The sequence below is a fragment of the Dama dama genome, chromosome 30 (assembly GCF_033118175.1).
Source record: "Dama dama isolate Ldn47 chromosome 30, ASM3311817v1, whole genome shotgun sequence".
Classification (NCBI taxonomy): Eukaryota; Metazoa; Chordata; class Mammalia; order Artiodactyla; family Cervidae; genus Dama; species Dama dama.
The window spans coordinates 24,239,778-24,311,677 of NC_083710.1; the positions used below are offsets into that span (position 1 = coordinate 24,239,778).

Below are 71,900 nucleotides of genomic sequence, written 5' to 3' on the forward strand. Positions count from 1 at the left end.
CAGTAACCCTGACCAGCAGACAGCGAGCGTGCTAAGAGGAGAGAAAAATGATCTCACGCCTCAGCCAGGCACACGATTCGCCTTCTTTATCTCACACACAATTCAAGCTGAAGGAAAGTTGGAAAAGAAGAAGGGATGAAAAAAGAAGAGGGTGGAGGTAGAGGGGGGAGGTGGTTGGGTTGCATTAAAGAATAAGCTGGTCAGAGCCCAGAGGAGGGTGAGGTGCAAGCTCCCTGGCCAGGCCGGGGCGTCGGAAAGGCAGGCTCAGATGTCCATGGAGGGGGGTCAGCCACGCTGAAGGAGGACCGGAAGGCGGGAGAGACCCCTGGCATGTTGTTAGCTCCTCTGCACACGTCCACCAACTTGTCCACAGGGGCGTGGTGTGTAAGAGGCTGGAGGTGGGTTAAGAAGCAGTGGGATTAAGCTGCGTGCTCCCTTGGGAAGGACAGTGGATGGTGTTTTCAAATTTTTGCAAAGTCACTTCAGTCGTATCTGACTCTGCAACTCTCTGGACTGTAGCCCACTAGCCAGGCTCCTCTGTCCAGGGCAGGAAGACCAGTGTGGGTTACCATGCCCTCATGTCCACCTCTCTCTGAGGGCTGGAGGCCAGACTTTGTAATAGTCCTTGACCAGCCGGACGAGGTCAAGAGCTGGACCAGAGGTCTGGGATTCCAGTCCATGGCATCCTGGGAAAGGGGCTGGAAAACCAGACAGAGTTACTGGGGGAAAGGAACCTTTCACAGGTTGTGGGTGTAGGAGGGGGTGCCTCCAGAGTCACTCCACCTCCCCGGCTGAGCGGAGCATTTGCTGCTCAGACCTCGGACTGCTGGCCACGAGGCGGGCCACCAGATATTGGTGCCCGCACACAGCCCTGGCAGAGGCCAGCGGGTGCAGGCGTCCCGCCAGCTAATCTAATGTGCCCTCTGAGCAAGTGTGCACACACCCCCAGCCTGGCACCAAGGGCTCCAACCCCGAAAAGGTGCCCCCCCTGGGAGTGGCAGGGGCTCACGGTCAGCCTGGCACAGTTTCCTGGGCACCCGAAGTTTGTCTCCACCAGTGTTCACTCCAAAGAATAAATAGTGGGCTCCAGGAGAAGGCCAAATGCAGCCTGTAGTCATTCGGTTACAGCTGGAGAAGATTACCTTGATCATAATAAACATGGAACAAAATCCTCCCCGTTTTCAACCAGGGCCGGGACACCTGCTTCGCCATTTCTGGCAGCCTTTGGTGAGGCTGAGCGTTAGCTGGCATAGTCTGTCTGGGCCAAGGAGGCAAAGTGAGCTGCCAGCTGGGAGCAGCTGGGGTCACAGGCTCCAGCTTTTCTCCTTCCAAAAACAAAACAAAAAACCACTACTCAACCAAGCAACCGTTTTTCCCTTCATCTCTTGGGCAGTGCTACCACCTAACCACGTTCCTAGTTCTAGGCGGGCTTCTCTCCCTCACAACTGGGCTGAAGGATTTTGAAAAGAAAGCCCACAGGGAAAGTCACGGGCATCACAAGGTGGACCAGCTCTCCTTGGCTCCACTTGGGCAGGAAGACCACTTAACAGGAGGAGCATTAAAAAAATAACGTTTACCAGAGGGATAACTAAATGTCAGTAACTTTGTGGGTATGTCATGGAATCCTCATGACACCCCTAAATGCAGGTCCTCTGATTCCTCCCATTTTACAGATGGAAACTTCAGGCACAGAGATGTTAAGCAACTTTCCCCCAACACACGCAGCTGCCAAACGGTAGAGCAAGGATTCAAACTGGGCTCTGCCTGGCTCCAGGGTCCACATCCCGGCTGTTCTGGCTTTTTGATCTTTCTAATAACACTGGAATGTGTTCCACTTAATCTATCAGCCAGTGCCAGCAGTGTGGGCTACTGAGTCTCCTGGAGATTCAGGAACTGGAAACCCTGGCTTATTATGGGATTGTTGCCAAGAGCAGAAGTAACGAGTCACGTATGTGCAAGGCCAGTGCCTAGCATTTGGTTGAAGATCTATACATGTTACTAGTTACTAATGTTGTAAATATCAAGGGCAGCTTTGTGCTCTTGCATTTGAATGTGAGCTGGTGGAGCAGCTGTCCCTAACCCCATTTTACAGATGGTGAAATTGAGGTATCAAGACATCCAGCAACAGAGTCTGAACAAGAATCCACATCTCTCAAGGCTGCATTCAGTCTAATCCTGACTCGCTGTGAACTACGGGCCGCACCCTCTATTTCTAGAAACAAGACACCGCTGTCATCTAGAAGGACAGCAGAGCAAGGAATTCAGCTCTTGTTGCCTTCTCTTCCCCTCTTGCTCCTGGGATTGGCAGCCACAGAAATCAAGTCTGCCCTCCCAGAAGACAGTTAATGCCTCTGGGGACAAGTAAGGTTCTGGCAAGAATGAATCGGAAAATTCTGGGTGCTCGTCATGTGGGTTAAAAAATACTTGTCTTTTCACCAGAACCAAGTGCAGATGCAGAGACCCCTGGACCACTTCTCAGCCTCCTGCACCCCAGGCCTCCGAGAGCGTGTCCAGCACTCACCACCACCCAGGTGTCCCCACGCCTGCAGCTAGAAGCAGTAGAGGAAGCTGAGTCTGAAGAGGGACAAGGGACCTGGTGGGCTGGCCACCCTCTGTCTTATTTCCCCATCTCTCCTGACTCTGCCCTTCCGGTGATTTTCACATTTTCTCCTCCCTTTTACTTTCAGAAAAACCTCTGGGGAAGGCAGCTTTTATTCTGTGGCTTCATGTTATTCCCAGGGCTGGGAATGAAAGTGATTTCCTTTCACAGCCCCTGGCTTGAGTGCCTTTCACATCCCGGCTGTGTTGCAGGGTGATTTATCAACAGCAGGGGCCAGGGCTCCTTCCTCATCCTCCCTGCTCCCGCCATCACTTAGAACAAGACTGTGCCCATGACCACCTCCGAGGCCAGGGCGTCCTCTCCAGTCGGCTCCGAGGCCAGGACTCGGTGGAACCACTGTGATGAGAGCCGGGAGAACAAACACAGCCTGAAGTCTCCAAGTGTCGGGGTTGGCTTTGAACCAAGACTGTGAAAGCACATTTTTCCAAACTTGTTGGGATCATGTTTTATTTCTAGACCTTTATTCTCTGAGGGACAATGAGAAAGAGACGCAGCTTAAGAAGTCTTGGGCTGAGAAATGAAGTTCCTTTTCTTTGTCGCTATTAAACCGAGCAGGGGAAAAATGAAGCCGAGGGCTTCGAGTTTCGCTGTCACAACAAAGCGCAGAGGCCAGACGGCAGCGGCTCATCGGGAAGGCCACGTGTCTCTGTCTGAGCTGAAGGCCGCGGTCTGTCTGCTGCCTCCCTGGGTTCCCGGCCCTCCGCTGGACTCCCTTTGGGTGTCGACCAGTCAGAAGCTGAAACGAGGCAGAGCAGTGAGCTGAACAGTTGGCCCCGGACCGATCCCCGGTCAGGGGGGTTCTGTCTGTGCCCGGCCCTGGGGTACAGTGTGGGCACCGTGGGGTTACCATACCACCTCCTGGGGCCGAGAACACCTTCCCAGTGAGGCCAGAAATGTCCATTCAGACCTCGGCCTTGTTGCTTCATTTTTCGTCTAACACTGTATCACTTTGTTGGCCACTTATCAAATCCTGACTCCTGCATAGCTCTCAAAAGAGCCCCAAGCCTCCAGACCTGCTGCACTATGACTGTCTACCTGAGGCCTGAGCATCACCGTGCACGGGGTTCAGAGCCACGGCTGCCACTGCTCATCACTACCCTTTCCCGGCCTCATTCGTCCTCATCTGAAAAGTAGGGAAATGCTGAAGCTGAAGCCCCAGTACTTTGGCCACCTGATGCAAAGAGTTGACTCACTGGAAAAGACCCTGATGCTGGGAAAGATTGAGGGCAGGAAGAGAAGGGGACGACAGAGGATGAGATGGTTGGATGGCATCACCAACTCAATGGACAGGAGTTTGAGCAAGCTCTGAGAGTTGGTGAAGGACAGGGAAGCCTGGGGTGCTGCAGTCCGTGGGGTCACAAAGAGTCAGACACAACTGAGCAACTGAACAACAGCAATTATACCCTCCTTCCAGAGTTGTCATGTTAATTCAATCAGATGCCTTCTATAAAGTGAGTGCACCATGCCCCACACAGAGCACAAACTCAGGGATGCCAATTCTTACTTTGAAGTGTGGGAAGGAGCCCATGGAGGAGGTACTGGGAAAGAACCTGGGACTGTGAGCCTCAGCAAGGAGCGGGAGGGAGCGGGACTCGGAAGGAATGGAGACCAGGAGGCTGGGTGGAGACACATCTCCTGCTCGCCCTGCAGTTTCATTTGCAAACGTCCGCATTGAAGATTTTAAAGTCATCCATCATTTCCATTTCTCTCTCTCTCTCTCTCTCTTTTTACACTCATCATTGTTCCAGAAACATTCAAGTTCAGAGGGGCTCCTGTATTTGATTTGAGGCTATAATAGTCTAGAAATCAGGAAATGCAGGCGGGCCTTCTGTCTCCAGCCTTTTATCCTCAGATGAATGAATGACTTCCTTCACCACTGGGGCTATCAGTGTCTCCCTTCCTCCCCAATCTGGATCGGTGATTACCTCTGATTTTAGATTCTAAAAGCCATGGGCAGTTTTCAGCACAAAGCAATCAGACGGCAAGTTCCATTTGCTAATGGACCGATCATTAATGAATATAAGTGATGACACACATGTGGAAAAATGTGGAACCTGTCCCCAGACTCGCTCAGGATAAGATGAGAATTTGGCAGATCTAGAACCATGTCACTGGGGCAACTCTGAGTGATGATTCATATGGAGTATTTAACTCCTGCAGAAGCCGGGGCTAACCTGATAAGGTCCCTAAACCCCTCAAACTCAGCATTTGTATAAGATATGGCTTGAGACCAGAGCTGGCTAAGTGACAATGTCATAAACTACAGGTTCATTTGAGCATTGTGGTGCAGCCCACTCCACACTCCCCTCCCCCCGCCCCCCGCAACACACACACATGCAAAAAGACTGACTCCTGCTCAGCAGTATTTTATGGTCTTTGGAAATAAATTATTCCAATATGGGGTGGGATTTTTGCTTTGCTTTTGCTAATTCTCTGCTAGTTTTATTATTCCACATAGCCTTTATCCCTTTCACTTTGAATTACAGAGTTGATTGCTGTATTGTTTTTCTTTGACATGTAAGCCCAAGTATGATTTTAACAGGAACTGAATTTTTCAAAAAGGGAAACATTCAGGATAAATGTTAAGGACAGTGTGTTTGAAAAAGCTGAGTTCAGTTTAGTTTGGGCATCATCGCAAATAAAGGAAAAAAGGAACTGATTACAGACAGAAATTGTAGTGTCTTTTTTTTTTTTCCTACAAAGAAAGGGTAGCATGGCCTCCAGGTTGCCCATCAACAACAGGAAAAGCTGAACCCTCCCCATCTAGCTTCTCCCTCTGCCTCAGCTTCTCTGGATGTAATGGGATCCTAGACCATACATTGTCTCCCATTCCACCCAGGGAAATGTTATGAGAACCTGCGAGAGGAAATCTCCACGAAACAGTACTGTGATCACAGAAGGTATTTGTTCTGTGTCTTTGTAACTACACTCAAAGTAGGGGTTACCCTGATAAAAGCTGAACAAGAAGGAGTTGGAGTTGTTTGTTTGTTTTTAAAAAGGGGGGGGATACAGCAAAGAAAACTGTCTCTTTCCCTGTTAGCAGTCAGGCTCTGTTTCCCAGGTGCTCCAGCATCGAGATGGCACCAAGATTTCTTTTGTAACCAAGATGAATAATCTATTTTATGACTTAACCTCTCACAGAAAATCTTGGAAGTAAACTCAACACTAGGAAATAACATTTACAGACCTCTTAGTCTCCCCTTTATGCAACACCTTCCTTCTAATTTCTCTTGTCAAAAAAAAAAAAAAGTACCACTTAGCTTTTCACTTCTGATTTCCTTTTCTTGTATCCATAGCACAGTTTTCTCTCATCATACTTGGACGTGTCTCATTTTCTCACTTGTGTCTTAACTGTGGTCCTCCTCCTCCTTTTCCATTTCCACTGCCATTTCCCGTGCCTGTGAAACCTGTTTTCCCCTCTTCATTTCTCTCCTGGAGGAAAAGTTCCTTGATCATTAGTGAGATGAAAACAACAAACTAGGACTGTGTTGGAGAAAGAGCTGAGACTGCCTATTGAAAGCTAAACAGGCCCAATTCAAATGATGCTGCCTGACAATTTCAAATGAGAATTGGTCAGCACAGCATTGCAAGACTCTCCTGGAATCTCTACACATATGTATTTGACATTTTACCCCAATCCAATTCCACAGTCTGGATGGTGGAAGAATTTCCTTGTTTACTTGAGATAAATTCTCACCCATCATCCTTTGTTCCCACGACACCATTGCTCATAGCCCTCGAGGACTGCCTCTGTTGCCACAGCTGAATGCTCATTATTCTGCACAGCTAGGAAATGCAGCGTCCTGATTAATTTCGTGTTCTGACTATTTGAGATTACAGTGTACATCTTCTAATCTATATACCAAACCTAAATGAACTAGGTGAGTCCTTGTGTTAGGGAAGCACACTGACTGAAACCGCCCACCCTGGCCAGGCACCATAGTAACCATTTGCATGAGTTGTTTTACGACAGGAGGTCCTGATAAGGAATCAGTTCAGTCGCTCAGTCATGTCCGACTCTTTGCAACCCCATGAATTGCAGCACGCCAGGCCTCCCTGTCCATCACCAACTCCCGGAGTTGACTCAAACTCACGCTCATCGAGTCGGTGATGCCATCCAGCCATCTCATCCTCTGTCGTCCCCTCCTCCTCCTGCCCCAATCCCTCCCAGCATCAGGGTCTTTTCCAATGAGTCAACTCTTCGCATGAGGTGGCCAAAGTACTGATAAGGAACTAAATAAGCCTCCATCAACCAGAAGAGTTCAGGAAAGGTCAAAAGGAGACACCACCTGTCTGACCACCTCCCAGAATCCTTTTCTCTGGCATCCATCTTGGTTGAGCAAGGAAGGACTCTGAGTCAGAATGATTGGCTAAGGACAACCCGGAAACTAATTCCATCACCATAAAACTCGAGACTGCAAGCCATGTGACAGAGCTGTTCTCCTGGGTTCCCTTACCCTCCTGCTCTCCACCCGGGTGCCCTTTCCCAATAAAGTCTCTTGCTTTGTCAGCACATGTGTCTCCTCGGACAATTCATTTCTGAGTGTTAGACAAGCCCAGTTTAGGGCCCTGGAAGGGGTCCCCCTTCCTGCAGCACTTGAGAAACTCAGAGGCAACTTCAGGACTCATGGAATATCAAGGTCACCACAGAAGTGCTGCAGATCGGCAGAAGAACAAGATAGTTGGGGTTTCCATTGGATATAAAGTAAATGTAGCTTTTGGTGTGTAGCATCAGGGAGCAAAAATAAGTACACCATTTTGAGCACATTATATATATATATATACACACACACATATAAAATCTGAAATATTTTGAAATGTTTAAGTGTGCAAGGGAAGGAAATTCATGACCTGCCAATTTATAAAACAATCTCTGTGTGATGATCCCAGGACTGTAAGAAAAAGTATATATGTACACACATATACACATACCCTCACGCACTCAAGTCTGGGAAAATAGCCACCAGAATTTTAACAATAGTCTCTCTGGGTGATGGAATTAGAGAGGCTTTAGTTTTCTTCTTTTGTTTTAGCTACACTTTCTAGTTATAAAAGATAATAGTTAAAATATTCCTTCTATAATGTACATGAATAAACAAATAACCTTAGTTGACCAAACTAACATGGCCTGATAAAGGCAACACAGGAACCCATTTCAATGTAGATTAAGAATGGATTAAATGAAAAGAGTGGTAGCAGAAGAAACCTTCCTGTTCAGAAAACGACCATCACATGAGCCGTGTTGTTAAACGTGAACCTGGCTGGGGAGGGCGGTGCGGAAGTGATAGCGAGGTGGAGTTTGGGGGACTGCTGCTGTCTTGGGGAGTATACACGGGTCATCGCCTGGTTGTTACAGGCAGGGCTCTGCAAGTCATAAAGGATATGATTATCTTGGGGTCACAAGAAGGGACTCTTACATTTGCAATGAAAACAATTCCTTGTCTGCATTTCTGCATCTGTTTCTAACTTCCTAGACAGAATCAGATATGGGAAACCACATCTTGGTTTCAATACTGATTCTCCCCCACTGAGGCGAGGGGGTTTGACTTGAGCCTGAAGTCAGACGCCAGCGGGTCTCCCCAAGACCCTGTCCTGGTCCTTCCCAGCACAGGGATGCTTGCTGGCCTTCCTGTCCCACCAGTTCCTCCTCACCCTGGCTTTTACTCTCTAGGGTCTCCACATGTGGGGGACATGTCATCTCCTCCCCCTTGGTTCCATCAGGGTTAATGTTCCAAGAGACTGACCTGCTCTGAGGAAAAAGGCAAGCTGACCACACCATAGTGTTCGTAGGTGTGAACAGAGAAAGGAGCCACAGGTTCTGGGAATACTTGTGGAGGGAGACACCATCGGTGAGGGAATTTTATCCCGTTCATAAAAAGAGCTTGATGGAGCTTCCACATTTAGAGTAGGCGTTGCCATTCTAGGCTCGCCCACCAGATTGCTTCCTACGTCTGTCCATGAGCAAAAGAGAGCATGGCCTGGAGGGATGACATCCCCAGCGTCCGGAAGGCCCTGCATTCTCCAGGGGTCAGAACAAAGGCCCCATCCTTGCTCTGCCCTTGCCTGCCGTCACCTGCGCCTCCCCTCTGTTGTCATTGTTGTGACAGTTGCTCAGTCGTGTCCGACTCTTTGCAACCCCATGGGCTGTAGCCCGCCAGGCTCCTCAGTCCATGGAGTTCTCCAGGCAAGAATATTGGAGTGGCTCGCCATTCCCTTCTCCAGGGGATCTTTCTACCCCAGGGATCCAACCTGGGTCTCTTGCACTGCAGGGAGATTCTTTGCCATCTGAGCGACCAGGGAAGCCCACACCTCCCCAAGAGGCCCTCAGGTCCTCAGTGTGACTCAGCCCTCCTGTACTTGCTGTTGGCCCTGTAACACCTCGAGCTGGGCGGTGGTCCTGACTTCCATGGGGCTCTGCTACACCCTCTGATCTAAAGCTCCCTGTGTATGGCAGACCAGTCCTCTTTTTATAACCCCTGTAGCACCTCTTACAGTTTTGTGCCAAGACTCACCTATTTGTTAAGTGAAAGGATTCTCAACAGTAGAGTCCCTAAGTGATGAAGAATTGGCATCCTTGACCTTTTTATTTTTTAGCACTTTACAGCTTTCAGATGATACAGTGTCTCACATGTTCCTCAAAGTGACCTCAACCTCTTAAAGCAGGCATTCTATCACACCTGCTCTCCAGATGAGAAAAATGAAGCAAAAAGGGTGGCCCAAAGCCACCCAGCTAGTTACTGGGAGCAGACCTGGGAATTATGATTAGGGGCTAATGCTCTTGCCACTATGACACTGGTTCTGGGGCCCGGGAGCTCATCCGACTGCCCTGGGCGGATGGTAGAGAAACCAGGGTGGGACACACCCCGCTCTGGACCTGCAGAGACACTCGGCGTGAGGCCCTGCCACCTACATTGTCAATCACATGTGACTCTGATGCACCTTCCCCCACCCCCAGCTCTGACACTGCACCTCATCTGTGACACCAAAGCTGACAAGCAGTGACTTTACAGGCTAGCCCTGACCTGGGAAGCCAGTTCATTTACACCTCCCAGGATCTTCCTTCTTTAGAACATTGCTGGGTTAACAGCTCAACTTCTAGAAAGCCTGAGGTTAAAAATTACCATGCCTGTTCATCAGTCCCCAGCAGAAGGGGTCAGAAGATGACAGCCGTGCTTATGAAGGCCTCAGAAAAGCTGCTGAAAAGCTTTGGAGCCAAGAATAAGGGCCCAGGTTCGTCAGCCTGGCTACAAACCAGTTGGACCTCCGCTCGTGGGACAGGTCTGGGAAAGACCCTTGTGTTCTCAAGACTTTGTAAAGCCAGGGGCAAGGACCCTGGCAATTAAGTAGCCACAAACCCATCCAAGAACTTACCCACAGAGGGTGGGGGATTTGCATATGGTGGAAAGTTCTTGCCGTTGGGAAGGAGTATGTTAAATGTGAGGGCAGACTCCCCAGAAGGCAGACTGCTAAGAGCTCAGTCAGGAGAGAGACCTTCAGCACTCAAGTCTCCAGGACAATTAGGAATTGGTGTAAGAAGTCCTCAGAGCTGACTTAACCTGCCCTGAACCCGGCGAGTGGACACCCTCAGCCCATGATTTATGGGGGAGCCTGGGCTCCCTGCCTGAGCACCGTATGCAGGTCAGCCTGGAACCCATTATAATAATCGCCGGGAGAATCAGCTTGGAGACAAGTTGAAGCAAGCTGAAACTTGAAAAACACATTAACAGGGGTCTGAAGGGATGCCAGAAGAGCCTGCCAGCAGGGGCAGCTGGAAGGCCAATTTTTCAGTCAATACTGAAAGGTGGTTGCTTAAATCTCTGAGTCAAATACACAAGATTCTCTCTCCGGCTCAATACTCCCGTTCAATTGCTCTGGGGAGTCTCTCCACTGACGCATCTAACACCCAAATACTGAGCGGGAGGGAGAAAAAAAGCGTGTCATTGACGTGCAAATGAGGAAATGAGGTCCTGGGTGCAGCCTGGGTCCTGCTGAAGCGTCTCCTGCACTGACTGCCCCGCACCCCCCAACCCCAGGGGGTCACCAAGGCCCCCATCCATAGAGATGGCTGGGGGTGGGCGGGCGTCACCTCTCAGCTGCCCTCAGGACTCTGGGGGGGCAGCTCCTCACCCCTGCAGCTCCGGCGGGGCTGACCAGGCCCCGAGAGGGTCTTCAGGAGCCAGGGTTTTCACAGGGGAGAGAGGGGCAGGGGGCTCGGAGCCCAGAGCGAGGGAAATGTGAGCCCCCGGGGAGCGGTCCCACATTTGACACCCAGGTGACAACCTGGTGAGGCTGACCGCAGACGTGATCGGTAAGGAGAGCCTCGACTGTGGGGGGTCCTGAGTTTGGGGAGCAGAGGGGTCTCTGAGGGAGCAAGGCCCAACAGCCTGACCTTCAGAGGGAGTCCTGACAGATGGGTGGCTCCTGACAGGAGCCCTTCCCTGTGATGACGCCCACAGAGGAGACCGGGGCTGGAGCTGGGGCTGGGGGCAGCCCTCGCCCACCTCAGAGCTAAGCAGGATGTTATCAGGTATAGCGGGAACCCAGGAGAACTGCGACCTCCACCAGGATGAGAAGGAAAAGGCAGGCCCTGGGGGCAAGTGACACGAGCCCCTCGAATTGTTTTTGTCTCCTGCCAACCCTCCGAGATGACTATGCTTTCGAACTGTGGTGCTAAAGAAGACTTTTGAGAATTCCTTGAACAGCAAAGAGATCAAACCAGTCCATCCTAAAGGAAATCAACCTGAATATTCATTGGAAGGACTGATGCTGAAGCTCCAAAACTTTGGCCATCTGATGGGAAGAGCCGATTCACTGGAAAAGACCCTGATGCTGGGAAAGATTGAAGGCAGGAGGAGAAGGGGATGACAGAGGATGAGAGGGGTGGATGCCATCACCGACTCTATGGACATGAATTTGAGCAAACTTAAATAGTGAAGGATAGGGGAACCTGGCGTGCTGCAGGGGTTGTAAAAAATCGACTTAGCGACTGATCACCAACCACCATCAGAGACAAGGAAGAAGCCTGGTGAACTTGAACTCAGAGTGCCTGCAGAAGCTGTTCAAAGCACTTTCCATGGAATTCAGTAGGTCTGGGTTTAGGTGGCTCGAGGGAGGCCCACAGCCCCGAAGGCTTGGTCTTCATTTCTCCGAGCCTCTGGCTCACATGGCACCGTTTCCCATTCACCCACAGCATGGGGGCCAGTCCTTGTCCACACCTCCACTAATCACACCCAACAATCAGAAATCCATTCACACGGGGCCCAGAGGATCTGACAGAAACGTGTCCGTCCTGAAGCCAAGAAGTCCAAGTGTAGCTGCCTACAGTTGGGGGCCTTGACTGTGTCCGTTCCTCCAGGAGGGCGCCCATGTTCTGCCCCAGACAGACAACCTGAGGGGCAAGTCCAGCTTCACCCACTCACTGGTTGTGGAATCTTCGATAAATCATATAACCATTCTGAAATTCAAGCTTCCCACCTCTTAGGGGATTAGCCATGTGACTGACATATCACGTGATTTGTGTGGAGGGCACCACGTCCGGAGAAACCTCATTTTGTGGGTTCATGGGGACTAATAAGTTTTTCTGAGTATTAGAGCTTCTTTTGGAGGAGGGCAGCAAGGGCCCTTTCAGGAGGGGGCCCCTACCTGGGACACTTGGGATGGGGAGGTGGTTGGGGTGGGGAGTCATGGAGAAAACCTTACTCAAGACGCAGAGAACAACCATCGGAAGCATCCCACCCAGGGGCCCCTCTCTGGCCCTTTCCCCTCCCCCGGGAGCCGGGCCTCTGGCCCAGTGCAGTCTGGGGGTCTCTGCAGCCATCTGGGGTACTCACCACGGGCCGTATCACCCTTGGGCAGCTGCCAGCTGTCCTCATACCTCATGACAGCAGAGTCTTGCCATCCCAACTTCCCTGATCATTTGCTTCTGCAAAAAGGCATGAGGGGAAAGGCTGTGAGTACAGGTCAAGGTGGGGCCTTTCTTTGAGCCCCTGGGGACCCCCTCCCATGCACACACAGGACACGGAGGGTGCCCAGACCCCTCCCCCACTGCACACTGGAGACACCTCCAGCCCAACACTATCTGGCCATGTGGGGGGAACTCCCTCAGCCCCTGGAGGTCCAGGGGTCACATTCTTGAGTCCCGCCCCCCCCCAGACACTGGGGAGCAGTGTCAGCATGAGGTCTTTCCTGAGGGATCTCAATCTTCCTGTTTCTGGTGGGGAAGGAGGGGCAGACACCTCAGAGGCTGACAACCAAGGCTCAGAGTCAGAAATCCTAGGCTGAAGAGGGAAAGGTGAGGGAGATACAGAGAAGCATGAAAATCATAAGAGGTGGAGATCCCCCTGTTTCTGGGTTCCGCACACAGGGCTGTGTTTCTCTGCACAGAGATTCCTAACCAGGGGCTCGGCTGGGGGTTGGCATTCACCTAAAGGAAGGGGTGACTTTCCTCTATTACAAGCCATGTCCTGCTAAGTCACTTCAGTCGTGTCTGACTCTGTGTGATCCCATAGACGGCAGCCCACCAGGCTCCCCCGTCCCTGGGATTCTCCAGGCAAGAACACTGGAGTGGGTTCCCATTTCCTTCTCCAATGTGTGAAAGTGAAAAGTGAAAGTGAAGTCGCTCAGTCGTGTCCGACTCTTAGCAACCCCATGGACCACAGCCCACCAGGCTCCTCCATCCATGGGATTTTCCAGGCAAGAGTACTGGAGTGGGGTGCCATTGTCTTCTCCGACAAGCCACGTCCAGGGACAACCAAGCCATGTCCAGGGACCACCTAAGCCCAAAGAGTGCCTTTTCCTGTTTGACACCCACACACTGTTTGGGGTCTGGAAGGGGCTCTCCCCTCCCCTCTCTTCACAGCCTCTCTTCCTCCTCTTTCTTAGGGTCCATCATGAGATCTGCAACCAAGAGACCCTTACTCATTTCTGTTATGTTTCCAGCTCAGAACTGAAAGTGGGTTGGATTCTACTGGCCCAGACCAGGTACTAGAATCCTGTTTCTCAGGTTTCCAGCTCAAGCACCCCCACAGGAAGAAAATGGGAAGAAGTGGTCCGGGGTTTGAGCCAGGTACACCTAGTCTACTCATCCCGTACAGCCCCCCATCCTGCGGGGAGGACCTGCTGGTGAGAGGACAGGTGATGTAGGTGGGTGAGGCACCCAGAGCCTAGAAATTCAGAAACTCTAATGAGGGTACTTCCTGGTCTTTATTAGCCAAAACACTCTCTCCTTTTTCATTTAGATCTCTCTCTCTCAAGTGTCTCCAGCAATAAAATTAGCCCAAATCAATCACATCTCCCAGGCTGAGCTGGTATTAGAATGATACTGCCACCAAAGCCATTGAAAAATTTCTCAAATTCCCATCTCTCCATTGGTATAACCCCGCTTTTGAAAATAGGAACCGTAATTCATGCGTCCCCAAGTGGCCTCCCGCAGAAATGAGCTACATAAATAGGGAACCTGTGGATTTAGAGATTTTTCTCTGTAGGCCCCAGGAGCAACTAAAGATTAGTTCCAATCAGAATGAATGCATTCCCTTCACCAGTTTGCTTCAGAGGTTCAGGTAGCTTTGCCTAGTGGATTAGTTTTAACCTAAACTCACCCTCTTGCCATTCCTGGGACCAGGTGAGTCACAGATTTTATCTTTCTTCCCAGTTTTGGAAGCCAGCAGACAATGGGGAAGGTGGAACCTTCCAGTGTGTGAAGAGAAAGCCTGTCTGGAGCCTCCCTGGAGACTGAGGAGCAGAGGGAGGCTCTGAAATCCTCCCCCAGCTGCAGGAGAGGCTGAGGGGGAAAGCCCCTTTCTTAGACAGGGAAGAGCCTCGAAAGTGAATGCATGAGGGACCCTTTAGGCTGGGTGCGTCAGCCCAGCTTGAGAAACACCTTAACATCCAGGATGTAAGAGAGGATTCAGGCACACTGGTCACATACCCGTCAGGGGCTGTGACTGAGTGAGCAGGTCATAGCCTGGGGGTGGGCAGGACGGTACCCAGGCTGGCCCTCAAATACGTTTGTTGCTGTTGTTCAGTTGCTCAGTCGTGAGACTCTTTGTGACCCCGCGGACTGTAGCCCGCCAGGCTCCTCTGTCCATGGGATTCGCCAGGCAAGAGCACTGGAGTGGGCTGCCATTTCCTTCTCCAGGGGATCCTCTGACCCAGGGATCGAATCTGCATCTCCTGCAGGAGAGTACTTTACCACTGAGCCACCAGGAAGCCCACTAAGCAGAGCCGAAGTTGTTAGTGGAAAAAAATCCAGTAGGAGTATTGATGAGGCTTCTCTTTCCTGCTCACCCTCAGAATCAAGCCGAGCCTGAGGTCTCCCCATGGTCTCATCCTCTGAGGCCTTCAGGTTTCGGGTCAGAAAGTATGTGGTCATCTTCCCTTTCCCTTTCACTTCGATTTCACCCCGCTCGGTTATTTCAAACCCTTGATTCTTCAGGGCTCTGCACAGAGAAGAGAAAGAAATAAAAATGCCCCGGGTCACAGAGCTGTGACTCAAGATTGGGCTGCACTGGGCAGGGTGATATACGAGGAGAAGCCTGAGACCCAAGAAGAAGTGAACCGGGAGGGGCCCGTGCAAAGGGACAGGGCTGCAGGGTGACTAGGAAACTGCACGTGTTTATGCATTTACTGGCCGCAGAGAGATGCTGAGACACACCACAGACCAGTGCAAGACTGACATCACGTCCAACTCACGGTCGGCTGCCTCAGCCAGGGCTCATCACTCATCAGTCTTCCCGTGTCCTTGGACTTGGCTGGTTTTGTGGAGATTCCAGACCTTCACCAGGCTCCTCACATCCCTCATTAGGCACCTGAGCTCCTCGCTCACATGCTGCTAAAGGTGCATCCTACTGAGTGACTTGTTGTTTAGTTGCTCAGTCGGGTCTGACTCTTTGCGACTCTATGGACTGTAGCCCACCAGGCTCCTCTGTCCATGGGGATTCTCCACGCAAGAATATAGGAGTGGGTTGCCGCGCCCTCCTCCAGGGGATCTTCCCAACCCAGGGATCAAACCTGTGTCTCCTGCATTGCAGGCAGATTCTTTACCACCGAGCCACCAGCGAAGCCCATTTTGTGACCTGATCCATCCACAAACTGGAACCTTTAGAGCTGAGACCCTGCACTTTCTCATCCCACTGACATTGACCTGCCCTTTCCCCCAACTTCAGAGGTTGAAGTATTTTGTTGAAGGGCACCCACCCAAGATTCATTCCCACCTCCTCAAGGCCCAGCCCCGGGACCACCTCTTCTTTGATCTTCAGCTCCCTCTCCATTTGCCTCCTCCCCTAAGCCTAACCAGCTTGCTAAGGTCTCTTCTACCCTAAATACAAGTAAAAATCTTACTTGTTCATCTTCTGCTTTAATGCCATACAAATGCTCGTTTCTTTTATCCTTCAACCCACAATCCAGTGTCTATTCATTCCCCTGCCCCCCATTGACCACAGTTACTTCTGATAATGTTTCCAAACCTCTGACTATTTTTTTACTCCTTGCCATGGAATCCATCAGAGAGCCACCAGGGAAGCCCAATTATAGTTGATATTTTTGTTCCATTCTTCCTCCATAAGAAGAGCCAGAAGGGTGCTTCTCTTCCTGAATTCTCTGCTTCTCCTGCCTTTTCCATGACTCCTTCCTCCACCTGCCAGTGAAATGTTAGTTCTTCCCACTGTCCTTCCTCACCTGGCACCCCTCTGCAGGTGATCTCACCAACTCTCATGGTTTAATTACCACCTCTGTGTTATTACTCCAAGTCGGGTTCCCCAACCAACAGCCCGATTCCAAATCTCACCCAGCAAGTTAATGCCACCTCTCTCTAGATGCTTCCTAGTTCCTTTTATTCAGTGCTTCCAAACCTGAGCTCATCGTCTGCCTCCTGGACTGGAATCCCTCTCCCTTGTCGCATCTCAGATGATGAGATTCAGGCCCTAGTTGCCCAGGATGGAGACCTGGGAGACAGTCAAGGCTCCTCCCTCTTTCTCAGCCCCCATTTCTAGCAATTACCAAATTTAATTGATTTTATCCTCAGATTCCTACTAATGAATGTTCTGGTTCAAACCAAACTCCTAACAAGTCTTGTCTTTCCCATCTCCTGATGCTCAAATCTGCCCTTACATGGCCTTGAGTGGTCAGTGCCAAGCAGGACCCTGACCTTGCCATTGTGTCCAAGCTCACACTCCTTAGGTGCTCACACTCTTCCCCTTCGGTGTGAGCCCTGCCCCTCAGGGAGGCACACACAGCTCTCCCCACTTTCTGCCTCACAGCTTCCACCCCAGCAAAGCTAAATCATTTATAGTTCTCTGTCCTTACTCTACATCTGTGTTTGTACTGCTGGATATTCACTCCAATATCCCAGTTTAGGCTAAACTCTGCTCTGGAACTCCTTGTTGAAGACCCAGCATGGGAAACTCCCTTCTCCACAACACACACAATAATTCCCACACAGGAATGGGAATTATTCTCATTGGGAATGCATGGGGATGGACAGTTAAAGCCGACCCCCTGGGTTCTATCCAGGCCATTTCCTTCCTAGCCAACTTGTGACCTGAAGCGAGTAAATTACCTCTTTGTGCCTGATTTTTTTTTTTCTCATCTGTAGATGAGAACAATAACAGTAGATCTTCATAGGGTTGTTGCAACAGTAAATGGACTAACATCTGTTGACGAGGGCTTCCCTTGTAGTTCAACTGGTAAAGAATTTGTCTGCCGTGCAGGAGCCCTGGCTTCGATCCCGGGGCGGGAAGATCCCCTGAAGAAGGAAATGGCAACCCACTCCAGTATCCTTGCCTGGAAAATCTCATGGATACAGGAGCCTCATGGGCTGCAGTCCATGCGGTCACAAAGAGTCAGGCACAACTGAGCGACTAACACTTACTTACTTATGTTGACGAACTTAGAGAATGTGGCCTCTAACAAGTTCTCAGCAAACTGTAAGTATTGTTTCATGTATATCGTGACCACTGCACTTCTCACACTTTAAGAAAAATAATTATCTGTGAATCTTTCTTTCTTCCTGCACTACACCAGGGGTCAGCAAACTTTTTTTCTTCATAAGAGACCAGATAGGAAATATTTTCAGCTTTAGGGACCACAGTCTCTGTCACAACGACTCAGCGCTGCTGTGGTAGCATGATGCAGCCAAGGATAAGATGCTCGTAAAGATCCCAGCTGGGTTTCAATAAAACTTTATTTACAAAAACAAGCAATGGCTGAGATAACAGCCCATGACTATAATTTGTCAGTTCCTGAACTGGACCACATGTTCTTTGAGAGGAAAAATTATCTCATGGTAGAGGCTCAACAATATTAATTGTCTGCCACGAGGTCCTCTGTAAGCGTGGCTGGAAGTATACTGCCCTCATCTGATGGCTGAGAGGCACTCTGTACCTTCTGGGAGGAGAAGGGGCAAAGAGAGGCATGAATAAGTGGTCACCTGTAGGTCGTGGGGCTGAGATGCACTTTGTTGGGAAGCCCATGACTTTCCATCCGAGAGGCTGTGTTCACAGTGTCTCCAAACAAGCAGTACTGCGGCATCTTGTCCCCCACGACACCTGCCAAGACTGGTCCCGTGTGGATGCCCACTCTGATCTGCACAGAGAGAACCTGACTGAAAAGGGACCATCCAATACTCTTATTTTTACTCTTAAGTTGAGGCATAATTTACATAAAATAAAAAAGACTTCAAGGTATTTAGCTCCACCAGTTTGGCAAATACCCCTGAGCCACCAATCAAAATCAAACACAGACTGTCTTCATCACCTTGCAAAATTATCTCGTCCCCTTTCCAGTTAAGTTCCATCTCTCCCTGCAGAGGTCAGCACTTTCTTATTTCCTCTCCCCAAGAAGAATTTTCCTGTTCTCCAACTTCACACACATGGCGTCATGTACCATGTTCTGTTTTGTATCAGACTTCATTTCTCAAAATCCATGTTTCTGAGATTCACCCATATTATATGTATCAGCAGTTCATTCTTTTACTTCTAAATACTATTCTGTTGTAAGAATTTACATCACAATGTATTAGTCCAGTCTTCTCTTCATGAACATTTAGGTTATTTCCCATTTGGAGCTGTTATGAGCATTCTCATACAGATCTTTTTGTGGACATATATTTTTCATTTTTCTTAGGAAAATATCTAGAAATGGAACTCTGGAATCACAAGGTAGAGGTATACATGAAGGACAAATATTTTTCCCATTCTGTGACTCTATATATACATTCTTCCTTAATAAGCAGACATTTAAAATTTTGATGAATATATTAGTCTGCTAGGGCCAACAAAATGCCACAACTGAATGATTTAAATGACAGAAATTTATTTTCTTACAGCTCAGAAGTCTGGAAATCCAAGATCAAGGTGTTGGCAAGTTTGATCCTGAGGTCCCACTCCTTGGCTTGCAGATGGCTGCCTTTTTGCTGTGTTCTCTCACTGTCTCTCCCCTGTGTATACACATCCTTGGTATCTCTTCCTGTCTCCAAATTTCTCTTCTTATTAAGGACACCATTCAGATTGGAGTAGAACTCACCCTAACAGCCTGATTTTGACTTGTTCACCTCTCTAAAGGCCCTGTCTGCCAATACAGTCCAATTCAGTCACCTTCATGAGGTAGCAGGGATTAAAGCATCAGCAAATGAGTTTCATATGTACCTTGGAGCAATGTGTCATGGGTTCTCTTTCCCTAACAGTACCCTTCCATGGGCCAGCAACTTGTGTTTGGGGAAGGCCCCATATACTTCTGGAACTGGAGATCTCTCTCGGGTCTCCTCCCCATCCATAGCCTTTGAGTGAATGAACCTATGCATTTGTGAAGATCTGTGGGGAAAATGTTGGTAAATGGGTAGAGACTCTGTGGTTAGAACTTATCAAAGTCAAGCTCTTTGGGATTCTAACCCGTCATTCCAGCTCCAAGATGGCCATGAAAATGTCACTCAACTTCAGGCAGGTTTCATCTTGCCGCCCCTTTGGTGGCTTATTTCTGCTGCTATCTCCTAGGGAAGAACCACCATGGGTGTCCTCTTGAAAGGTCTTGCCACTTTCTGGAATTTGGTTCATCTCTATTTCTTTGCTATGTGATTAAAAAAAAAAAAAAAAAAAAAACTACTCCAGTGGTTCAGCAGTAAAGAATCTGCCCTCAATGCAGGAAACACAAGAGATTTGGGTTCATTCCCTGGGTCGGGAAGATCCCCTGGAGGAGGGCATGGCAACCCACTCTAGTGTTCTTGTCTGGAGAATCCCATGAACAGAAGAGCCTGGTGGGCCATAGTCCGTGAGGTCACAAAGAGTCAGACACAACTGAGCATGCATGTGCAAACAGAATTCTCTTGCAGCTGTCTACATCCCAATCAGGTTTACTTGTCTTTTCATCTTTCCATGCCAGATTTTCTTTTCCTTAAAATAAGATTTTAAACTCTTTTCTCTGAATCCTGTAAAGCACCTCACTTTCATGCAAGAGTGACCTCAGCAAATGTGGATTATAGGCTTTACAAGTGACAGAATGAAAGATCTCAATGAGTATTAATTTTAAAACTGTGGAAGTAGCAGCACAATTCTCTTAAGGGAGAGGGTGTCTCCAGCCCTTTCCTCTACTTCCTTAAATAAACTCACATGATATGCAGTTTCTGGTGGATATTTAATGAGGCTCCTATGTCACTATTCTTTTTTTTTTTTCTTTTTACTATTTATTTATTTGGCTGTGCCAGGTCTTAGCTGCACATATGGGATCTTTAGTTGCTGCATGGGAGATCTAGTTCCCTAACCAGGGATTGAACCTGGGCCCCCTGCATTGGGAGCACGAAGTCTTAGCCACTGGACCACCAGGGAAGTCCCTATTCCCTATTTCTATCCTTAGAATTGATACCATCTTTTCCTCTTTTTTCCCCCCTTGGTAAGTCCACTATGCAAGTTTCCAGGAATTCATTGTTCATTTTCAATCATATTGGTGTAGCACTATTACCATCTCTGTTGCCATGCCTCTTTCACAAACAGACAGACACTCTATTTACACAACAGTGTATTTTCCATATTCTTCAGTGGATTTCATTGGGGGTTTTTAGGTGGCGCTAATGGTAAAGAACCTGCCTGCCAGTGCAGGAGACATAAGAGATGAGGGTTCGCTCCCTGGGTCAGGAAGATCCCCTGGAGGAGGGCATGGCAACCCACTCCAGTGTTCTTGCCTGGAGAATCCCATAGACAGAGGAGCCTGAGGTCTACAGTCCATAGAGTCACACAGATTTGGACAAGACCGAAAGGATTTGGCATGCACAAATGTGCGCATGGCTCTCATTAGAATTCTTTAACCAAAACACTTATCTCATTTCTGACCTTGTCTCTTCTCTCTCATTACCTCCCTGCCTGATTTTTTATTTATGACATTGTGGGTTTTATACAACAGCTGTCTCTGTGTGTTTGCAATGGGCCAGTATCATGGACATGACGTGTGGCCAGCTTTTGCTCTGAAGACTGCCACAGACACCACTGGCAGTACCTGCAGTACTTCTCAGCTTCTAAATCGTTAAGGTGATGGTGAATGTGGCACATTTCAGAATCCCCCATACAGGGGCGATTGCTAGGGAAAATCCTACTCCGTCTTATAGCTGGCTTTGTTTTTAGCTGGCTGTTTAGGTGATTGCACAGATCTGATTGACAGCAGCTGCGAAGGGAACTCGATTTTTAGAGGACAGAGACTCTGCTCCAAACCACCTCGGGACCACTGGGATCAGCCGAGCAGACAGAAGACGGCATTTACTTTTCATCCTCAAAAGCGTCCAACTTTTATAGTGTGAACAAACTTCTATACTTGGAAAAGCAGCTTCCTGTGTTCCTGTGAGAAAGGCGAGCAGATGTCTCACTCGTGGCCACGTGCTGGAGGGAAAGCTATTGTGAATATCTTACGGCACCACGGTGTCTGGCCTGCTGGCTGGAGGCAGTTTCACACCTCAGCCTGAGTTCCGAACCCGTCAGACGGCATGTCGGATACACAACTTCCCTAAGTGAAGAGAAGTTGGCTGTTTAGTCAACCTGAACCACTTGTTGAAAATGCTCGCGCAAAAAGGCAGGAATTGGAAAGGAGCTGGCTTCCTAAGGATGGAGCTCCACAAAGCCAGGGTGAGGGACAAAGGAAGCCTGCGTTAACCCCATCATAACCGCGAACTCTGAAGCCTCTTCTCAAATTTGAGAGAAGCTGAGGCAATAAATAACCTGGAGAAGGGAATGGCAACCCACTCCAGTGTTCTTGCCTGGAGAATCCCAGGGACAGAGGGGCCTGGTGGGCTGCCGTCTATGGGGCCGCACAGAGTTGGACACGACTGAAGCGACTTAGCAGCAGCAGCAGAGGCAATAACACCCTAATATCTCTGTTACTTTAATGTATGCACGAGAAGAGACGAGTTGGGAGAAATGACCCATTTTAATTACTGTCACATACCGAGGAGCCATCTGAGCAGACTAATAGACTTCTACTATATTGTGTGAGGTAACTGGTATTAAGCAAAGAACTCGGTTGCTCTCTACCTGGATGGGTTCTCCGGTAACAGGATTCATCACTTCTTTTGCAGAAATCCTCATCCCCAAGGCAAAGTTTGCTACCCTCTGAGCATGGCTTCTAACAGGCACTGGTACACCCCCCACCACCATATAAGCATCTCCTATTGTTTCCACCTATAAGGGGGGAAATACGAGGGAATTCAGAGGATTCTCTTAATGCACTAAATATAACACTACATTTTTTTTTTTGGTCATTCTCTGGTAAAGAACCTGCCTGCCAATGCAGGAGAACTAGGTTTGATCCCTAGGTTGGGAAGACCACCCCCCTGCCCCCGGAGAAGGAAATGGCAACCCACTCCAGTATTCTTGCCTGAAAAATCCCAAGGACAGAGGAGTCTGGTGGGCTACAGTCCATGGGGTCACAAAGAGTCGGACATAACTGGGCAACTAACACACACACATTGACAGAAGGACCATATTAAAAGCTGGTGGTTATTTTCTATGGATGTGAGGAGCATGAGGGAGGGTGAGGTTTAAAAAAAAAAAAAAAAAAAGACTCAGGAGATGCTATGAGGGAGCCAAAAGTTCTTTCTGCTTTTGGCAGAGGCAAGTCCCAGAGAGGATGAAGCTGTCTATTAGATCCACATATAATGCTATGTATTAGATACACATTTAGGTCAGACTTGCAGCTGAAATGAAGGCATAGTATTCTCTGGGAAAACAGCATGCCTCTTGAAGGCAAGCTTAGCATTGGGCAGTATAGAAGGATTTTTGAAAAATTTAAATTTTTAGTTCTTTCTCCCATCCCCTCTGGCATCCACACCAAACCCCAGACTAGAGAGGGGAGAGGAAAAATGAAGACCCAACACCAGGTATGCGCCCTGCCCCGGCACACACGGACACACACAGCCTTACCTTGTAGACGTCATGGACACTAGTTAACCTGTCGAACTTGGAGTACATTGAATTCAGCATGTTCACTATCTGAATAGGTTCGCAGGCAGCACACATGTTTGTAAACGTCACCACGTCGCTGATGAGAATCGTGCAGGTTTTAAATTCTCCTGCAACATCAACCAGGTGTCAGGGACAGCCAAGGATGTAGAATAACAAGTCTATTAATTCTGGATTCAAATGGCCTTTAGGACCCAAATTTGACCGTGGCTCAGGGAAAAGGAGCCAGGTCTGCATCATCATTCACCACCCACCCACCAGGCATCTGTTGTGTGTCTGTTATGAGCTGGTCATCGTGCTGGTGGAATCGTATGATATGAAGCAGACAGGGGTCCTTGCCATAAGGAGTGCCTAGTCTAGGGAAGGAGACAGAGTGTAAACAAACACTTAATAAGATGTGCAGACCACCGGGGGATGTCAGGATGGTCTGGGTGGGCACTGGCTTACCTCCATGAAGGGGTGATTATTACCAGAGGTACACCTGCTCAGAACTCAGCAGGCACCCCTTCACCATGTACCCCGTGTCCCAGGGACAACACCCTGCCGTGTTTACCCTCAGAGTGCCTTACCTTGACTATGAGTTTGGAATAAACATGGCCTTCTTCCCCCTAGAAAAAGCTTGCTCTCCCAGAATGGTCCTTAGGGGCATCCCTTTATTTATTTAGCGTGACTGTATCAGCTTCCCTAGTGGCTCAGATGGTGAAGAATCTACCTGCGATGTGGGAGACCTGGATGCTGGGGACCTGGGTTGGGTTCCATCCCTGGGTTGGGAAGATCCCCTGGAGAAGGGAAGGGCTGCTCACTCCAGCATTCTTGCCTGGAGAATTCCATGGGCTGAGGAGCCTGGCTAGCTACAGTCCATGGAGTTACAGAGAGTCAGACACGACTGAGCCACTGACACTTTCACCACCATGTCATTTCCAATTGTGGTGAAGAACCCTATATGGTCACTGTATCATTATTCTCAAGGTAGAAAGAAGAAAGCTAGGCTATGGAGCTTAAGTAATGAGCCCAAGACCACAGTTGCTAACAAGGATGGAGGCAGACTTCAAACCCTGACCCGCCTGGTTTCAGAGCGGGAGCCCCCGGGCCCCCCTCACCTGCGGCGACCTTCCTGCCCTCCTGCAGCTGGTTGGCCACGTGCTCAGGCAGCATGGCGTACAGCAAGGCCTCCGTCTTCTTTTCCGCGGCCAAGTGCGTAGAGAGGATCCGCAGCTCCTCCTTCTCCCTCTCCAGCTGGTTGGACAGCTCGATCTCCGCCAGGCGCTGCCGGTTGAGGAGGATGAGGTCCCTGGTGGGGTCGTGGGAGGCGGTGTCGGAGAGGTGCACCCGGCGCTCCTCCAGCTCCTGCAGCCTGCGGAGCCTGGGGGCGCACAGGTACGTCATGCAGCGCAGGGGCTCCATCCAGATCATCTGGCCTTCCCGCCCGGGGGGAGAAAGAAGGGACAAGGCGGCATGTCACACGGCGCCCCGCCCGCCGCCCCCACGGCCCGCCGGCTTAGGCGCCCCTCCCCTGTCCGCCGAAGGCCCTCCAGGTCCTCTCCTTGCCTTCTGTCCCCACGTCCCCACTCCCGCTCTGTCCACGGCAGCGCGCTCCGCGGCGGCGTTTCTTACCTCCAAGGGACTCCTGTCCCTTCTCCTCGCTCAGCCCTTCTCCCATTGAAGGGCCTAGAGCGAATCCTGCTTACTGGAATCTCACTTCTGGGGACTTTTCTGACCCTGCTTTCACTTAGATTTCTCCTACCTCTTTCCATCTCTCCTTTAGGACTTTCACTCATCCCTTAGATCCTGGCATCAGTGCACCCCAACTGCACTCCCACAGTGAATTTATGGAAAAACCTTGTTTCCTGGACTCAAGATACCTATTACTTTTAACAATTAATGTCTATTCTCTTATTATAAAAGCAGTAGACATTCACTGCAGAAAATGCAAGAAAATGGAAGAAAATAATAAAAATCACCCACAGTCACATCACAGATAATTACTGGTAATATTTGGGGGTATATCTTTTTACTACCAAAAAATGGGATTATCAGCCATTTCTGTGTATAATCTCAATTTTTCACTTAAATTCTATAATAGGTATTCTTTCATAGCATTAAATATGGATAGGCATTATTGTTTGCTGGGTACATGGATTATACTGTACTTTATTTAAGCAATAAGCTAACATTGAGTATATTATGTCTATTTCATCATTCCATATACAGTGAACAACCTTGAAGCACATCATTGTGCATAATTGTGGCTATTTGTTAAAGGATATATTCTTAGACAAAAATATGCTCATTTCAAGATTTTTAATACATATTGCCAAATTGCCCTCTAAATTGTGACAGTTTATAGCTCTGGGAGTTGGTGATAGACAGGGAGGCCTGGTGTGCTGTGGTCCATGAGGTTGCAAAGAGTCGGACATGACTGAGCAACTGAACTGAACAGTCCTTATTACAATGATTTTTTTTATTATTGTCTATTAGGTGTTTATACATGGATGTCTGCAACTGGGCTCACCTTTAGTCCCATCTACAAATCTTCTCTTTTTTTTTTTTCTTTTTTCTTTTTTATCACAGACATTTTTAGTTCCTACCATGACTCGGGCACACTGCTGTACGTATGGAAGAGGATACAGCAGTGACCCAAACTGACAAAGTTGCTCAAGTTGTCAATACCATCTTTCCTTAATCACATATTTATGACCAGTTACCTAAGCAAGAAAGCTAATAATTACCCAAATATTCTCTTTTTTAACCTCTACATCCAGTCACCAATTTCTGCCTTAACTCCCTCGTGAATCTGTTCCCCCGTCACCACCCCAGACTCACTGCTTGGCTGCACTCAGCATTCTGAGCTTCCCACCTGCTCTCCAGGGCAGCATCCCCTGGCCTCCCAGGCTCCATCTTCTCAACAGCCTGGTCCATCGTTCACGTGCCTCCAGAATGACCATTCTAAACCTCAAATCTGATCATGGTAGACACGTGAAAAATGTCTCCAACTACAGAATAAAGTTCAAGTCCTCATCTTACCAGCCTCTTCTCCCATCATTCCACTCTAAAATTCAATCAGGGTTCCCAGAACATGTCAGTTTCCTCTCAGATGTCCCCACCACGCTGCCTGTGTTTATGCCTACAATACCTACTAGTCCAATAGAAAGCTCAAAGTATGTGCGCCTTGTGGCATGTTAAAAAATTAACTCAAAATGGGTCAAAGACCAAATGTAAGAGCTAAACCAATAAAACCCTTAGAAGAAATCATAACAAAAGCTTCATGACGTTGGATTTGGCAATGATTTCTCTAATGTGACACCAAAACCACAGGCAACAAAAGGAAAAATAGGTAAATTAGAGAATATCAAAATTAAAAGCTTGTGTGCAAACAATATGATCAACAGAGTGAAAAGAAAACCAAAGGGTGGGAGAAAATATTTGCAAATCATAAAGGGTTAATATCCAGAATATATGAAGAACTCTTACAACACAATAAAATCTAAACAACTTGATTGAAAAATGGACAAATAATTTGAATAGACATTTCTCCAAAGAAGATATACAAATGGCACTCAACATCACTAATTGTTAGGGAAATGCAAACTAAAACCATGGTGAGATACCATTTCATAACCATTAGGATAATATTATTAAAAAAAAAAAATAACAGAAAAGAACAAGTATCCTTGAGAAAGTAAACAGATTGGAACCCTTGTGAACTACTGATGGAAATATAAAATGGTGCAGCAGCTATAGAAGACAGTATGGCAGTTTCTCAATAAATTAAAAATAGAATTGCCATACAATCCAGCAATTCCACTTTTGGATATATACTGAAAGGAACTGAAAATAGGGACTCGATGAAACATCTGTACACCCATGTTCCCAGGAGCATTATTCATTATTCAAAAAGTGGAAGCAACGCAATGATCCACTGACAGATGAGTGAATAAGTAAAGTATAGTCTACACATGTGGGAATAATATAATAATTCAGCCTTAAGGAGGAAGGGAATTCTGACATGTGACAACAGGGATGAACCTTGAGGACACTATGCTAAGTGAAAAATGACAGTCACAAAAGGACAAATACTATGTGATTCCACTTATATTAGGTACCTAAATTAATCAGATTCATAGAGACAGAAAGCAGAGTAGTGGTTGTCAGGATGTGGGGTTGGGAAAAACAAGGAGTTGGTGTTTCATGAGCATAGAGTTTCAGTTTTGCAAAATGATTAACTTCTGGAGACGGATGGTGGTGTTTGCACAACTTTGTGAATGCACTTACCACTACTGAACTGTACACTCAAAAAGGGTTAAAATGGTAAACTTCACATTCTGTAAATTTTACTATAATTGAAACAAAGCCAAAACAAAAATGTGTGCCCTAGTAACAGTAGGGCAGACGATCACGTTACCAATTAAAGGACAGACCATTACTTGAGTACAAATAGTACCACCTGCATTCTGAAAATTCTGGTAACAGAGACCAGAACTTTATAATTACATATAAATATAATCAGAGTTCCTTTATGCCTAAACTAGACATGGTTTGAAGAAATAAAATATATTGCTACCAGATGAAGCCAAATGGAAAAAACATACGCTGCTGTCAAAGTAGTCCCCCACTTTTTAGCCAACTATTTTGAGGAAATTAGAAAACTGCTTCTTCCCTTTCTGTCTGGTCTCCCAGGGCAGAGAGCAACTGGGAGGAGCAAGTTACTACCTCGGAGTTTGAGCGCGGGCTGACTTCTCCAGGCTGCAGGCAACATCTCCCTGCGCGCCTTCAGGACAAATTGACTGTTGATAAATTTGCAGATGCTGAAAATGTTGAAGGTGACTTGGGGATGGACGATGGAGAAGTACTCATCTAATCGAATCTTCTGGGTTTGGAGACCCGGGACATACTTCTGAATGCTCACTCCAGCTTGTTTGACCTGCAGCTATCCACAGGGGACACACGTGTGACCGCAGAAGAGGTGGCAACATGAACAGTAAACATTCCCCTAGAACTAGCACACCCCGCCATGCTTTGTGACTCGCTAGGGGTGAAGGGAATGGAGTAAATACCACGGTAGTAATGAAACATTTAAAAGGCAAACCTGCAGCTGACCTCTGAAAGAGAAAAGAACAGCATGGGAGTGCCTGAAAGCACATTCATTTCTTGACTCACAAGAAAGAGGTTAAAGCTGGCCATGGGGATAATAGTTCATTCCTAGCTTTAGTCCTCTCTTCTGTCTTTTTCTCTGTCTCTTTGGATTAACTAATAAAGGAACGAGAAAATTCTGTAGCTTGGACCTGACACCCAGATCAGGATGAAGAAAGGAATTCATGATGGAGATGGGGTCACCTTTCACTGACCTCTCCAGGGAACACACAGAAGGAAAAAACAAAATAAGTATATGTCCTTTACATACAAAGTCCAATGCCAACCCAGGTTATCCAGGAACACTTAAATTAACTTCACTCTGTCAGGCTATAGAAATCAACCTAACCATATGGAATAAGGGTCATTAAATTGTCTATTTCTATGCCCAAAACCTAAAATGAAAGGGAGTGTTTAAGTAGATCACAATTTTAAATGTTAATAGTAGCAGTAATAATAATAATACTAATATCCTCATGGCCTTGGGGGAAAGTCATAGTACATAGCTTTATAATGTATAGTTGTTTCACACAGGGGTGTTTGATTTTCTCAGATCATAAATTCTTTGCAGCCAGAGATGACCCTCACGTGATGTTTACTCAAACATCACAGAATCTGTATCCAGCAGCTACTGGTAAGGGATCATGTGACATATATATGCATTCACATAAATATCAAGGAAGAATAGCTGAAGGCATTTTTGACTGGCAATTTTTGGACCAAATTTATTTTGCCCTTTAAATGAGTTTATAATTCAATTTTATCAATCAATTTTATCCAAGGAAACTGACCACACTTAAACGGTCACTGTCCACCACCCCTCCCACAGAACAGTGGATACAGGCCTCTCCCCTCCTTCAAGATGCAGAAAGACAAGCCTGGTGGAACTCAGCCATCCATGGTGGCTGCAAAGATGGGGAGTGGTCACATTTAGAATCCCACCCTGCCACTGCTGCTGTGGGCTTTTGTCTCTTGCTGGAGTGACTTCAGTGTCCCTTCTATTTTCTCTAATGGCAAATTTGCTCATGCACCCACTGGTTCAAACCCACTGGAACTGCTCCCTTCTGTATCCATCAAGAAGATGCTGCCTTCTGGTTTCTGGAAGATGCCACAATTAAAAGGAAGGTAGCAGTCTTGCCAGGCTAAATCCTAGCCTTCCAAACCCTGAGTACTCCTTGGGGACTTGAAAGTCCCCACCAGCTGTCGAAGACTATGAGACTTACTCCCCTCCCCAGCCTATCCCCAGTTCAAGAGAGACAAGACCCCCTTACTGATTCATCAAATACCACATGGAAGGGAAAAGCAGTGCAGAAGGTCTTCGCTTCTATCCAGAGCCGCTCGGGATAAATTGGCTCAAGGGTGTACCTGAGATGCCCTGGATGGAGAAAAAGAATCCCATTCATTCACAGACAACACTCGGGCCACCAACCCCAGAGACTATCTCAAACGTTTTCCCTGCAAAGCGCAGTCCTGCCCCTCAGCATCTCAAGCTCCCTCAGCATCTCCAGATGGCCACGGCAATTCTGCTTCCAAATTAAAACAAACAGAAAACTTGCTACCAGGTTGAGAAGCGCCCCCCTGCCCCCTGCCAAGTTTCTGCCCGCCACTCAAGGGTTCCTGGGCCAATTGAGTGTGTCTTGCCATGAAAACAGGGCCGGCATTGAATCGCTGACAGCCAGACAATGAGCTCGCGGAGTGCAGCGCTCGCGCCCGGCCGGCATCAGGGACATTTGCCATGGAGCTCTGCAGACTGACAGTTTTGGGTGGCACATGAAAATTTCATCCAACAGCCCTATTTGGCAGGGCGTGGAGATTCGAAATGGAGCCTTTTTGATATGAAAATCTCCTAGACAAAGGATGTCAATTGCATGTTTGACTCGCTTGCGGAGGCTTGAAGGACTCAAAATACAGTCCTTTGAGCGCGGTTGATCTTCTCCCAGACACATGTCATCACGACCCATGGTTTATGACCGGGGGTCTCCAGCCCCCTGTTCTGGCTCAGGTCTTAGGTGCGGATCATGAGACCGGATATCAGCGGGGGCGCGCCTTCTGGAGCCTGATACCTTCGCTTCACAGGTGGAAGATGGAGCACTTAGGCTCCCCAGGGACGCGGCCAGAACTCTGTGATCCTGGCTCCCGACACAGTGTCCTTCACACTCCTGGACATCATGGTTTTTATCTAGACTTCCGGGCCAGAAATGCCTTGCAGTCCCGAAGCCCTGAGGAGCTGAGACAAACTCCTGTTGTTGATAATAAGTCAGCACTCATCTGCCTCCTCTTCTACACAGTCACCAACAGGGGCTCAGTCCTGTCCCCCCTCCAGCAGCTTCCCCCGTTTGCCAGGGAGACTGTGCCCCTGTGTCACCCCCAGCACAAGTGAAAGGGGCAAAGGAAGGCAAGTTCGAGCCAGTGTTTTGAAGCTATAAAGCATGCCCACCAAATCCAAGCTCTGCAGAAATCACTGATCATCCTCAGGATTTACGCCAGGTGGGTCTTCCACTGGCTTGTACCCTATCCCTAAGGGGTTAACCTTCTGTATCTGTTTCCCATTGCTTCTCAGGAAATGGTGATTTTTTTTTTTTTTTCTGAGTTGATTTAAAATGTTGTGTTAATTTCTGCTGTCACAAGGTGGGGTGAAAGTCGCTCAATCGTGTCCAACTCTTTGTGACCCTGTGGACTCTAGCCCACCAGGCTCCTCTGTCCAAGGAATTCTCCAGGAAGAAATACTGGACTGGGTTGCCATTTCCTTCTCTAGGGGATCTTCCAGACCCAGAGATTAAACAGGTCTCCTGCATTGCAGGTAGATTCTTTTCCCATCTGAGCCACCCTGCTGTACACCGTAGTGAATCTGTTATATGCATACATATATCCCCTCTCTTTGAGATTATTTCCTCTGAAATGCTTTCAATTGATTTAATAAACCAGATGAATCCAGGGTTGAAAAAGAAATCAGTGGCATCCTGATAATAGAGGTCTTGGCCCATTTGTGTGCAGGAATCAATTACGGTGGTCTCAGAGCTGAGGTCAGGAGAAGAGCCCACTCACCTTTTTCGAACATGACTATGTTCCTCACAACTTCCCAGCGGGACTTTTTCACGGCATGAGTAGAGACACTCAAGTGTTTCTCTTTCATCCTAAGGAAAGCTGCCTTGGGGTCTGCAGATTGAAGGGAGAGAAGCGTACACTGCTGGTCATGTGACAGGAGGTGCACGCGCCCCTTTGGCTAGGGTGGGGCCAGAGGAACAATGGGGCCATGCAAGGTCAACTTTAGCAAGATTTCATGAGCCCCAGGGCTGTTATCCAATTAATCCTCAAGTTGTTCCTCCACCAGAGGCAGCAAGAACTTTTTATAAAATCTCCAGGGGCGTGGTGGTGGTGACAGGAAAATCACCTGATGACTTCTCTTCCTGTGGGTAAAGATTCTGCAGTGAGCAAAGCAAGGTTTGAACACTCCCGAGATGCAAACATTGTGTGCTCCAGGAATCACAGACTTCTCTGGATATTCCTATGAGCTCTGTGGACACAGGGAGCCATGCACCTGATAGGTACGGTACCTCAACTGTTAATAGTCACTCCACAAGCTGCAATCAAGGCAGCCAATCGCAGGCTTCTGACTTCACTCCAGCCCCCAGCCTGGCCCCAGCTGCAGAAATGGGCACTTAGGACTTGAAAGGTCAATTTGCATCATGGGAATTGCAAAATAAGCCACGAGCTCCAAATTTCAGGGCCTTTACGTTGATATTTTTTTAACAGGCAAAAATGTTCCAGGCTAAGGTCCATTCCCAAAGACCCTCCCAATTTTTATTCAAATGACCTTAGCCCAGTGGCTCTAACCAACAGTAAATTTGTTCCCCACTCCTACCCTGAGGACACTTGGCAGGGCCCAGACACATTTTTGATTGCCGCCACCTGGGATGGGGGAGAGCTGGGTGCCACTATCTTCTAGTGAGTAGACCAAGGATATTGCTAAACTCCCACAGGACAGCCCATCTTAATGAAGAATTATCTGGTCCAAAATGTCAGCAGGGCTGAGACTGAAACTCCCTGCCCTAACTCCACTTTTAGAAGGCCCAGTTGATTCTGTTCTTTGCATCAGTTGTTCTGAGACTGGTCGCTCCACAGAGAAACTGTGCTTTGTGAAAACACAGCACACCCGGTGCCTCTTGGTCTCTCTGGCTGTCCTGACCGTCTTGTGACCCCTTTGGCCTTGCCCTTTTCATCTGTCCGTGTGACTTTTGCACAATCAAAAACACAATGTGCTCCTTCTTCCCCGTCCTCTCCTCCTCCCGGATGTCCATGGTCACGTCAGTGTCGAAGAAGTCCTTGGCCACAGCTTCAATGATCCCTGCAGCAGAAGGGCAGGTGAGGGATGGCAGAAGGCAAAACCTTAAAGCAAATCAAGTTATACAACTTTTGATAAATATTCCCGAGTCCACCAAGCCCAGGCCCTGTGTCAAAGCAGGCAGCACATGACAGATTAATAAACTAAAAATAATAACTTAAAGGTGGAGATGTCTATAACTAGGCACTAAATGTATCCCCACCACTCTTATTTCTAGTTTGGCATCTATTCATTGGTTTGTTTTTTCCAGGAAGGCATGCAACTCATTAAACAAACTCAAGAGAAAATATAAGAAAAAGTCAACTATAGAAGTATTAACTATCATGTTTTTAAAAGTGTTTCTCTGGGACTCTATTCCAGGGTTTTAATATAAAACATCAGAAAAGCATGCATGAAGATGTTCATTTCAGCACTGTTTGCAGTAGCAAAAGATAGAAGCCGCTGAAAATTCAACAACAGGTGACTAGTTAATTATGATATGGAATATGATTTAGCCATTGAAGATGTGGCTTTAAAGACTCTGTGAGGGGCTTCCCTGGAGGTCCCAGTGGTTAAGACTTTCCCTTCCAATGCAGGGGGTGTGGGTTTGATCACTGGTCTGGGAGCTAAGATGCCTCTTGGCCAAAAGACCAAAACATAAAACAGAAGCAATATTGTAATAAATTCAATAAAGACTTTTAAAATGATCCAGAGCAACAACAACAACAACAAAATCTTGAAAAACATTAAAGACTGTGAAAATCTGAAAGGATGCCTTTTCTATAATACTAAATACAACAAAAGGATACAAAATAATATGCAGAGTTATCACAATCACGTGAAAACTCACATGATGAAAATGCCAAAATGAAAATGAAAATCAGCCCTTTGTTTGGTACTTGGAAACTTATTTTAAGGCTCAACTTTGGGAGTTATGGTCAAGATAGCAAATAGTCAGGCTACAAAAGAGATGGGACTTGAACTTTCTACCCACAGCCGACTTTCACTCATCCTGGGGAATCTGTGGGGAAAGACATCCTTACTCCATAGACCTCACAGCTCTGGGTCTGGTTAAGCCATCCCCATACCTGGTACAATGTGGCACAGACCGCTTCTATCAGAATAGTAATGGAGAAGCATCTTCCCCTCTGCCCCTCTCTCCACACGAAAGGATGGTGCGTTCATCTCCTGTTTAAAAGACACAGCACATTTTTCCCGGTGGATACAGGTTGTCTAAATTACGCTCTTGAGACTTTGTGAAGCAACAGTACTTACTCATCATGTCATATAGAACTGTATCCCCAAACCCTTTCCAATCACATCCAGTGGAGAGTGCCCTAGGTCCCTACAGGTCCTTGAACAGTCAGGGAGGAACTTTCTACACCTCTAGGATAGGCTAGGGTCTTCAACTCTTGCCTAGCAGGAAGAAGTTTCATAAGAAAAGACCTCCAGCCCCATACCCCTAAGAACAAGGGTATAGAGTCTCTCCAGGGGAATGAGACAGGCTGGAACCCATTGCTGTAGTTGCTGCAATGCTTGCACCTATACACACCTCTCCTCAAGGAGCAAAATACAAAGAAACTATATGGGGCTAAAAATAACCATGTGCATGCCAGAGGTTGGGGCAAATTCTGGACAAAAGATACAAAGAGACCAAAAATCCCCTACTGCTACTTCTGAAGAGCCAGGAGCAAAAACTGGGTGTCAGGAGCAAAAGCAGGGTCGTGAGTGTGCCCTTGCACTCAACACCACCAGAGGGGTGGACAAAACGCCTAAGCCAGCCCCCCAGCTCGACCCCTGGACACACCCCTACCCTCACCTCATATGAGGAACAAGCCTTCCTCCCTTTAGGGAGCAGGCAAGCAAGGGAACCTGTCATTTGTTCTTGCTCCCCCCTGCTTCAGTGTTAGTAAGTCCAGTCGTGTCTGACTCTGTGAGATTCTATGGACTGTAGCCCGCCAGGCTCCTCTGTCCCTGGGATTCTCCAGACAAGAATACTGGAGTGAGTTACCATGCCTTCCTCCCCTGCTGCAGTAGGGGCTCCAATAAAGCCTTGCCCCCTCCCCCCAGAAAAACCCACGATTTTTTAGCCCCTTAAAGTCGGGAATTTTATATTATACCTAATCACCTAACCAACTCTATATGCAAGGATTGTTGCCGTTGTTGTTTAATCACTAAGTCATGCACAACTCTGTTGCGACCCCCTGGACTGTAGCCCACCAGGCTCCTCTGTGGGATTCTGCAGGCCAGAATACTGGAGTGGGTTGCCTTTTCCTTCTCCAGGGGATCTTCCCTACCCAGGATTTAAACCCATGTCTCCTGCATTGGCAGAAGGATTTTTTACCAGTGAGGGACCAGGGAAGCCAAGTGCAAAGAGGAGGAAATTGAGGCTCAAGGAGGTTAAGGCCAGATTCACTGTAGAACATTCTTGACCCCCAAATGAGTCTTTCCACCATGCCACACTGCATACTCCAAGGGGTGCTTGGTCTGTGACCAAGTGACCATGAGCATCTTCAGTCTGAATGATCAGGAGCTTGGAGGGATTGGCAAGTGGAGAAAAGTTCATCTCTTGCTCTGGAAAGGCCATCTGTGCTGCAGTGTTGCACATCTGAAAAATCAAGGCTACATCCGAAGAGACCATCTTGCTCTGGGAATAAATGTTGACATCCAAGTATGTACCATCTCACGATGGATGGTGCCAGGATGTCAGAATAATCCCTAGGGATGTATGAAAAATTGTGGGTGTTTTTTTTGGGGGGGGATGTCTAGGGGAATCCCTGAGAGAGGATCTTTTCTTGCTCGCTTGGGTAGTAAGCAGCTCAGCACCCGGGTTCACAGCTTTTGGCCTGAGTGAGGGAAGAGATTAAGGAAGTGGGTTCCTTCTGAGATTTTTGTTCTCTTCCATAGTGGTGGTGGTAGTGGGGGGTGGGGGTGAGAGAGTCAGAAGGAGGTAAAGAGGGGGTGCTAGTTAAAGTGAGGGTTTATCTATCTTTCCAAAAGCATATACATAGAGTATGGATGGGCATGCTCTGAATATGGATAGGTTTGAGTAATCTGAAGATTTGAGGCAGCGCAATGTAAAAATATGATAAAACAGAAAAAAGTTACTTTAAAAAATTATATCCAAATCCTACCTAGTGAAAAATAACAATAATAATAGAATGCAAAAGGGCTGAAATGAAACACAAGCTTTTGCTACCATTTCTACCCTCACTTTGCACCCAAGCCTCAGCTACTTCCTAGACACAGTTCTTGAAGCTGGTGTTTTAATCCTTCTGGTCATGTCTCCAACTCTCTAAATATTAAGATTGTGCTTTTATATTTTACTTGAAATGTGGTTTTATAAAAGTGGAGAATCAGGGCCATGGGAAAATACTGAGAAGCCAACCAGAACGTTGTTTTTGGAGACAGACACACCTGGGGTTGGGTCCCGACTCAGCCCCTACAACCTGGGCAATTTGGGACAGTTTGCTTTCTGGACCTCGGTTTTCTCATCTGTATAATGGGAAAAACAAGAGTACCTAATCTTAGGGGTAAGAGGATAATTCAGTGTTTATACACTGCTTAGCCCAACATCTGTCTCATAATTGGCACTCCAATGAAAGTCAGCTAAAAAATAACAAGATTAATGGCACAGTTAAAACCAGAAATATAAGCCTAAAGATTCCACCAAATTACTAGAGATAGACATAAAGAAAAAGTCAGCTTTATCTTATTATATTTTTGCCCAAAGAGATAATCTATAATCTTTTGCCTGGAAATCTGTCAGATATCATTGCATACATTTTATTTCAGCTCATATAACATTTATATATTTTATTTATCTCATTATGTGCAAAGTGTCCTCACTGACACCAGAGAAGTTCTAGTCTATTGCTTCTCTCATTATTGTTTAGCCGCTAAGTCATGTCTGACTCTTTTGCGACCCCATGGAGTAGCCCACCAGGCTCCTCTGTCCATGGGATTTCTCAGACAGAATGTTAGAATGACTGGCCATTTGCTTCTCCAGAGGATCTTCTTGACCCGGGGATCAAACCCTCATCTCCTGCACTGCAGGCGGATTCTGTACCACTGAGCCACCGGGGAACTCCCTCAAGAGTGGTCTGAGCATTCAATATAGAAATGGTGAAGAAAAAGCTTAGCACTGTAAAGGGCCCTAAAAACAAACATCAACTCTTTTTATATAAAATAATAAGCTATTATTATGACATGTGCAAATGCCACTTTGCCTCTTTAATACAGCATTTTCTTTTTTAAAAAAAGGAAAAGTGAGTCTGGCCATTTAAATTTCCACCAATGCCTACAAACAAGAAAACCAAGAACTGAACTCCAGCAGGACAGATCCCAGTAGGAAAATCAGTTTAGCACCTCAGGCAGTCACGCCATGGGTTAGTCAGAGTTGGGTGTTATCCGATTCCGGCTTTTGGCCCTGTCAAGACATTGCGTCTAATACATGAATAGATGAATCTGGCTGCACAAGTTATTTATCAGCTCCTTCCAGGCCAGGAAACCTGAGGAGAGGTTTTGCAAATCCCCTGAAACTTGACTGGTTCCCAGTCTTTGTTCCTGTTGTGATCAATCTTTAAATCTTCTGGACTTAATGTCAAATCCCCAGCAGCTACCATCAACAGGGGCTGTCCCCCAGCACAAAGTCTACCTCTCCAGCTTGCTCTTCTTTGATCATTGCGGCCAATTTATAAAAGCAGCCATCAAGTTTTCATTTTCCATTCGTCCCCCCAGAAAACTCAGCCCACTGATGTCATGTACCAAGAATTCCACAAGCCCCTGGCAACTGCAGCCTCTTAGGGGAGCTGGCGAGATGACCCAGGACTGCTAGAAGCACCTGCTTCCCCTCAGGGCCACTGAGCTCTGACCTAGATGGGCTTACCTGATAGGAGTGCGCCAGGTAGCTGTGGAGGGCATCGAGGTTTTCAATAAACTCTGTGAGGTTTCCTCCCAGGGTCTGTAACATCCTGTCATAGCCAGACATTTTGCAGAATTTAAAGAAGTATTCCCCAAAGAGTTTCAGAATGGCTTCCATGGAGACCCCTGTGGAACACAAAATACAAGTCCCGGCCAGATGAAATACTAAATTCCACTCGTGTTTTTTCCAAAGGTGATGAGCCCCTGGGAAGAGACCTTCTGAAAAGTGCATGGACATATGTGGAATTGTTCCTTCCTCTTTCCTCCTTCCACCCCTCCTTTCCTGCTATTAATAAATCTAGCCTGTTCAAGGTGAGAAAAAAACAGCTGTGCTGTGGGCCCCCTAGGCTGGAGCTCTGAGCAGGTGCATCCTGTCACCTGCTGGGAAAACACAACCCCAGGGGCCTCCCCATCCCCAGGACCTCTGTCAGGAGGGCTGGGCTGTTTGCAAAACAAGCAAAGTTGGGTCTTAAAGTGGCAGTGTGCTCGGGGCTGGTGCACTGGGATGACCCAGAGGGAGGGGATGGGGAGGGAGGTGGGAGGGGGGCTCAGGATGGGGAACACATGTACACATGTGGTGGATTCATGTCAATGTATGGCAAATCCACTACAGTATTGTAATTAGCCTCTAATTAAAATTAATAAATTTATATTTTAAAAAAGTAAAAAACAAAAAGTTTTTTGAAAAAGTGGCAGTGGCAGCCTTGTGCAGAAACACTGTCTGCTTGACTCTTAGGTTCTATAAAGGTGCAAAAATCCATGAAGTTGCTGTTTCAGACACTGGTTATTTTATTTCTGGCCATCTCGCTCTGTTCATAGGAAAGGACCTCTGACTGTTCCTTGAGCAAGCATCTTGGCTTTGGGTGTGGTCTTTCCCATCCCTGCCGGGCTTGGAGCTTCCTCTAGGATTGGTAGTTGAGAATGCTTCTCTAGCAGAAGACAAAGGTCACTTTTCAAAACCAACCCCTGGGTTGTGTAGTTAGACAGTTTCCCCTCAGTGAATTTAGGACTCCCCTGAGTTTTGTAAGTCACAGGACATTAGGAATATGTAGGAAATGACAAGACAATGCAAGAAAGAACTAAACACGAGTCGTAGGTGCCTTAACATATTTTTTGACAGCGTATGCTGCTGCTGAGTCGCGTCAGTCGTGTCCGACTCTGTGTGACCCCATAGACGGCAGCCCACCAGGCTCCTTCATCCCTGGGATTCTCTAGGCAAGAACACTGGAGTGGGTTGCCACTTCCTTCTCCAATGCGTGGAAGTGAAAAGTGAAAGTGAAGTCGCTCAGTCGTGTCCAACTCTTAGCGACCCCATGGACTGCATCCTACCAGGCTCCTCCATCCATGGGATTTTCCAGGCAAAAAAAGAGTACTGGAGTGGGATGCCATTGCCTCCATTGACAGAGTATAGGAGAGTCTAAAACATGCTTAGTATTATGTCTTTTGTATAGAAAACAAGGGGCAAGAAGGAAATACACATCTATCTGCTTATTTGTGCAAAGATAAACACCAGAAACTACTGAGATTGGTTACTTACAGCAGTGGTCCCCAAACTTTTTGGCATCAGGGACAAGTTTTGTAGAAGACAATGTTTCTACAGACCCCCCCAGGAAGGGTGGGATGATTTCAGGTTTATTCAAGCATATTTGAAAATATCCTAATGCTGGGAAAGATTGAGGGCAGGAGGAGAAGGGGACAACAGAGGATCAGATGGTTGGATGGCATCACTGACTCAATGGACATGGGTTTGGGTGAACTCTGGGAGTCGGTGATGGACAGGGAGGCCTGGCGTGCTGCGGTTCACGGGGTCGCAAAGAGACACGACTGAGCAACTGAACTGAACAAGCACATTTATTGTGCACTTTGTTTCTATTATTATTACATCAGCTCCACCTCAAATCATCTGAGATTAGAGCCCGGAAGCTGGGGATCCCTGACCTACAGGGCACTAGGAATGGGTGAAAATAGAACAATCGTGGCGGGTGTGTGCACAGGGAGGGGCACTTCTCTGAGCACAATTTTTGCACAGTTCTGGTTTGGGGCATCATGTTCATGATTCTTACACTTGAAGAAATAAATAAGGATAGGGAAAATTCTAAGATGGAATACAAACAGAAACAAATGAACGAAATAGTATTTCAACAGAATAGTTCTGAAGAACCTGATACCCCAGGGGGCAACCAAATAGCCCAGGCAGCAAAAAAATAGTGAACTCTGAACATAAGATTTCAACTCTGTCCTTTAGGCTAAAGACAAAGCGAACTTTAAATAATATTTGACCATAGTGAGTAGGCTTCCTTCCCACAGCGATGTGAGTTAGCAAATCTGAAATGACTTTCTGAATGCCCAAGGATTAAACCTGTAAGTAAATACGTGGGAAATGAGGGGAACCAGGTTTCTCTTTGTATAAGAAAGAATAAGAGTAGAAGGAAGCCTGTGGTGTAGATTAGGAAAGCTACCTAAGAAGACCACAGAACCCATCCCAGCTTCAGACAGATATAGATAGGTAGGTAGGTAGGTAGGTAGGTAGAAGAGAGGGAAGGAGGGAGGGAGGAGAGCAAAGAGAGAAAGGAAGAAAGGAAGATGGGTGGCTGGTGTGTGTATTCAGGGTTCCTTGAAGAAATGGCAGATTTCAGAGCTGGGGCAGGAAAATGATGAATTTATAACATCTTGTCATGCCAGAAAGTAAAGAAGTGATCAGAGAATGATGGGGACGTGATCAAAGGACGTAAAGACCAGACTGGAGGGGCTTTCACTGGCTAAATCTTGGAGAATTTGAGCACTAGAATAACAAAAATATAAGAGTATAGCCTATTAAAAAAATAAGAGTAAAGAGTTCACACTGGTATAGATAGGGAAAATTCTTCCTTATAGTAGAAATTCAACTAACTAATTAAAAGGAATGATATGACTAGAAAAAAAATCACCATTTGACCATAATTATTGATTCAAATAAGAATCACCAGTGAATACTAAAATTAGGGAAGGGAGAGTTTGAGAAGCAACACCATACAGACATAGTCTGAAAGTATCTCTCACAAGATACTAATTTCAAAGGGGGAAAAATAATAACTTTACAGTGGAGAAACCTGGCAAATTCCATGTCAACCAACCAATCAAATTAGCACCATTAGTTGGACAAATAGGCATAAGACGTCTCCTATCATGAACTGGGAACGAACATGACCCTCTGATCTTCCTGCCAAGAAAGTATAGCCTGAACTGAATCACGAGAAGATAGCAAATAATCCTGAATTGAGGGACATGCTACAACAAAGCTGACCAGGGGACTAAAAAAAAACAAACTCATAAAAACAGAAGTAATATTGTAACAAAATGAAAAACGACTTTTAAAAAAATGGCTGCATTTAAAAAAAAAATTTTTTTTTTAATAGCTAACTAGAACTTCTAAGGATGTCAATGTTACAAGACACAAAGACAGACTCAGGGACTATTCCAAACTACAGAAAGTCAAAGACATGTGGCAGCCAACCTGACCCAGGGTTTTCTTTTGTCCTATAGGACATCACTGGGAAAGCTGGGAAAATCTCAATCAACTCTGTAGGTTTGATAATAGCACCAGAGCAACATTCATTTCCTGAACTGAACTGGTTACATAAGAGCACTTTTGGAATAAAGAGACATCATTTTCTTAACATACCAACGATCCAGGAAAAAAATATAGAGAGAAGGATAGAGCCAACGCGGTAAAATGTTAACATTTCGGGAATATGGATGAAGAGCGTACGGCAATTCTTTGTACTATTCTTACAATCCTTCTGTGAGTTTGAAATCATGTCAAAGTAAAAAGGTTTCACTGATTGTCCTGAAAAAACCTTAGGAAATCTAACATCAGACGACCACCGTTCTCCACCACCAGCTGAGGTACAACTGGCTCTCGCGTCTCTGGAATATTCTGAATTTTGCTAGGTAGAATCAGGGCATTATGATTATGCCTTAAAATATCTTTTTATCTTTTTAGAGATTTATACTGAAATATTTACGGGTACAATTATGGGAAACCTGAGATTCGCTTGAAGATTTTCCAGCAGAAACAAGACCAGAAATAAGGGTGGAGGAACCACAGAGAAGAAACAAGATTGGCAAAATATGAATACAGGTTGAAGCTGGGTGAAGGGGATGTGGGCTTCAGTGTGCGATTCTCTTGATTTGTGTGTGGGGGTGTGAAAAATTCTATTAAAAAGTGTTTTTTTTTTTTTTTTTTAAATAGAAGTGTTCTTTGATGGCAGGAAAATAACAGTCACTAAGTGTCTGTGCTTGGCTTCCCAGGAGAGAGAGAGCTGTAGGGCCTTCTGGGAAGCTTTTCAGTTGGAATGATATATAAGCTCAAACTTTCTGACTTAACAAGCTTGGCTCTCTGGCATCACCAGGAAGTGTTTACTGCTTGCTGGGCGACAGCTCAAGGGACCAGAAAGAGCAGAGGTAGGATGCGCACGGTGGGTGGTGGGAGGGGACACCTGCTAAGGCCCAGTGGGGGCCCAGAGCCGCCGCCACCCGCATGGGCCTTCTCTGGGTAAAGGGCCCCCACAACCTCTGCTCGCCTCCCATCACCCAGAAACAAGTGACAAGAGCTGCTCTTCACGGGGACCCACCCAAGGCACCCAGAAAAGCACGTGCTTTTCCACAAGACAGAGAAGGGACTGCCACGCATTTTTGAGATTTTTCCTTTGAAAATGGGTCTTTTCCCCGCAAAGCGTGGGTATCCAAAGGAATAAGCTTCAGATACTTGGAAAGAACAATTCTTCTAGAGCACTCTTCTTCTCAATCATATTACTTCAACCAGGCATGAGATAACGGATGGGAAAATCTTCTGTGAGGAGGTAGAGGCCTTTAAGAAAGGGAGAGGGGGACTGCCCTGGCAGTCCAGATGGTTAAGACTCCAATGGGTGGGGCACAGGTTCGATCCCCGGTGGGGGAACTGAGATCTCACAAGCCACAGCCAAAAAATAGAAGGCAAAAAAGAAAAAAAAGGAACAGCTCTCCATGTTGGTACCGTAGGTTACAAGGAGAAAAAGTAAAAGTGTTAGTCACTCAACCATGTCCAACTCTTTGCGACCCCATGGACTTTGGCCCACCAGGTCCTCTGTCCATGGGATTCTCCAGGCAAGAATACTGGAGTGGGTTGCCATGCCCTCCTCAAGGGGATCGTCCCGACGTAGGGACTGGGCCCATGTCTCCCACATTCAGGCAGATTCTTTACTGACTGAGCCACCAGGAAAGCCCCACAAGGAGGAAACAGATTCTTAATTGGGGGGCGGGGGGGGGGGGGGCGGTTGATTCCTGGTACAGCAATATGTTTATCAGATAGTAGAAAAAAAAAAGACTGGGAAATGGATGCAGGCAGCTCAGGTGGGAGACTGTCTACAGCCGAGGTGCCGCTTCACTCATGCCTGGTATGAGCTGCCGGCTTCCTGGTGAGCTTTGGAGCAGAGCAGTCTGCCCAGCAAGGGGTCCACCAGTTGGGCTCAGGAGGGAGAGGCTTGCTTTGCTGAGTGGAAGGTACTTTGCTCACACTGTCAAACTTCATCTTTAGGATAACCACCCCATGTAGGTGCTGTAGGTACCAGCAATGTTTACCGATGAGGAATTTGCCCCAGGTTACCCTATTAGGGGATGATGCAGCCAGGGAGCGCACCCAGGACTGACCAGTTCCAAAGATCTTGCCAGGAACATCCCTGGCGGTCCAGAGGTTAAGACTCTGAACTCTCAATGCAGGAGCCCGGGTTCCATGCCAGGTCAGAGAACTAGATCCCACATGTCACAGTTGAGACCCAGCACAGACAAATAAATAAAAACAAATACTGTTAAAAAAAACAAAAAAAAAACAAGAGATCTCATGCCCACCCAGTCCACTGCTCCTCCCGCCACGGGCTGCAGTGCTGGCCTGGGCATCAGGACACCCATTTTTGGTTGGTTGCAGGATCTGGGCTGTTTATTCCACCTCAGAGAGTCACAGTAAAGATCAAATGATAACGCCTGATTTCAGGACCTTGTAAAATGTAATGTTGTTCCTTTTCTTTTTAAAGAGCTAGGTGCAGAGAAGGCTTGTTGGCACTTGCTGATGGCTAACTGTTGAAATGCGTTTTACTGCTGGTTTCTTAGCGGGTGAAGTCCAGACGGGCACAGCTGTGCCAAATGGCTGTGGTGTGTTGTTTTGAATTTTGTCACTTCAGATCACTAATAACCCACTTACACACTAAGTAGGCACTTATTCATACACAGAACAATTCTTATGCAAGGCTCAACCTGCCATCTGGTGCCTTCCTGAATTATGCTAATTAGAAAGCACAGAGCTATGCAGTGGCAGAGTGGCCTGGAAAAGTCCCAACAATTGCTTAAAGGTAGAGAGATGGCATTCTGGAGCCCGTTTGGAAGGCAAAGTACTAACTAGTACTTTGTAATGGAGCATGCGCTTATCCTTTGTCTAAGGGAAGAGTTTGTCTCGAGTTACCAGTGTCTTTTGGTTAAATGATGAAATGACCTTCCTGCAGACTTCTCTCCTCCATCAGGGCCTTGCTTTCTCTGATTTATGGAAGATAGACAGACAGACAGACAACACATTCACCCAGACCTATCTGATTCCAAAGGCTTTTCTAAAGACCTAGTACCCACCCAGTAGGTGGATACTATTTATATATATCTATGGTGGGTGCATGCATGCACATTCAGTCATGTCTGACTCCTTGCGACCCCATGGGCTCCTCTGTCAATGGAATTTTCCAGGCGAGAATACTGGAGGGGGTTGTCATTTCCTCCTCCAGGGGATCTAACCCATGTCTCTTGCATCTTCTGCACTGGCAGGCAGATTCTTTACCAGCTGAGCCACCGGAAGCCCCAGTATCTGAATCTATATTGGTACCTCTATAGCTATACCGACATTGTACAGGAGACAGGAATCAAGACCATCCCCAAGAAAATGAAATGCAAAAAAGCAAAATGGATGTCTGACGAGGCCTTACAAATTGCTGTGAAAAGAAGAGAAGCAAAAAGCAAAGAAGAAAAGGAAAGATTTGAATGCAGAGTTCCAAAGAATAGCAAGGAGAGACAAGAAAGCCTTCCTTGGCGATCAATGCAAAGAAATAGAGGAAAACAATAGAATGGGAAAGACTAGAGATCTCTTCAAGAAAATTAGAGACACCAAGGGAACATTTCATGCAAAGATGGGCTCAATAAAGGACAAAAATGGTATGGACCTAACAGAAGTAGAAGATATTAAGAAGAGGTGGCAAGAATACACAGAAGAACTGTACAAAAAAGATCTTCATGACCCAGATAATCACGATGGTGTGATCACTCACAGTAACCTAGAGCCAGACATTCTGGAATGTAAAGTCAAGCAGGCCTTAGAAAGCATCACTACGAACAAAGCTAGTGGAGGTGATGGAATTCCTGTTGAGCTATTTCAAATCTTAAAAGATGATGCTGTGAAAGTGCTGCACTCAATATGCCAGCAAATTTGGGAAACTCAGCAGTGGCCACAGGACTAGAAAAGGTCAGTTTTCATTCCAATCCCAAAGAAAGGCAATGCCAAAGAATGCTCAAACTACCGCACAATTGCACTCATCTCACACGCTAGTAAAGTAATGCTCAAAATTCTCCAAGCCAGACTTCAGCAATACATGAACCGTGAACTTCCAGATGTTCAAGCTTGTTTTAGAAAAGGCAGAGGAACCAGAGATCAAATTGCCAACATCTGTTGGATCATCGAAAAAGCAAGAGAGTTCCAAAAAAAATCTATTTCTGCTTTATGGACTATGCCAAAGCCTTTGACTGTGTGGATCACAATAAACTGTGGAAAATTCTGAAAGAGATGGGAATGCAAATCAGACCACCTGACTTGCCTCATGAGAAACCTGTATGAAGTCAGGAAGCAACAGTTAGAACTAGACATGGAACAACAGACTGGTTCCAAATAGGAAAAGGAGTACATCAAGGCTGTATATTGTCACCATGCTTATTTAAATTATATGCAGAGTCCATCATGAGAAACGCTGGGCTGGAAGAAGCACAAGCTGGAACCAAGATTACCGGGAGAAATATCAATAACCTCAGATATGCAGATGACACCACCCTTATGCCAGAAAGTGAAGAAGAACTAAAGCGCCTTTTGATGAAAGTGAAGGAGGAGTGTGAAAAAGTTGGCTTAAAGCTCAACATTCAGAAAACTAAGATTATGGCATCCGGTCCCATCACTTCATGGCAAATAGATGGGGAGACAGTGGGAAGAGTGGCTTTTTTATGAGCTCCAAAATCACTGCAGATGGTGATTGCAGCCATGAAATTAAAAGACGTTTACTCCTTGGAAGGAAAGTTATGACCAACCTAGACAGCATATTAAAAAGCAGAGACATTACTTTGTCAACAAAGGTCCGTCTAGTCAAGGCTATGGTTTTTCCAGTAGTCATGTATGGATGTGAGAGTTGGACTCTAAAGAAAGCTGAGTGCTGAAGAATTGATGCTTTTGAACTGTGGTGTTGGAGAAGACTCTTGAGAGTCCCTTGGACTGCAAGGAGATCCAACTAGTCCATCCTAAAGGAAATCAGTCCTAGGTGTTCATTGGAAGGACTGATGTTGAAGCTGAAACTCCAATACTTTGGCCACCTGATGCAAAAAGCTGACTCATTTGTAAAGACCCTGATGCTGGGAAAGATTGAAGACAGGGAGGAGAAGGGGATGACAGAGGATGAAATGGTTGGATGGCATCACCAACTCAGTGGACATGGGTTTGGGTAGACTCCAGGAGTTGGTGATGGACAGGGAGGACTGGTGTGCTGTGCTTCATGGGGTCACAAAGAGTCAGACACAACTGAACGACTGAACTGAGAACTGGGACAGATATATCTATCTATACCTATAGATCAATAAATAGATGTGAAGAGAGAGAAGCCACACAGTCAATGCTTCCCAGGGTCATCCTGATTCCAAGTCTCATACATGTGTTTACTCAATTTTGAATCCCAACTTTTCATTTGAAAAATGCACTCACCATACCTATACACCCTTTCAGGGATAGGCCAACAGATGTTACTGAGATAAAGAAGAGGAAAATACCCTTCCGATTTTCAAAGCTAGACAGACAGAAATCACAATGGCTAGAAATCACAATGTAGCCAGCCTACATGTTGGTCTTATACACTTGTTGCTGCCCTTAAACATGTTGGTTGGTTTGGAAGGGTGAGTGCACTGGAGCAGGCATGTGATGGGATCTCTCTGCTAAAAGAACTGCTCCACCACAATGCATCCACAATCACACATAGTCACCAAAACAGCCTGGGTGTGACAATAGAGGTATGTAGTATTTCTTTCTGGACATACAAACACTAATTAGAATTCCTGTACTGGTCTGCTAGGACTGCCTAAGCAATGTACTGTAGCCTGGTGTGTGGTCTAAAACAGACATTCATTTTTCTCAGTTCTGGAGATTAGAAGTTCAAAGTCAAGGTGCCAGAATGGCAGGTCCTAGTGAGAGGTCTCCTCCTGGCTTCTCCCTCTCTCCCTACATTATGTGTGTGTGCGGTGGGGGAAGACAGAGACAGCCAGACAGACAGGAGACAGAGAGAAAACAAGCTCTTCAGTGTCTCTTCCCATCAGGGCATTAACCCCATCATAAGTATCCCGCCCTCATAACCTCATCTCAATTATCTCCCCAAAGGCCCCCTCTCCAAGTCCATCACATGGGGGTTTGGATTTTAACACAGGAACTTGAGAGTGGACACAATTCAGTCCACAGCAGTTCTCAATTTAAAAGAGATTTTCAAAATCTTGAAAAATACCTGTTTCCTACAGCTCCACTCTCCAGATCATGAGATGACCAAACTTTCCCTGGAAAGGGCAAAGAGTTGATAGTTTCTGTTTTGCAGATCATGTGGTCTATAGGGTAGTGTGTGTTTGAATAAGAGGGGATCTGCCTGTGTGCTTTGATATTTAACTTTGTAAGTGAAAGTAGCTCAGTCGTGTCCAACTCTTTACAATCCCATGGGCTATACAGTCCATGGAATTCTCCAGGCCAGAATACTGGCGTGAGTAGCCTTTCCCTCCTCTAGGGGATCTTCCCAACACAGGGATAGAACCCAGGTCTCCCACATTGCAGGTGGATTCTTTACCAGCTTAGCCACAAGGCAAGCCCAAAAATACTGGAGTGGGTAGCCTATCCCTTCTACATCTTCTGTAACATCATAAGCACACATGTAAAAGACCTAAGAAGCCACGTTTATGGAGATGACCACCACCACCACTACCACCACCCCGCCCCCGCCCCAGATCTCTTGGGCAGGTATGCTAAACAAGAAGATGGAGAGGCGGCACCTGGGGCAGGTGTGCGGCTGCTCAGGAGCGGATTTGAATCTGAGAGCCGATCTCCGGGCTCCCAGCCCAGGGGGCGGCCCAGCGCCTTGTAAAGAGCGCTCGCCCTGGGGTCAGACTCCCGCAGGAAATTCTCGCCCCACCTCCCTCTCGACAGCCCAAGCCCCACACAAACCCCCACCCCACCCCCGGCATCGGCTGCATGATGACAGAGGGTTCTGGGAGCCCGCCACCCGCAACAGGCAGAACAGGGTAGGAGTTGGGTGTGAACCAGGAGGTACTGGGCCACATTTTCTCTAGGAAGTCTCCCTGTGAGCCGCTTTAGACAGAGGATTGGGTGGGGGTCGCTCAACTGTGACCAGCAGGAGGTTTCAGGAGCCCTGCCTGCTGGCCGCCCGCGTCCTCTGTCACAGGGTCACTGCCCGGGGAGGTGGGTCACTGGCTTGGGAAGCTGTTTGGAGGTGATGCTCCCTGGAGCCCAAATTCAAGAAGCTGAAGGATCAACCGCACATTTTACTTCTTGCACCTTATTTTCAGCCTCAGAAACAACTTTATCAAGTTTTATCACGGGGTGCAGTTGACAAGTGACTGGGAGCTAACAGACATCTGGCTGGACCAGTTGGTACCCAGAATTCCTCCTCCCTCCCATCACCATCGTTCCCCCCGTTCTCACTGGCACCCCTGGACCCTGCTTGGCTCAGACAAATGGCCCGATGAACCAGAGGCAGCAGGTGATCACCCTTGGCTGGGGCGGGTCTGCTCATCACACATGTCAGCTCCCTAAACCTCACTGGGTCCCCAGCAGGCTCAGCAGACACTCCTGGCTTCTCCCAGGGGTGATGCCCAGAAGGGTTTTCTGCATCCAGGAGTTGACTGGGGACAGGAGAAGAGATGCAGATGTCAATCACATTGCTATGTGAAAATCGAAGCAAAAGCCTTCTTTTCTATTGGGTCCAGGTGTGTGAGGTTAGGGCTGACGCATTTGCTTTTTTTTTTTCAATCAGAGAATTCTTCTGAGATTCAAAGGAAGGGGAAATAAACACAGCACCTCACCTGACGCAGGCACATTACACATTCCTGCTGCATTCTAGAGGAGCCTCTTGTCCCTGTGGGTTGAGCGGGGCCCTGGTGTGTGCCTGAGCATACCTGCTGGGCTGGTCATGCTGATGTTCAGTTCAGTCACTCAGCCATGTCCAACTCTTTTCTACCCCATGGACTGCAGCACGCCAGGCCTCCCTGTCCATCACTAACTCCTGGAGCTTACTCAAACTCATGTCCATTGAGTTGGTGATACCATCCAACCATCTCATCCTCTGTTGTCCCCTTCTTCTCCCACCATCAATCTTTCCTAGCATCAGGGTCTTTTCAAATGAGTCAGTTCGTCCCATCAGGTGGCCAAAGTATTTGAAGTTTCAGCTTCAGCATCAGCCCTTCCTGGCCTTAATCTATAACCATCTCAGAAAGAGGTCCCTAGGATGGTAGATGCTTTGGCTGGGCCCTCAGGGGTATCATGAAACAGCTAGAAACCACCTTCCTGCCTCCTGACCCTCTGGGGGTTGCACGGGAACAGGCCTGAAGGCCCTGAGCTCCTGCCTCACCCACATTTCCAACACATCTGCCCCAGGGTCTTAGGTGCCAGGTGATGATCCTGATGCCGTGTCCACCTACAAAAACTCCTAAATGCCATCCCAGCATGACCCAAAGCTATGCTGCCTGTGAGGAATGGGTAAGGGAAATTTAACTTGGATTGAAAGAAGGGTGTTATCAAAGAGGCTGGAAGTTCTGGAGGGCTTCCTTGCCTCCCTGCTGGCAAGCCCCCTAGAGCTCGGGGCCAGAGAGGCCACCTGCCCCTCCTTCCTCTCCAGGCCCTGGCTCACTCTATGCTCCAAGCAGGGGAGAAGGAAGGAGAAAGGAAAGGAGGGTGGACTGGGTTGAACAGTGTCCCCATCAAAATCTAGGTCCACCGGAAATGGACCCAATAAGAAAGTCCTATTTGGACTTACTGAGAACCTTGCAGGCCTCTTGAATGAGCTTAATGGTGATGACGTCATCATACACTGTGTAAGTCATGAAGGTGTCTTGCACATCTGCAGAAGCTCTGAAAGATAAATCACAGTGCCATGGAAACCCAGCAACTGTAGTTCTGCCCCAGGAATACATCCATCGACCTGGCAAGATACAGCAAGAACATTCCTGATTGTAAGGAATGGGAAGCATTGGTGTGTTTGTGTCTCAGCTCTCCAATGACACTTTCCCTGGGCCCTGGTCCGAGCCTAGAGCTCCCTTCTCGAGTAGAAGGTAGCTCCCTTCACAGTAGATGATGTGTTTACCCAACTTCTGTTAAGAACATTGGTCTTGCCCTCTAGCCTGGGCTGCTAGATCATGACTTATTGTGAATTATCTTTGCATGCTCACGCTCAGTCACTTCAGTCATGTCCACCTCTTTGCAATCCCATGGACTGTAGCCCACGAGGGTCCTCTGTCCATGGAATTCTCCAGGCAAGAATACTGGAGTGGGTTGCTATCCCCTCTGCCAGGGGATGTTCCCAACTGAGGGATCGAACACTTGTCTCCTGCATCTCCTGCATTGCAGGTGGATTCTTTACCACTGAGCCACTGAGGAAGTCCAAGCACCTGCAAACGGCACTGTCTTGGCACGTGTTAAGAACCTAATACATAGTAGTGAACTTGGAACTCAGTGGTCATGGTCTTCTGAAACAGGTAGAGCAGCTGCTTCAAAATCTCATGGTTTTGCAACGTACTTGGCTGGGTTGTAGGAGTTACTGCTGGACTTTGGTTTTGTAACATCTGACCAGATCTGGTGAAGAGAGACTGAACCTGGGAGTCAGAAAGCCGGTATTCTTGGCTTGGCTCTTGTATGGATTGCTAAGGTGTAGTTAGCGATTCAGTTAACGTAGGGGGAAGGAGGCAGGTCAGGGAATGCTTCTCTGAGAAAGGGAGGTTTCATCAAAACTGAGGAATGGATAGGCAAAGAGGAGCACTCTGGACAGAGAGTCTATGCTTTGAGGCAGCAGAGAGCATCTCTGAAGAGCAGGGATGAGTACAGAACATGTGAATCTATCCCAGAGCACATCAGAGTCTTGGAATTGGGAGAGGTGAGAAATTTTCTGATTGTCAAATTTCCCACCCTACACAACTCAGTTTCCTCTTAACAAGAAGCTCACTGCTCTGTAAGCGAAACATGGTATTCAGGGACTGCTCTCTCTGATAGAAGGTTCTTTCTCTCTGATAGAAGGTTGAGCTGAGATCTACGTCTGAGCCCCATTTTGTTGAGCATCTGCTTTTGGATAGAGATTATTTCTAATCACCCCTTGTCCTATTGAAGAAACTGATGCTCAGAGAGGTCAGTGTCTCGCCGGCATCAGCTAGTTGAGAAATGAAGGATCTGGGCTCTGAAGCCCATAGAGCTCCTGCATTTTGCTGCCCCCTGCATATGCCTCCTGCATAGTTCTGCCCTTTGGGGAAATGCAGACTGGGCTAGTCCCACCTCCAGATACCAAGCCCTCTGTATTTGAAGATCCTTTCTCACTCCTAAATCTTCCAGTTTTTCCTGGGTTGAACCCTCCTTTATCCTTCTAGAACTCACCTTCCTCACTGCAAAATGGGATAACGATCCTTGTCCCACATTTCTGTTTCTGGCGGAAGTATGTGAAAGTGAAAGTCACTTTGTCATGTGCGACTCTTTGTGGCCCCAGGGACTATACAGTCCATGGAATTCTCCAGGCCAGAATACTGGAGTGGGTAGCCTTTCCCTTCTCCAGGGGATCTTCCCAACGAGGGATTGAACCCAGGTCTCCTGCATTGCAGGTGGATTCTTTACCACCTGAGCCATGAAGAAAGCCCCACAGGAGTATGGATGAGGATAAAATAGAATGAGTCCTGTAGACTGAGCTCACAGTGTCAAAGGTGGATGTGGTTTGTGTATATGTTACACGTTTGTGGAATGCCAGACATGCCCAGGCTGAGAGGATTATTCGGAGATTGTCAGCCTTGTTTATTGATCCCAGAATCTTGCATCTAACACCTCCCCAGAGTCAGTGCACACTGGCATACAGAGTCATTCGAACCACTTTAGTGAAACAATACGTTCCCCAAGAATTTAAAAAATAACAAACTAATCGATATCTTGCCAATGAGATGACAAAGCCTCTGGTAAGAAGAAGAAAAGGAGAGAGAAATGGCCATCGGAAAACATGCTGACGAGATTGGGGGTTGGAAAAAAATCAATGAAGTAAGAGGTAGATGACCCCGGCTCAAAAAAATGCCAAGCATGTAGGTGGCCACATGGACACACATTCAGGAGTTCCGACAAGTCAGTATTTACCTAAAACAGTCAGCCATTAAATGTATGTTTCTCTTTAGTTGGTTCCAGCTAGTGACACCCAAAACATCTGGGCAGGAGACTAGGGCCAGATCGCCTTTTCCACAATAACTTGGGAAGCAAAATAAACATACAGATTCCTGGGCCCTGGAGGTGGGGCCTGGAAATTAATATTTTTTTAACCACTTGTCTCCAATGACTCTCCAGTCTTGGACACCACTGCTCAGTAACACTTTCTAGGATTTGGCCTGGCAAGGCAAAGAATTACAAATTATAGATCTTACATTGTTTGACATGACTAAACTGATGTAATGGTTTCTAAGAGTTCAGAGTGAGCTGTAAAGCCCACAGGAAAAATAAATAGCACTTTGTAGCAAGTTTCAGGCCAAGAGAATGGGATTGGTTCTAAAGCCTGGGAAACCGTTCCTTCAAGAGTTCCCTTATGGCAGGTGGGGAATCCATATAACAGATTTGAGTGTCACCACGTGACCCAAGGGCTTCGCTGGTGGCTCAGACGGTAAAGAATCTGTCTGCGATGCAGGAGACCCAGGTTTGATCCCTGGGTTGGGAAGGTCCCCTGGAGAAGGCAGTAGCTACCCATTCCACTATTCTTGCATGGAGAATTCCATGGACAGAGGAGCCTAAGAGTCAGACATGATTCACTGAGAAAGACTCTGATGCTTCAGCCAGCAGCTCTCAAGCTGTATTCCAGGGAACCCCTGAGGGTCCCTAAGATGCTTAAAGGGGCCCATGAAGTCAAAACCACTTTCATAATAAAATGAAGATGTTATTTGCCCTTGTCACTGGTTGATATTTGTGATAATGGTGCAAAAGCATTGGTGGATAAACTATTGGTGCTTTAGTTTGAATAATAGTGGTATCAATCTGTACTAACTGGTCACTGTATTCTTCACTGCTATATATTCATGGTTTAAAAAAGAAAAAAACAAAAAAAGACCAGCTTCACTTCAGATTGTTCTTTGTGATGCAATAAAAAAAATGAGAGCTTTATTAAATCTTGGCCCTGAGTCTACCTGTTCTGAACATTCTTCATGACATGGTGGGAAGCACATACACAGAAGGCCCTTTGCTGTATACAGAAGTGTAGGGGTCACCTTGGGAAAAAGCACAGCTACGATTGCTTTTGTGAGACGAATTAGCCACTTTTTTCATAGGATATCATTTCTACTTGAAAGAACCACTGACAAATAACGATTACTCAGACTTGGATATTTGGCAGACATTTTCTTAAAAAAGAAAAAAAAGAAAGAACAAAGTTAACTTGTCATTTCAAGGAAAATAACTGACAGAATTTGTTGCCAATGATCAAACTCAAGCTTTCAAGTGAAAATTGGAATTTTGGAAAACTTGCATCTGCTACTGTGAGCTCATTAGCTCCCCAATTCTGAGGCTCTGGTGGGACTGTGGTGATATTGACAAATGTGATTTTGATATTGTATAATGTACTGTACCATGTCAACATTCATAAGATCTGCATAACTCAGGGAGCTAGTATTTTTCGAATGACTAGCGCATGACAGCTCAAAACGATGGTAAAAGATTTATTTCAAAGGGTAACACAGGCCACGGAACTTTAACTTAATGGAGTATGGAAAAGGTCATTGGTGTTTGGTTTCAAGGTCACTGAAACCAAGGTCGTTGGTTTCACACTCAGTATTCTAACTGTGGGCTTCCGAGGTGGTGCAGTGGTAAAGAATCCTCCTGCCAATGCAGGAGACACAGGGGACGTGGGTTCCATCCCTGGGTTGGGACGGTCTCCTGGAGGAGGGCATGGCAACCCACTCCAGTATTCTTGCCTGGAGAATTCCAAGGACAGAGGAGCCTGGCGGGCTACAGTCCATAGGGTTACAGAGTCAGACACGACTGAGCACACATGCACACAGATTGTAACTGATCTTTGAGAAACGACCACTGGTGGAGCTTTGGTGAGGTTTAAATGAATCTCCACAGTTATCTGAAACGAGTATTAAAGTCTTCCTCCTGTGCTTTCTTCACATCGCTCAACTAAAACCTCAGATCACAACAGACAGGGTGCAGAGGAGAACATTTGACTGTTTTTCAGCAATTCAAACATGAAAGTGATTGCAAAAGTCTAAAAAGAGTGACATTTCACTCTTTAATTTTTATTTGAATAATACAATTATTTTTCATAAACACAAATGTTAATCGTGCTGACATGTAATAAGCTTATTATATTATTAAAGTAAATTAAAATTAATTTGCTATTTTAGATGAATTTATAAGCAGCCATTTTTAAAAGTTTCTCAGTTTAAATTTCTAATACGGTAAATACTAATAAATAAACAAAAGTTCTTGGGGTTTTCGATTGTTTTTAAGAGCAAAAAGGTTACCTAACCCACTGTATAACACGGGGAACTCTGCTCAATGTTATGTGGCAGCCTGGATGGAAGGGGAATTTTGGGGGAAAATGGATACATGTATATGTACGTCTCAGTACCCTGTACTTTTATATAGTACTTAGCACAATCTGAAAGACTTTCATTTCATTTATTTTTTATTTACTTGTTTATAGTCTGCCACCCCACCCTGGAATACACATTCCCAGAGAACAGGGCCCTCATCTGTTTCCTTCATCACCATTCCCAAGGCTGGGAATTCTGGCTGGCACATACTAAGGACTAAATGAATATTGTTGAGTAAATAAACTTGCCCAAGTCAAACAGCTAGTAAATGATCTAGGCAAAAAGTAAAAGTTTATATGACTCCAGGGACCTTACTCTTCTTAATCTATTAGTTGCTTCTCACTGTTAAGTCTTGATAAAGGTTTTAGCCAGGAGGTTATGAAAGAGTGGTTCATACTTAGAAATCTATAAATCTAGGGTATATGAGAGAGCAATAAACAATGCAGACAAAGGAGGAGAAACATCTGTTTCTGATTATTTCATACAAAGTAAAATTTATGTCTTAAAGTCCGGAGACATACTTCATTTCACCTGATTGTTGCTTCTTAAAATTTGTGTAGGAATTGATGGGATTTTCTTTTTTTGCTAAAATTCTATTTTAAAAGCACCAGGGAACTTGTTATTTAAATGTAGCCTGAAGGAGATCTTTGCACACAAATAATCTTGCCTTAATTTGCACTTGATGAGTTGAGTTTTCTACACTACAGTTGTTTTTTTTTTTAATGAGTTCTAATATGCAATTTTTGTTGGGGGCTGAGCTTGTTAGATAGACTTTTTGCTTTGGGTCTAAAGATGCCTTTCCAATGCGATCACATAGGTGTCTAGTGCTCAAACACATCCTTTGAGACTTCAAGATTAAAGAGGTGAACTCTAGCAACACAAACTCGGGATATGGCCCCACCCAGTTCTCTGTCTCTGGACACATTCCTCTGATTCCCTGGCACCTTTCCCCACTGCTTGTTCAAATATCTCAGTCACCTTGGCTTCCTGTGGATACCAGGGCAGCCTGCTTGTTTGGGATGCTGTGAGGAGTGCCCTTCTGGGGCAGGAAGAGAAAATGTACCATTTTCAGTGAGGTCACACCAAAGATAGAAACTGGGAAAAGCTTCTTGTATAGCATCTACTTGCTATACATGTGGGAAGCTGGGTTTTTTCCCCTCTAGATTTACAAAGATACGTTGAATATCTCAACCAATCAAAGTCCTGACATTTAATAGCTGATCATGCTATATCTGTTCCATGCATAGGGGAAGGCAAGAGGCATTCCGTAAGGGACTTCCCTGGTGGCTCAGTGGTAAAGAATCCACCTGCCAATGCAGGAGACACGGGTTCAATCCCCGATCTGGGCAGATTCCACATGCCTCAGAGCAACTAAGCCTGAGCACCACAACGATTGACCCTGTGCTCTAGAGCCCAGGAACCACAAATACTGAAGCCTGTGAGCCCTAGAGCCCAGGCTCTTGAACAAGAAAAGCCACCGCAATGAGAAGCCTTCACGCGGCAACTAGGGAGCAGCCCCCACTTGCTGCAACTAGAGAAAAGCCTGTGCAGCAAAGATGACCCAGCACAGCCAAAAATAAATAATTAACAAATAAAAAGAGGCCTTCTCTAAATAACACCACTCAGCTGCCTGTCACAGGCAGACAACACTTTGCTGTTTTATCTCCACTGATATCTAACTCCGGTTATTTCTGGTTATTTTCAGTTGTTTCCAGAACCCTGCCCACTCTCCTAGTCAGGATAGACTCTTCTGGGCCAACCAGCCGAGCGAAGGCTCAGACGGTACAAGGTTCACAGTCAAAAATCGATCAACAAAAGCTTGTCCTTCTCTCCCTCCCCTAGGCTGGTCACTGGCGAGTATGGGGGTCCTCCAGGCAGGTCTGGACAGTGGGTGTCGGGGAGATCAGTCTGAAGACAGAAGCAGAGGCAACGCCATCCACCAAATGATGCTCGTTTTAGGAGCCAGGTTTCCTCTGGGCAGAGCAGACACCCTAGAGGAACGTCTGCCTCTTCCAGATGGAAGGCAGGGTTATCCGACCAGAGGCAAAGTAGTGCCTGTGAACGTCGAATATAACCTGATGCCAGCGCAGCACCTGGATTCTGGAGCGGAAACGACACCTCCTGGGTACCCATTGTTTACTTTGGGTGCCTTAGGAGACCCTGGAAGACAGGTCTTCACCTTTTATCAGTGAGTTTCAGAGAAGTGAGATGGCCTGCCTGCCGCATGCAGCAGAAAGTGAACGTGTGAGTCATTCGTCGTGTCCGACTCTTTGGGACACTATGGACTGTAGCCCACCAGGCTCCTGCATCCACGGTGATTCACCAGGCAAGGATACTGGAGTGGGTTGCCATTCCCTTCTCCGGGGGATCTTCCCGACCCAGGAATTGAATCCAGGTCTCCTGTTTTGCAGGCAGATTCTTTACCATCTGAGCTATCAGGGAAGCAGCAGAGCCAGGATTCAGTCCAGCCCAGTGGGAGGCAAACCCTCCCTCCCCTGGACCTCTCCCCAGCCCACCGAGCACCCGCCTCTGGAACACAGTAAGCATTGGCTTCTATCACACAGCTTACATCTGTTCAGTGCTCGCCACTGACCAGGCATTCTTTTTCTAAGTGTCTTGCTTGTATTATCTTATTTAACATGTGAAACAACCCCTACGAGGTTAGCTACTATTTTTTTTTTTTTTTAAATGTTGAAACACCCAGGTCACATCCGGGTGCATATGGGCTTCAACTCCAAGCATTGTGGCCTCGGAGCCCCTGCTGAAACTGATCCGACTTCCTGGGACATGCAGCCACATCCAGTACCCTTGAGAGTGCAAACCCCTAATTCCCTGAGTTGGTTCCTAACCCCTGCTCCTGGCAATGTCCACCCGATGGTCTCTGCTCACCACCTGTCCTAGGACTGACCGCGCCCTGGCAGGCAAAGGGGGCAGGGCTGTGGTGTGTCCACCCCTGTCCAGTTATGGCAGAGCAAATGATGCCAGTTTCTGTCTGCCAGGGGCCTTAAGCAGTAGTCCCCATGTCCGAGATATACAGGCAATTTCTACAGACTACAAAACCATCCAGGCAAAATGGCTTATCTGAGTCATTCACCCTCCAGTGTTTTCCACAGAACCAGGCATTCTACAGGAACTCAGGAAAACCAAGTTTAAAGAAATACCCCTTGCTTTTCACTCAGACAGGTCTTCCCTGGTGGCTCAGCCAGTAAAGAATCCGCCTGTAATGCAGGAGACACAGGTTTGATACCTGGCTCAGAAAGATCCCCTTGAGAAGGGAATGGCTACTGACGCCAGGATTCTTGCCTGGGAAATCCCGTGGACAGAGGAGCCTGGTGACTCCGTCAGACACGACTGAGCGACTGACATTTTCACCCAGACTCTCGGTATGAATCGAAATCCAGGTCGCCAGTAGCTCGTCCTTGCTTCAGGCAGTGTGGCCTCTTAGAAAGAGGAGCTTTCACAGTCACAGGTCTGGGTGTGAGTCCCAGTCCCGGTAAGTAACCTTGTGACCTTTGGCAAGTTTCCTTCTGGACGCAATGAGACAAAAACCTGCTTTGTAGTGTTCTTATTGGGCTACTAGGATCAATGATGGTAGAGGTCCAGCCCAAAGCAAGGGTTAATCTAAGACTATTCTTTTCCTTCCCCTTCTTACTGAGTTCACCCTTTACAATGTAACATCATAAAAACAATAAATAAATAAAATCTTCAGATGTTTCTGTTCCCAAGACAGGTTAGTGTTACAGCCACTCAGTCGAGTCTGACTCTTCGTGACCTCATGTACTCTAGCCCGCCAGACTCCTCTGTCCGTGGAATTCTCCAGGCAAGACAGCTGAAGGGGCCAAAAGGGAGCCCTTCAAACGTCTGACATTTCCTCTTGGCTCTGTTGCCCACTTGCTGTGCAGTCTTGGGCAAATCCCCTAACCTCTCTAGGCCTTAGTTTTCTCAGCTGTAAAAATGAAGAGATCTGGGCTAGGTGATCTCTCCAGCACCTCCAGTTCAAGTATTCTCTGATCAGAATTACATAAGTGTTCCTCTTGAAATATTTGGAAATGAGTTTTCTTGGCCTATCTAGCCCAGAGCTCCTTTTTCCCACCCAAACTTGCAACACTCTAAGCGAATTTCCCCAGGGATGCTGTGGAAAATGGCTCAGGCTGCCTTCCCTAAATGAGGGGGTCAGGGCACATGTGTGAGCGGTGTGTGGTCAGAGGGGCTGAGGCTGTGGGGCCCTCCAGGCTTCTCAATTCAGCCTCCTGTTTGCGAGTCTCCGGAATTCTCAGCTCTATCTACTTATTTCCTTTGTAAAATGGGGGTAGGAGTGAGGAAAGTTTGCAGTAAGCATTTTCGATGGTTTTTACATTACAGAAGCAATGAAAAAATACAGGCACTAGGGGAAGAAATCAGTCATCTGGCATTTTATCTTTCTAATTACTATTAATAATTAGTTTTTTAGTCTTTCTCTTTCCATTTGTATCATTTACTCAGTGGCTATGTAAATCTTGTTTGGGGGGAGCTTTTTGTTTGTTTATCTGTTGTTGGTTGTTTTTACTTATACTGTTGTAAAATCTTTCAAGTTCCTTCATGATCTTTGTTATTATCCAAATAGTGGTACATGTTTTTTTTTTTTTGCCATTCCATTTGTTAGTTGGTTTGTTTTTGAACATTTAAAGGATTTTTTTCTTTTATTATTTATAAATGTAAGGCTGTGTTACATGCACATGCACACACACACACACATATACATGTGTGTCCCTAAGGGAATCAATTCTCAAGAATAAAATTACTACTTCAAAAGATCTCCTCATTTTCATAGTTTTGGTACATGTTGTCAAACTGCTTTCCCAAAGGGTTGCACTAATGTAAAATGCCATCAGCAATTACCCATTTTGCTGCATCTTAACCAGAATTGGTTATTATCATTTTAAATTTTTGGCAATTTAATAGGCAGAGCAGCGCCTAATTGTTTTCATTTGCATGTCTTTGAGTAACTGAGGAAGCTAATAATTTTTCCAGATTTTTCAATTCTTCCCTCTTCATAAGACCAGGAGATTTCTGAGACCCCATTCAACCCTATCCCCTAATGTTTTAAAGCTGGAGCCTCCAAGAAAGTGGAAGAGCTGCCTAAGATTACAGGAATCAGACAGGAGACTATATGGAGGTGTAAATAACAATGTTAAGGGCTTAACAGACAGAGGCAGAGAGGAAAACTGTAACAGTTATCTAAAGAAAACCTAAGGAGAGATTCTGGCTAAATTTAAAAGGGGGTATCCCTTCTTGAGTGCCGAAAAATTGATGCTTTTGAACTGTGGTGTTGGAGAAGACTCTTGAGAATCCCTTGGATAGCAAGGAGATCCAACCAGTCCATCCTAAAGGAGATCAGTCCTGGATATTCATTGGAAGGACTGATGCTAAAGCTGAAACTCCAATACTTTGGCCACCTCATGTGAAGAGTTGACTCACTGGAAAAGACCCTGATGCTGGGAGGGATTGGGGGCAGGAGGAGAAGGGGACGACAGAGGATGAGATGACTGGATGGCATCACCGACTCAATGGACATGAGTTTGGGTGAACTCCGGGAGTTGGTGATGCACAGGGAGGCCTGGCGTGCTGCGATTCATGGGGTCGCAGAGTCGGACACGACTGAGTGACTGAACTGAACTGAACTGATCCCCTCTTCTGTGGGATTTCAGCGGCTCCATTTATGCGAATAATGTAGATGTTTTCTCTTCTGTGATTAAAAACAGCTAGCTCATCATGAAATAAAAGCTAACACTGAAGCTCCAATACTTTGATGCAAAGAGCCAACTCATTGGAAAAGACTCTGATACGGGGAAAGACTGAGGGCAAGAGGAGAAGGGGGCGATAGAGGATGAGAAGGTTGGATGGCATCACCAGCTCAATGGACATTAGTTTGAGCAAACACAGGGAGATAGTGAAGGACAGGGAAGGCTGGTGTGCTGCAGTCCATGGAGTCACAGTCTGACATAATTTAACGACAGAACAACAATAATACAACAATGTTGTATTATTCACAGGAAAGCCCTATTTTAAGCCTGGTTTGGAGAATTGATACAGAGACCTTCCTTAAAGACAGATATAAGATACCAGGCTTTTTCTGTATTTACTTGGTATGTTCAAGGAATTTGATCACCCTAGTAACAACTGATTTAGTCAAAAGGTTAGTAAAAGCCTTATAATTTTCAAAACACTGGAGGCTTACCAACTGTACCCGAGAGTTTTCAGTTTTCCTTTCATAGACTTACTTCAGTCTTTCCCAAGTCTCTTCACCAAATTTCTCTATCACAAGCGACTGCAGACAGGTGTTGATGAATCCATACTAGGACACAAAATGAAGGGGAAATGTGGGTGATGAAGCATGGAACCCCCAGTCAGAGATATCTGAAGGATCACCTTTAGGAAACACACAATAGCCTCCTCTTGGGGAGATGAGTCGGACCTTTCCCGGTTTCTCATGAGTTTGTTGTGCTCATTCCCAGCTTAGGACAAAGTCATTTCCATAGAGAAAACATATGAGCTAAATTTGAATCGGATTAGAACTAGAAGATGTTCATTGTAATCATCTTGGAAATAGGGAATCATTTGGTTAGAACAAAGAGTTCAGAAACATAAAGGTGGCAAGGGAATGTTTAGAAGGATGAAGACAGGATCCCACCTACTGTCACATCAAAAAGGCAGTGAGAAGACAATTTTCTTTATAAAAACGAATCTAGGGCTGTGTGTGCTTGTGGCGTGTATGCATGTTCAACTGCTCAGTCGTGTCTGACTCTTTGCAACCGCATAGACTAGAGCCCACTAGGCTCCTCTGTCCATGAGATTTCTCATGCAAGAACACTGGATGGGTTACCATTTCTTCCTCTAGGGGATCTTCCTGACCCAGGTATCAAACCCATGTCTCTGGTATTACAGGTGGATTCTTTACCCACTGGGCCATCAAGGAAGACAAAAAAAGTGGAGGAAAATAGAGACAGATACCAATAAGACAGAGCAAACACTGGAATTAAAAAAAGAATTTTCTACTGGGTTTACTCTTTCATCTGTGAGATTCCTTTTTCCTTCCTCCTTCTTTCTGTTTAAAAAAATTTTTTTTTTTTAAATTAAAGAGAGAACCCATGAATGCCTCTGCTGAATGAAGAGCAATGCAACCCACACAGGCCACCCCACTGTCCACAATGTGGGGCTCCTAATCTGGGGGCTTGTGGATGAATGGAGTCCTGCTTAAAAGCACCAGGCGCGCTCAGTTTTTTAAAAAGTATCTTCATTGAGTGAAGAATTCTCCTGTCTCACAAATATCAGCCTCAAGTTGTTTTACAAGTTTGGATTTTCATCTATGGGGATTTCTTAAAGGGAACCAGGCCACTGCCACCGGGAAGGAGAGGGCTCTAAACCCTGGCAGAGGGCTTCCCTGGTGGTCCAGTGGTTAAGATGCCAAGTTCCCACAGGTTCGATCCCTGGTCAGGGAACTAAGATCCAACAGGCTGCACTATGTGGCCAAAAAGTAAAAAAAAAAAACCTAGCAGCTCTTTTCTGGGAACAGAGGGTGCATCCTGATCGGCCGTGTTTCCAGCTCCCCACCACCATATGGCTTGGTCCCCTTTGTTCATCTTCTCCTCGGTCTGCCCACCCCACTGTGTGTGACCCATTCACGAGGCCACACCCTGGCCTGTCCTTCAAAGCACCCTCTAGAACTGTCTTCATTTATGTTCACTATTACCTATTCCTGCCAGCGTAGGCTCACCCCAAATACCTCCTGCTCTTCCCCAAACAGACGACACTTCTCCGATCGTCCTGTCCCCCTTTTGTTCAGTCACCTGTGGCAAGCCTCAGCACCATCGCCATCCCGTCTCTGAGACTGTTCTTGCTCCCTGCACTGGCCACTGGCTGGCCTTCCCTGGGTCCTAGGCTCATCACTCAACCCTGCATCCTTGTCACCATGGGATGGTCTTGTTAAAACACCACATGCACACACCCACATTTCCTGTCTATCAACACATGCACCCATATACACACACAACACATAAAATGTTTGTGTATATATACACACACACACACATATACTATTTTCCCCTCTCCTTTATTAAATTACAAGCTCCTTGGAATCAAAAAATAGATATAATTTATCTACGTTTCAACTAAAGTGCCAAGACAGTCCATGGCACATGGGAAGTACTTAATAGACACTTATTGAATAAGTACTGAATTGAAGCCTCAAGTATGATCTCAGGAAAATCATTAAATACCTTTGTTTGTTTTTAGTCACTAAGTTGTGTACAACTCTTTTGCAACCCCATGGACTGTAGCCTGCCAGGCTCCTCTGTCCATGGGATTTCCCAGGTAAGAATACTGGAGTGGGTTGCCATTTCCTCCTCCAGGCAGTCTTCCCAACCCAGGGATTGAACCCGCATCTGCTGCTTGGCAGGCAGATTCTTTACCACTGAGCCACCAGGGAAGCCCTCTGTTAAATACCTTTTAAAGGCATTTAAAATCAATCCAACAGTAACAAAGATAGCAACTATTCATTCTAGTCATCTTTCAAAACAAGTGCCAAGTCCAATGAAAACATCCTCCCTAAGGCTCCTAGTGAATGACGAAGGAAACCCAGACACTGAGAATCCAGCCGTCTGCTGCTGGGTTATAACCACATGGGGTAATGTAAGTTGATTTGAAGACTTAGGGTCAGTCCAGCACTTGGGGTTCAATGGTCCCCAGAGTTGGTGGCATAACTAACCACTGGGGACCCCGAGTGTACGGTTCTGAGAGCAGCCACCTCACCCTCCGCTGATTATAAATACGCTTTTCTTCTGGGCACTGAAATCAGGGGACTTCCTCTATCCCCAGAGAGAGCCAAAAAAAAAAAAAAAAAAAGGCTGGTTCTGCAGAATTTGTCCAAGGTATGTGTTAAGTCTTTTGTATTTACTTCTCGCATACCGGGTCACAGGGCTTCTCCCTAAGACACACTCCTTATACATTTGAGGGCCCCAGTGAATGACAAACAGCACCCAAGTTTTCAAACACTTGGGAACTAGCCCTGATAACAAGTAGGTCATCAAGCAGATAGGTGCTCTCATTGGCTGACAGCACCCAAATCTTTCAGGACTCTTTGAGCAGTAACCACGGTACCTCTGAGAAACACCAATATTCGAAAGAAGCCATTTTTTCTGTTTATCTAAAGTCCAACAAGTGTTACGTTCTTGCTAAATCTCCTTTGTACAGTCCATACCCAATTTTGCTCACCATGCCTCCCATCTTTTTTCTGAGGGATGGGGCCCACAATGTAACACAGGTCTGAACAGGGGGTGTGGCTTACAGCACAGGTCCCCAACCTCTAAAATCTAATGTCTGGTGATCTGAGGGAGGAGCTGATATAATCAAAGAGAAATGAAGTGCACAATAAATGTAACGCACTTGAATCATCCTGAAACCATCCCCTCACTCGCCCTCCCCCTTCCCAGTTTGTGGAAATATTGTTCTCCATGAAACCGGTCTCTGGTGCCCAAAAGGTTGGGGACCACCGAGAGGAAACAGCTTGGATCCTGGAGCCAGAGTGATTTTTGTCTGTGTGGCTTTGGGTAAATTACCTAACCTCTCTGAATCCAGCCTACTTACTCACAGAGTGACCTGGAAAACAGAGTGTTTACTCTTTTAGTGGCTTGTTATTTAGGGTTAGAGAGAGATAGTTCTGGAGCTGGGTTATGGGGGTTGACTGGCAAACCCACGTCTCATCAGTTGTCGGACCCCAGCCCTTCACCAAATCTCACTGGTCTTTAGTTGTTTCATCTGGAAAATAGGAATGAGAATGGTCCCCTCCTACAGGGTTGTGTTTGCGATGTGTGCTGAGTCACTTCAGTTGCGTCCAACTCTGTGCGACCCTATGGACTTCAGCCTGCCAGGCTCCTCTGTCCATGGGATTCTCCAGGCAGGAATGCTGGAGTGGGCTTCCATGCCCTCCTCCAGGGGGTCTTCCTGACCCAAGGATGGAACCCCAGTCTCTTACATCTTCTGCACTGGCAGGCAGGTTCTTGACCCCTAGCATCGCCTGAGAAGACCCACAGGATTGTAGTTAGGATTAAACTAGATAATAGGTAAGAGGCACTTGGTGCTTAGCAAGTGCTCAGGAATTTAAGACGTTAGATGGACGCTCTTCTTAGATAATAAGTCTTACGGTTAATAGTTGCTGGACAAATGGGAGCTGAGACGGGGAGTCAGAACAGAGGATGCTGAGAATTGCTTACCATGGTGACGCTGCGTCTTCAGCTCTGAGCAGCCACCACTGTCCTGTCTGCCCCCGGCGGCTCAGGAGAATCCCAGGCTTCTGCAGAGGAAGCCTGTCTTGTAGAGGTCGAGCAGCCCCCACCTTCGCCCCCCAGGGAAATCAGAGCTGATCCCCAGCCCCAAGGCCGGGAGCTGACGATGGGGCCCTGACCTGCCGAGGGAGTAAAAAGTAAGGCCGCTTCCCTCCTCTAAGCCCGGGCAAGCATGTGGGATCTGCTCCCCAAGGCTGACCCGCCACGTCTCCCTGAGGGGCCGACAGCACTGCTCCAACTTTCTGCCCACGCGGAGCTCACGGGCTCGAGTCCAGAACCAGGAGAGGGCTCTCGCCCATCGACACCCTGGATGGGAGAAGGCTCGGACGACCAGCATTTTCCTGTCACAGCTAGACACTGGGGTTTCTGATCGCTTTCCACTTCATCTCGCTGCAAATTCAGAAACTCACTTTGATCCTTCTCCCGTGATGTCAGTTCCTCCTTAACAAAGTCCGTGCAGACTCTCAACTGAAGCCTTGGTTCCTGGATTGGCTTCAGTGGGAGGTGAGGATTCCTGGACCATCTGAGGCTCTTTTGCACGCATTCGTCCTTTCCTTGGACACGCTGTTGGTCGCCTACCTGCGTGATGATGAGCACCTGGGGAACGTGGAGCCTGAGGGTATGGGCTGCACTCTCAGCTGGCCCCCCAAGGCCCCAGAGCAGGGCCTAGAACCTGAACTTGACTTTGAGGATGCCCCTGGGATCCTGTGGGGAGACAGCCTCCAGGATGAGATTGCCTATTGAGAGGTCTTTTCAGTTCTTCTTTAATTAAACCTCCTTGGATGTGGTCCAGGAAAGGCCGGCCTTGACCTGAACTTGACTCCATAATGTCATAATGTGAAACTCCCTGGTGCCTTAAGGCTTTACTCCCCCACCCCTACCCCCACCACTGCTCCATTTCAGGCTCCCGCAGCCTATTTGCTAGAAGGTTTTTATATCCTGAGTGGTGTGATCACAGTTGAGAAACCCGGGCACTGACCGTATCAGTGAACGTTGCCTGCAGCAGTTCCGATAGACATGCCAAGCTCTGATGTAAAAACAATAGTAAAAATAAATTATTAGAATAAAAGCAAAGGCTTTAGGTAAGCTCTCCAGGCTGCAGGGCTCTGTGGAGAGATAGGACAGTCACAGGGACTTGTGGTCAAGCCAGCATCTTGTGAACCCAGTGAAGCCAGAGACAAGCATTCCCCCTGAAATGAATCCCCAGGCATCTGACACGCCCTCCTGATAGTGCAAAACAGCTTTATCTTTGTATCCCCAACATGACAGTAAGCTTCCCAACAATGTTAGAAGATCTCTTCCTTCTCACTGGGTACCACATCCCCGCCCCCTATCAGATTCTTCTCCCATCCTGCCTCCCCCGCCCTCCGCATCTCCCATTAGGAAACCTCCCTTTGCCTCCCATACTTTCAGCCTTCTGGGCTCCTTATCTGCTTCCTCTTGTCCTACTTGCGTTGCTATCTCCCCAGAGAGACATAATACTCAGAGAGGCTGGTGCTTGTTTAAGCTCCCTCTTCTTCCTTTCTGAAACAGAGACTTTGCTTATTCTTGAAAGTTGGCCTCCCCATGGGCTATTCCTATGTAGAAGGAACATGTGGTCGGGAGGGGGGGGGGGAACGCTCTGGAATAGGTGATTTCCATAATTATGCTTCCCAAGCCTTTGCCACCATTCAGCTGACAGTCTTCTTTCTTCCCTGCCAAGTGGGCTTGCTCTGGCTTGTTCTTATGCAACCCCCCCACCCCCAAACCCAGCCCCCAGCCCTGCTTTTTTAAACACACAGCACTCTCACATTTCACAATAAATAAATGGTTAAAAAAAAAATCTCCATTTTCTTTCTCATGCAGCAGATGGCAGGTCTCAGGAACTTGGTGGAAATGAGGCTTTCTGATTTTCTAATAAATTTCAGCATCTCACACAAAAGGCACAAGCTCATTCCGATTCTGATGTTAAGTACCATATGGCGTATCTTTCTTGAGCTGTGGCAGCTTCATCCTCAGGGTAGCAAGGAAGCGGGGAGAGTCTTTCCTAGAACAACAAGATGGAGCTGGTAGGGACCAATTGGCTGTCTCGGTGAATACCATTTGATAATAATATTGTATATGACTGTAGAGCAATTATCTCTCTTTTATGGTATGTGTTAATTTTCGCTGCCAGTTTTCCTAATGACAACTGCCACCCGGAGGACTACTTGCTGTAAATACTCTGTAAACATTTGAAAAGACATAGGCCGTAGGAGCACCAAGACAAGCGTCCTTGGATTTTGAAACTGTCTGGAAAATTGGCTGACATTTTACATGTTTTTCCACTGCGTAGACTGCCTGGTGAGAACTTGGATTACGTGGAAATTCCCCGTCTCGTCCATGACATAAGGGACCTCCTACACCTACAGGGACTGTGGTTCTTAGGTCATTTCTCACTGTTTCCTGCTTGACGTGCAGTGGGCAGTTCCATGAACACTGACAAATATCTACATCCATGTAACTCACACCCTATTAAAAACATAGAATGCCTCCGTCATGACATGAGAAAGGTCCCTCCAACCCTTTCTAAGCCCACCCCACCAGCCCCAACCCCTCCTGTTCTAATGGCTTTCTCTACAGGTTAGTTTTGCTTGCTCTTGAATTTCATATGAATTGAACCATAGGATATGTCTCGATTCTTCACTTTTAACCCATGTTTGGTGCATTGAAGGGTTCAAACCTCATTCCCCACCTTAAACATAAGTCTGTAAACATACAGCCTCATTTGATGCATAATCAATGACACGTGGTGAGATCCTACAAGATACCTTCTTGTCTTCCATGGTCTGTGTCCAACGTCAGTGAGAAACACAAACCTTTCCTTTCTCACATGACAAGCGGGGAAGGGTGAGCTGTCATAGGGATGTTCCTGGGGTGAATCTCTAGAGATAGAGGAAAGAAATGAGAAGGAAAGAGCAAGGAAAGAGGATCTGGGGGGTGGGGGGTGGGGGAAATCTTTCTCTGATAAAATATAACCACTCTCTAGTTTTATTTGCTTTTGAATTCCTGGGACCATAGGTCTGTGTTCTTCGTGGGGACCCCCAGTCCACCTCCAGCTCCCTATTAAGGCCTAATGCAACAGGACCACCAAGTGGGGTGTAGGCAGACTCCTGGGTTCCCAGAGGCTCTTATGATCAAAATTATCCCCATCCCATGGGGGATATCTGAAATTCTCATCACTTTTGGCTACAGCTTTGAAAACTCTTCCAAAATGAAAACAGTCTCTATTCCTTAGGTTAGTAAGATCAGCTAGCATTCACCAGACTCGCTAAAAGGGAATGAGATACAATGTAGGTACATCAGAGAGAAAAGTCTCAATACCAGCCCCAGGTGCAGAGTGCCCGCTTGGAGAGGCAAGGGAGGCTCTGCAGGAAACAGCAAAGGGGGACCCTGAACCCCAGAGATGAGAGTTCAGCTTTACTCAGAGAGCAAGTGGTACTCTGTTAGCCTCGATCTTCATCCTTGCTGGAACCAACCTTGCTGAAGGCAGGCTTTAGCGAGAAATGGCTTGACTGATAGCATAGCTGTGATACGTAAATATCTGTCAGGCATATTTTCCTATTTGGAACTTGAGTCGATGGAAACAGCAGCGTCTCCTACTAGTAAGAATCTTCAGGAAAAAATTTCCAGAAGACAAAGCAACTATTTTCTAAGTGTTCATAGTAAGGGCATGTTGTTCTCTTGTCATGCTGGAAGTGATAATAACAGCTCATTTCTACCAAGTCTCGCTGTGACTTGGCACAAGACCCTGTAGGATGAACCACACGAAATTGCTGCCCTTGTGGGTCAAAGACTGTTGGATGTAAGCAATTTCATTTGGCTCCACTTAATAATAATTCATCCTTACCACAATCCTATAAAGTAGAGCAGAGACTTTCCCTCGGTTATTGAACCCAGCTCACCTCTGCTCCCCAACAGCCCCTGGCTCTCTGGCAATGGTATCTGTGTTGTTATGAGAAAGGACACACCGCCTCACCGTTCTATTTGAATTTCAAATCATCCGTGACTGGGAGAAGCCGCGGAATTGTTAGGCGTGAAGCGCCATCGTGTGGCCAAACCGTCACATACCACCGGCTGCTGGGTAATTGATTCCTCCATCAGAGGTGAGGCCACTGTATGTGGCTTTGAAGGACCTCAAACAGCTCAGAGAACTGGACTCGGGTTCGAGTCCATGCTCTGGGACCCAAGATCTGGATTAATCATGAAAAATTCATTCAGTCTTCCCCAACTGACCAATGTGGGGCAGGGTGGGGGAGGGGGGCGCAATTCCAGAACTGCAGAGAATACACATTTGCCTTTGCACCTTACCTACAGAAACCAGGCAAGACTGGAGATGAGGAGCCAAACAATGGCTTGGCTCTCCTCTTAAGGTTCGCTTGAGATCAAATTCAGCAACCTTCAAATCTAGCCTAATTTATGCATGCGTGCTAAGTCACTTGTCATGTCCAACTCTGTGCGACCTCATGGATTAGAGCCTGCCAGGCTCCTCTGTCCATGGGATTATTCCCGGAAAGAATACTGGAGTGGGTTGCCTTTTCCTCCTCCAGGGGATCGTCCAGACCCAAGGATCTAACCCACGACTCCTGCGTCTCCTGCATGGGTATGCAGATTCTTTACTGCTGAGCCATCGGGGAAGATTGGACAGTTATAACCACGCTTAAAAGAAAGTTGGGCCAGATTAATAAGAACCAGAATATCTTGTGATACTATGTTTTTAGGCTGAATAATAGCCTCCCAAAGATGTCTCCATCCTAATCTTTGGGCCCTGTGCACTAGAGCCCACCAGGCTCCTCCGTCCATGGGATTCTCCAGGCAAGAATACATGGGCCCTGTGAGCATTACCTTAGTAGGCATAAGAGAATTTGCATATTTAATTAGATTAAGGGGCTGGCAATAGGGGGGTGAGCATGGATCATCCTTATAAGAGGGGTCACCTAATAAGATCCCTATATCCTTATAAGAGGATAAGGAGGTCTTTATAGGAAGGTCCCTTATAAGAGAGAAGCAGAAAATCAGAGTGAGTATTAGAGATGTGATGACAGAAGAAAAAGGGTGGGGGCAATGCAAGGAAGGGGTCACAAGCCAAGGAATGCAGGCAGCCTCTGGAAGCAGAAAAACAGGGGTACAGATTCTCTCACAACCTCCAGGAGGAACCACCTCTGCCCACACCTTGATTTATCCCAGTGAGACTGATTTTAGTTCTTCTAACTGCCAGACACCAAGAGAATAAACTTGTGTTAAGTCCCTAAATGTGTGGTAGTGTGCAACGGGAAACTAACCCATCCCGTAAGGGCCACCTGTGATGAGGGGACCGCAGTTTCCTGCTGGGATCTAGGCTCTAAGTAAGAGTGAGCACCACGAAGCTCTGTCCTGGCAGCCATGTTCGCAGTTGCCTAGCAACCAACCAAAGAGCTGGATGTATATGATTGGAACTAAAGGCTCCCATGTTTCTTTCTCCCTGAAGGCAAAGGCACTGGGGGGGCAGGAGCTAGAATCCAGGGCTGAAGAACAAGCCAGATGCCCAGGACTCTCATCCTCTATTCGAATATTCTGTCTGGGGAAAGGTAGATTTTCATATATCAAAACAGAGACAGTCCTGGGAAAGCTGGGGCTACCAACATTGTACCCCAGCCATTGTACCCAGTCAACTCAAGGCAGGGAAAAAATCACATGAGTCCATTTTACTGAGTTGACTTTTATTGTCTCAAATGTTACTAATTACAAGATCCCAGGGGACACCATCTCAGGATTCCCCAGGCAGAGCCCAGATCCTGGGGTTTATCACCAATTTCAAAGACCTAAAATCACCCCCAAGACAAGCCAGCCTTATGTTTCTGAATCATGGAGTTTTTCAGGCAGTCTGTGTATAGTCTCATTAAAGACAAAAAATATACAAAACATGAGGCAAAAGAGAAAAAGTACAGTTTCATGTCCCATAAGCAATAAATGCTAAAAAATAAAAAATCAGGACTCCAATGATCCCTACTTGCCCTGCTCATTTTTTCTTATCTATACAAGCAAAATACCTAAGGTGTGTTCACCACTTGATGTCAGGGTCGGTCTATGATCAACTGGAGTTTGATAAGGGCAGAGCCTAGAGACCCTCATGCTGAGTCTATCCCAAACAGTGAACTCTCCTTTGTGGGGCTTCAAAACAAGGCCACATTTGGAGAAAGGAAAGATACACAGTGATGTGACTTGGCGTGCATTAATGCAGTTCATAAAACAAATCTCCCAAACATTTATTTTTCAGACAAGCCTCTGGCTCTAGTGGGCTTAGGATGAGCAAAACAAAACAAAACAAAACAAAAACTCCCAAACATTGACATTGGCACTCAAAGAATAAGAGAGGCAAGTAATAAAACATTTGCTATACATTTTTGTTCTGAAAATGTGTTGATATAAAATTTCTTGCCCTCACCCCGCCGCAGGTTTTCATCTTTAACACTCAAGCCTCTAAGTCATCAATTCTCAAAATATGGACCCTGGAACGGCAGAATCATCATCACCTGAGAACTTTTTAAACATTTTTATTTAAACTATAAAAAACATTGAAGAATGGCAGATAATTATTAGGTTTTTTTTTCTTTCTCACAGAAGTTACGAATACTTAGATTCCGAGTTAAATTAACATAAATAAAAGCTTCTTTCTAATAAAACCTGAAAATAAGAATATCATCTCATGGGCCTGGGAGAAGGGAAGCTTTATTCAGCTCACAGAGGGACCCTTAGCCTAAAGCAACCTTGGCTTAATGTCAATTATTGATTTTTCCTAGTCCATTTTCCTCCATTATTGCCATTAACACCCCTGCACCTCTCCCCTACCGTGGGTGACTTCTATTTTTTTAACAAGAAAATGCCAGAAGAAATAGGTGAGGCTGGACAAAGCTCAGTGTGGTCTCCAAACCAGTGGTTCTCAAACTTGAGGGGGTCAAACCATATGCAAAATGTGCAAAAAAGTACAGGAGACATGCAAAGAATATGCTACATATGTAATTCTTTTTAAAAACTGTATTTCTTAAGAGAAG

The 71,900-nt window shown here is 46.6% G+C and overlaps 1 protein-coding gene across 1 annotated transcript; it reads right to left on the minus strand.

Annotated features, from left to right (window-relative positions):
* Positions 1-3,123: 3,123 nt before the first annotated feature.
* Positions 3,124-49,816, minus strand: LOC133049402 (guanylate cyclase soluble subunit beta-2-like). The gene is made up of 14 exons (XM_061133387.1): positions 49,750-49,816; positions 37,389-37,549; positions 33,589-33,688; positions 32,331-32,524; positions 31,225-31,327; positions 29,451-29,554; positions 27,760-27,976; positions 24,150-24,467; positions 23,011-23,159; positions 22,123-22,269; positions 18,045-18,199; positions 14,906-15,057; positions 12,451-12,542; positions 3,124-3,356 (listed from the first exon to the last, which is right to left on the minus strand). Exons 1-13 carry the CDS (start codon positions 49,814-49,816, stop codon positions 12,496-12,498), a joined length of 1,914 nt encoding a protein of 637 aa, XP_060989370.1. The 3' UTR covers positions 3,124-3,356; positions 12,451-12,495.
* Between the last annotated feature and the right edge of the window lie 22,084 nt (positions 49,817-71,900).

Bases quoted from the DNA above. Each gene is read 5' to 3' on its own strand.
- LOC133049402 (XM_061133387.1), bottom strand. From the start codon at position 49,816: ATGACTTACACAGTGTATGATGACGTCATCACCATTAAGCTCATTCAA. The intron at 31,328-32,330 runs GTGCTGTGTTTT...GCAGACCCCAAG, and splicing joins GAGACCAAGAGGCACCGGGT to GCAGCTTTCCTTAGGATGAA. The intron at 23,160-24,149 runs GTGAGGGGGGCC...TTGATGTTGCAG, and splicing joins GGGCAGGAAGGTCGCCGCAG to GAGAATTTAAAACCTGCACG.